This window comes from Mauremys reevesii, linkage group 2 (genome assembly GCF_016161935.1).
Source record: "Mauremys reevesii isolate NIE-2019 linkage group 2, ASM1616193v1, whole genome shotgun sequence".
In the NCBI taxonomy this organism is placed as follows: Eukaryota; Metazoa; Chordata; order Testudines; family Geoemydidae; genus Mauremys; species Mauremys reevesii.
Window position 1 is genome coordinate 189,356,571 of NC_052624.1, and position 72,089 is coordinate 189,428,659.

The window sequence follows — 72,089 nt, forward strand, 5'->3', positions numbered from 1 at the left end:
GAGATTCTTCAAACTGGAATAGTTATTAAAGGAAAGGATTGAGGGGAGATATGATTGCTCTCTGTAAATACATCAGAGGGATAAATACCAGGGAGAGAGAGGAATTATTTAAGCTCAGTACCAACGTGGACACAAGAACAAATGGATATAAACTGGCCATCAGGAAGTTTAGACTTGAAATTAGATGAAGGTTTCTAACGATCAGAGGAGTGAAGTTCTGGAACAGTGTGCCAAGAGGAGTAGTGGAGGCAAAAGACACTGGCTTCAAGACATATCTGGCTTCCTTGATAAAGTTTATGGAGGGGACGGTATGATGGGATAGTCTAATTTTGGTAATTAATTGATCTTTGACTATCAGCGGTAAATATGCCCAATGGCTTGTGATGGGTTGTTAGATGGGGTGGGATCTGAGTTACTACTGAGAATTCTTTCCTGGGTGTCTGGCTGGTGAGTCTTGCCCACATGCTCAAGGTTTAGCTAATCGCCATATTTGGGTCGGGAAGGAATTTTCCCCTAGGGCAGATTGGCAGAGGCCCTGGGGTCAGCGGCGTATTATCGCCTAGGCCAACAAGGCCTAGGCCTAGGCCGGCAAATTTGAAGGGGCAGCAAATTTGAGCACCCACGGAGAAGCTCCCCTGCTCCAGCTCGTCTCCTCTGCGAGCGTGCCGCCGCGTCCTGTTTCTCTCCCCTCCCTCCCAGTGCTTGAGCCGCAAAACAGCTGTTTTGTGGGGAAGGGAGGGAGGGAGAGGAGGGGGAACGCGGCGCACTGGGGGAAGAGGTGGGGCTGGGGCGGGGATTTGGGGAAGGGATCCAATAGGGGCAGGGAGGGGGCGGAGTTGGGGTGGGCCTTTGGGGAAAGAGTTGGAAGGGGGCAGGGAAAGGGTGGAGTTGAGGCGGGGCCAGGGGTGGGTGGGGCGACAATTATTTCAGGGCCTAGAGGCGGCAAAATCATTAATCCGCCACTGCCTGGGGTTTTTTTTGCCTTTCTCTGTAGCGTGGGGCACAGGTCACTTGCTGGCGGAGTCTCTGCAACTTGAAGTCTTTAAACCATGATTTGAGGACTTCGGTGGCTCAGACATAGGTTACAGGAGTGAGTGTGTGAGATTCTGTGGCCTGTGTTGTGCAGGCAGTCAGACTAGACAATCATAATGGTCTCTTCTGACCTTAAAGTCTATGATTCTATGATTGCTTTCTCTTCTCAACAAGTTTTGAAGAGGTGATCCTTGTTCTTCTGAGTTGGGTGAAGAGTTGCTTACATATTGCTAATTAATTCTCCATTAATAAATATTCTCTATCTAAATAGTTTCTCACATTATTAATCTAGTCAGCAAAATTTTAGGCTGGTACATAAAAGATTTTCCCTTCACATAGCAAGGATATTAGGAAATTACATTATAAGCTTTGCATTTTGACAAAATATTTCTGAATATACATCCTCAAAGCTCTTGCCATTTCAACATTTATGAAATGAACAAACATTTTCTTCAAAACACTTCCCCATTATTAAAGTTTCAGAATAAAGATTTTAGAGTGTTAATAAAAGAATTATATTCCATAAGAATTTTGTGGGTTTTGAACTATGGTTTCTTTTGCAAAAGAAGGGTTGACAAAGCCCATTTTTAGTGCTGTTTTTGGCTCTGATAACACATCCTTACGTTCCTCTTTGAGGTATCCTAAATAAGGATCATCCTTGCATTCCTTTACACAATGAGTGTTTTTTCCTAAAACAGGAATGTTTTTTACAAGGTTATTTTCTTGAGGTAAGGTTTGCAGTTATACCAAAACTGGTATCTTAAACAAAGGGAGGTGTTTTGCTCTTTGAAAGATGCTCTTCTGGATTTGTTTGTCTTCTTAGTTATGACATTTGTAGCTGGCAATTAAAACGTCTATTAAATATTTTGTGCAAAACACAAATCTCAATTAACATATTTTTAAAATATAGACTTAGAAAAATAACAATTACAAAAGCTGCATTTTAGAGTTTCTATTAACACTTTTGGGGGTAATAAACATGGTGTTATGGCTAAGGAGGTGTTATCTCGCTGACACTTGGCTTATCTCTAGGTGACAGAAAGCTTCCTGCAATTTCTTTTATTAGTCTGAAAATCTTATTTAATAAACTAAGCAATGAAAAACATAAGCATGTGAGATATTTACCATACTGGGTCAGACCAAAGGTCCATCCAGCCCAGTATCCTGTCTACCAACAGTGGCCAATGCCAGGTGCCCCAGAGGGAGTGAACCTAACAGGTAATGATCAAGTGATCTCTCTCCTGCCATCCGTCTCTACCCTCTGACAGAGGCTAGGGACACCATTCCTTACCCATCCTGGCTAATAGCCATTAATGGCCTTAACTCCATGAATGTATCCAGTTCTCTTTTAAACCCTGTTATTGTCCTAGACTTCACAACCTCCTCGGGCAAGGAGTTCTACAAGTTGACTGTGCGCTGTGTGAAGAACTTGCTTTTATTTGTTTTAAACCTGCTGGCCATTAATTTCATTTGGTGGGCCCTTGTTCTTATATTATGGGAACAAGTAAATAACTTTTCCTTATTCACTTTCTCCACATCACTCATGATTTTATATACCTCTATCATATCCCCCCTTAGTCTCTTCTTGTCCAAGCTGAAAAGTCCTAGCCTCTTTAATCTCTCCTTATATGGGACCTGTTCCAAACCCCTAATCATTTTAGTTGCCCTTCTCTGAACCTTTTCTAGTGCCAGTATATCTTTTTTGAGATGAGGAGACCACATTTGTACGCAGTATTCAGGATGTGGGCGTACCATGGATTTATATAAGGGCAATAAGATATTCTCCATCTTATTCTCTATCCCCTTTTTAATGATTCCTAACATCCTGTTTGCTTTTTTGACTGCCACTGCACACTGCATGGACATCTTCAGAGAACTATCCACAATGACTCCAAGATCTTTTTCCTGACTCGTTGTAGCTAAATTAGCCCCATCATACTGTATGTATAGTTGGGGTTATTTTTTCCAATGTGCATTACTTTACATTTATCCACATTAAATTTCATTTGCCATTTTGTTGCCCAATCACTTAGTTTTGTGAGATCTTTTTGAAGTTCTTCACAGTCTGCTTTGGTCTTAACTATCTTGAGTAGTTTAGTATCATCTGCAATCTTTGCCACCTCACTGTTTACCCCTTTCTCCAGATCATTTATGAATAAGTTGAATAGGATTGGTCCTAGGACTGACCCTTAGGGAACACCACTAGTTACCCCTCTCCATTCTGAGAATTTACCATTTATTCCTACCCTTTGTTCCCTGTCTCTTAACCAGTTCTCAATCCATGAAAGGATCTTCCCTCTTATCCCATGACAACTTAATTTACGTAAGAGCCTTTGGTGAGGGACCTTGTCAAAGGCTTTCTGGAAATCTAAGTACACTATGTCCACTGGATCCCTCTTGTCCACGTTTGTTGACTCCTTCCAAGAACTCTAATAGATTAGTAAAACATGATTTCCCTTTACAGAAACCATGTTGACTTTTGCCCAACAATTTATGTTCTTCTGTGTCTGACAATTTTATTCTTTACTATTGTTTCAACTAATTTGCCCAGTACTGACGTTCGACTTACTGGTCTGTAATTGCTGGGATCACCTCTAGAGCCCTTTTTAAATATTGGCGTTACATTAGCTATCTTCCAGTCATTGGGTACAGAAGCTGATTTAAAGGACAGGTTACAAACCATAGTTAATAGTTCTGCAATTTCACATTTGAGTTCTTTCAGAACTCTTGGGTGAATGCCATCTGGCCCCAATGACTTGTTACTGTTAAGTTTATCAATTAATTCCAAAACCTCTCTTGTGACACCTCAATCTGTGACAATTCCTTAGATTTGTCACCTACAAAAGCCGGCTCAGGTTTGGGAATCTCCCTAACATCCTCAGCCGTGAAGACTGAAGCAAAGAATTAAAGTAATTGTGGAGAAACTAAATTATCATCTTTAAGCACTCCTTTTGTATCTCGATCGTCCAGGGGCCCCATTGGTTGTTTAGCAGGCTTCCTGGTTCTGATGTACTTAAAGAACATTTTGTTATTATGTTTACAGTTTTTGGCTAGCTGTTCTTCAGACTCCTTTTTGACTTTTCTTATTACATTTTTACACTTAATTTGGCAGTGTTTATGCTCCTTTCTATTTACCTCACTAGGATTTGACATCCACTTTTTAAAAGGATAAAGTAATTGAAGGTATGTCTAAAAGCTCCTTAAAAGCACCGGCAAGTTTGTAATGACCTAACATTATGAGAATAATTTATGATAAATTTATTGTTACCCTTATTACATCAATATTGAAGTCTCTTCCCCACAAAACCTTCTTGCTGTTAGTTTTGTTTTGGGGAAGTTATCACAATCACAAATTAACAACACAGCCTTTCTTCAAAGACTGTGCCCACCGCAACCTTCATGCAGAGGGATCTTTGACTGGCTAGCTGGAAGAAAAGGGGTGCTGGCCCCTTTAAGGGCTCCCTTGCAACAGGTTTTGATCAGATTTGCTGCTTGGCTTGTACTGAGGATGCTCACATAGACTGAGCATGCTCAGTAACACTGCTGAAGCCAGCTGCCCTTACTCTATCGTCCAACTTTTGACTGACCTGGCTCATGTCTGGAAATAAGTAAACTTTAATAACAAACTGTGTTTCCTGCTCCCACCACCCCGCTAGGCTCAGGTTACAAACTGAAACTTTCCATTCAATGAGCATGAGGCACCTCTGATCCAATTGTATGGCACAAGGAATCACTTGATTTAGTTAAACATTGTCTATATGCTAGTTAGTGCGTGTTGTAAGCAGTTGCAGGCATTTAATTTTTCAACAGTTTCAGACATGCGGTGCACATCTAAATATTTTATTGTTTGTACATGTTTCTCCAGAGTAATAAAGAAGGAGATTAGAATATTTAAGACAATAGGCAGGTATCTAGCTTATTGTCTTCCCAGGATCCATCAGTTTGCAGTTGTCGTGTTGGAGGCTTCCTGTAACTGTCCATGAAGTTTTGCAATCTCCAAGAAAAGGGTTGCAAACAGTTTTGTTCCTTGAATGTAATTGTACCTATGCAAAAAAAGAAAGACCAATGTTGCTAAACAGATTATGCAAACAAGGGCCTGACCCTATGAGGTACTCGACACCCGCAACTCCTATGGGTTTCAATTAGACTTGAGGGTACTCAACCTTTGCAAGATCGGGCCCTACATTTAGTGGGGAGGGAGAGAGAAGGGAAGAATTAAGTGATTGGGTTTCAAGGTGCCAGATTAAGAACCCTTAAATTGTAAATCTCCAAATTATCCACAGGACAAACACAACATGGGAAATTGCCATGCTAGCTTCTCCATCCCATCCCACCAACATGCCTTATCCTAGCTCAGGGGTGGGAAGGGAGGGAAAACCATCTCTAGGGATGAGACAGGAACTGCAGTGTTCTGTGCCCATTTAATCTACATTTCTTTGCTAAGTGTCTCATAAATTTTTTATTAGTGCCAGCTATCATGGCAAGTCTTTCTCTGTGAATTAACAGCATATCAATACAGACAAGCTAAAGGGTCAGGCAGAAGACATTACATTTTCTCTTCTATCCTAAAAGGACAGCGTTGTCAGGCCTTCCTTTATTATCCTGGTAAGGGGAAAGGATGGAACAACTGCATGAATTAAGGATGCCATTTAACATCTAGTTTTCCTGACATGTGTATTCCAGAAAGACGATCGGAGGATTCAAATTTTTGTGTTGTGTCCCCTCAGTACTTCTGTCCATAACCTTAATGTGCGGGTCTACTCTGAAAAAGCAACGGTTGAACGTGATAGTGGGATTTCATGTTTACTGTCTCTCGATTTCCAGATCAAATGTGGTCAGTTTACAAGAAAAATAAATTTTCTTCTAACTGCCAGCCCTGCAAATATAAACCTGAGTTCTAAGAATCAAGCTGAGTTCTTCCATATCACGATCTGTTACAAAGGGTCTGCAGCCTTCCTCAGTCACACTATTTGCTTCAAATTATGCCCTCAGTGAAAACCTAACTGTCTGAAAGTGTAACTCATTGGAACTTGGTAGACAATTCCAGTATTGGCGACCCCATGCATTCCAAAGTCATGCATCAGGCTCCAAACAATCATAAAATAAGCTTAAAATTCATGTGATTTAAAAAAAAATAAATGTTGGGTTATTTTTATTTGCCTTCAGTTGTCGGAGACTTTAGGACACGCTTCCTTCACATTCTTAAGCTTTTCTCCACGATCACAAGGGCCAGAAACATATAGGTTTTTTTTTTTTTAAATGACAACTGAGATTATCATGCAATCCCTCGATTCCAGCAGCTGGCTGGGACTTCAAGAAAAAACCCCCAATTATTATGAGACTTGCAATAAACTCATGCAAGTTGGCAACAATGCACTTCTGTCAATAGGGAAGAAGGAATAGATTCCATCTTATTCCTTTTTAGCCTTGTTTGGCACTGCGGGAGCAACACAAGTAAAAAGCAGCAAAACCTTACTTTTTGTCATTAGGATAAGCATATACAACTCTGAAGATCCCAAAACAGATTCTATTGGATAAAACAGCTAGAGACAGGATTGTCAATTAGAATCAGGTGGGCACATTCTAGTATGCTGGGATTGCTGTAGTACTTCAGTTCCTCCTCTCGTCTCTTACGGTGCCTTTTTTTAATTTTAACCTGCTTATTTTCTCTTTTTGGGAATGCTCCCCATCATCAGGTGCTCCAATTGGAAGCATCATCACACTCTTCCTTGTTATATTCTGAAACGTTTGGGCAATAGGAATTGTTGCGCCATCCCGGATCATTTCTGGATCTTGTCCAAAAACTGAAACACATGGAAAGAATGAAATTCTGCAGAAGTAAAATGAAGACACACTGGTCTCGTCACTGGAGCTAGTGAGCTTTGGCATTCTGCCCAGCACAAACTGTTCTTGGTAGTATTTCTTTTGGAGAAGACTGTATAGCAGCTAATATAATAACACCATTATACACATTCTCGAAAACTATACAGGTCTTTTGACACTATCCTGATTTTGCATCTCAGTACACAGAAAATGAGACAGTATCTTCCGGCTGCCTCTTACCTTGCAATATAGGCCCCAATTCAAGAAAGTGCTTAAGCATATACCTAACTTTAAGAGCAAGTAGTCCTATTGAAATCAGTGACTCAACTCATACGATTAATATTAAGCACATGGTTAAATACCTTGCTAAATCAGAGTCTCAAAAATCAGCTGTTTGCACTGGGTTTTAGGTTTTCTCCTCTTTTTAAAGTGGTGTAAGTGAGTCTTCTGCTTTTGAAAAGTAATGTAACCCTTTAATGGGCTTCCATTTTTTCTATTGTAGAAGCCACCAGAATCTAACAGTGCAGCAGTGTATATATGTAGCTAGGCCTTGTGTGTTTATATATCAGGGACTGGAAACCTCTGGCACGCAGCTCACCAGGGTAAGCACCCTGGTGGGCTGGGCCAGTTTGTTTACCTGCCGTGTTGGCAGGTTTGGCTGATCGCGGCTCCCACTGGCTGCGGTTTGCCATTCCAGGCCAATGGGGGCGGCGGGAAGTGGCGCGTGCCGAGGGATGTGCTGGCCACCACTTCCCGCCGCCCCCATTGCTCTGGGACAGCGAACCGCGGCCAGTGAGAGCCGCGATCAGCCAAACATGCCGATGTGGCAGGTAAACAAACTGGCCTGGCCTGCCACGGTGCTTACCCTGAGTGCCAGAGGTTGCCAACCCCTATTATATATAGTTAGTAAACACAATTATTTGGAGTCCCGCTGTGTCACATATATTTAATGTTGTGTAGAAAGCAAAGATACACGAAGTGAGAAAGAGACAGCATTGCTCACTCCTTCCTCTCTATTGCCCCAAGCCCCCTTTGAATAACCTAAGCAAAAGTGTTGCAGAGTGGCAGAAGCAATCAGGTTCTTAATTTTTTTACCATGTTGCTTGGGAATGGAGAGAAGAAAAGAGGACAGGCAGGGGAGGAGGGCAATTCCTGGGGGCTCCAGGAGAAGCTTACAGAGTCCCAGGGGAAGAGAAACTTTAACTCAGATCTAGCAGTGAAAGACCTGCTTACATTACCTTTCCTGAGGTAGCGACAACCATATTTGATATTTCTGAGGGGGAACATTAAAAAGATCTTTTATCAACAAGTGGGAGCATTTACCAGGGTAATGCCTATCTGCATAGCTGCCCTCTCCTCCCCCATTTACCTGCTGTGCTGCATTTATTTATTTGAGTATTACACTCCACTATCAGGTACATCATGATATGTCAATGGGCAGCACTGAGGTGAGTTTTCCTCAGGGTGCCTGATACATAAGGCAGCAATAAGCGGTTACCTGCATCTAAATGCACGGATGAGAGACTAGAACCATAAAACCAAACTGCAAGCGTGTCACTGAACAGGCACAGTTCATTCGCTGAATAAGTACCGCGCCCCGCCTTCCCAAATTATCTGGATCTAAATAATGTTCCAAACAAGAAATTCTTTAATTTTAGGAAAACTCCTGTTCCTTTGTGCAAGTCACTGTTAGCGTGACATTGTTTGGTGGATGTTAAAAAATAATAAAAGAAAGAACAAACCTGTTTTGATTGCCGTTCTTGCTGCTGTATAAAGAGGATCATTTATGTCAGCAACCCATGGCATTGCACTTATTGGCATAGTCACGTTCAGTTTATTTGGGCTGTTTCTCTTAGAGAAAACATCCTCTAAATATTTTCTCACCTACAAGGAAAGCATCTTTTCATTAACAGTATTTATACATTACATCCTTCAACAATAATATATCCAGAAATTGTGCACTCACAGACACACACTTTCACTCCCAAGCCCATACACAGCCACATAGTGGAAAGATGCTGTTCATTATTCTGTAAATTTTAAGTGTTGAGAGGATCTCTGAAATTAATAGGAATTTAACATGCTGAGAACTGACCAAAAGTTGAAGTTTGCCAGTATTACCTGATGTTCTACGATTGAAATGTCCATGTGAGGGACTTGCCGGATTGAAAATTTTCCTATTACTTTTGCAGGTATAACTGTTTTTATTCCTGGTTCGTGAAAAGCTCCTTCAATCCCATGAATAGAGAGAGAGGGGTAACGCCACAGGTGACTAAGTATTTCCTCCTTTATAATGTAACAAAACAAAACAAAAGTGACAATGCCACAGCCATTAAAAATTCACACAATCTACTGAAAAACTAAGTATCTTGCATGTAAAATTTGTGCTTGATTGCTTCTGCAATTTAGAGCTGACTGATTTGTGATTAAAACCTCTAGCTGGTAAAGGTCTTTCTAAGTAAACACTGCTACTTCTTTTAGTCAACATTTGCCTACAGCATGAGAATATATGGAAGAGGAAAGCTATTCATATACAACTCTGGTGACAGTAAGAGCAGACAGGTGAAAAATGGCATGGCAAGAGTGTCTTGGAGGCAAAAGTGTACAATAAATATAATGAACTAAAAAGAAAAATACCATTAGGAGATCGTTCTTGTTTTTCAAATTCTAACAACCAACTGGCTTATGTAGTGATTATTTAGCTACTTTCAGTTGTGATTACTTCTAATTTTATAAAAGGATCATGAATTGTGATAATGTCTCCATAAACTGTATGCTATTTGTTTATAAATGTTTCAGTGATAACTTGAATGTGCTTCTCATTTGCAAAATAGTAGTTGTATCCCGGGCTAATAAATTCTGATGCCAATGGCAAAGGCGTGTATTAGCCTGGAATATGATCATTACCAAGTTAACAGGGATCATTATTACGTAGTCTCCAATCAGCTACTAAAACCACTCACCTTAGAACTGCTGGCCTACTCAGTTTACAGAGTTTTACACCATCTTGCTGTACCCTATTTATGCACTGGTTCAAATGATACTAAGCAGAATGGACAAGCTCTGATGGTGAAGAAGGGAAGAAAAGCTTTTAATAATGGGCAACTCATATCTAAATAGAAAGGATAACTGGACAGTGATCAGCGAACAATCCCATCCATTCTCTGGAGCGGATGCAAAAGATAATTTGTACGGCTTTAACTATACCGATATAGTTAAAGTGGAAAAACTCCCTAGTGTGGACAGTTATATCAATATAAGAGTGCTTAAAATGGTATAGTTTTATTCTGGTTCAGGAAGTGGAATAAGCTATATCAGTATAAGGCACTTATATACCGGAATAACTGCATACATATTAGGGTTTTACACCAACATAAATATAGAGGTAATTAAAAAAAAATCACATCCCTAACTGACATAGGACTACTGGTACAACTGGGGTAGACCAGTTCTTAGCTGCTGGGTTTTATTGGTATTGTTAATTTTGGGATTGTCATTTTAAAATTCTGTCAAAAGCGTCAGACATCAAAATCTAAAATAAATACATAAAACCAGCCCCAAATTATACCAACTTTTCTGCTGCCATCCACTTTCCAAACCTGAATTCAATGTACTCTCTAGTCTATGGTCTTACATAAGTGGTTTTTTGTATACAGTGTTGTTGTACCTGTGTTGATCCCAGGATATTAGCAATGGGGGATGGGAGAGGGATAGCTCAGTGGTTTGAGCATTGGCCTCCTAAACCCAGGGTTGTGAGCTCAATCCTTGAGGGGGCCACTTAGGGATCTGCAGCAAAATCAATACTTGGTCCTACTAGTAAAGGCAGGGGGGCTGGACTCAATGACCTTTCAAGGTCCCTTCCAGTTCTAGGAGATTGGTATATCTCCAATTATTATATACAAGGTGGGTGAGGTAATGATACGAATAAAAGATATGTCATCCACCTTGGCTCTCCAATAAGTGTTTTTTGTTTGTTTTGGGGGGTTGTTGGGTTTTGGAGGTTTTTTTGTATTACTACTTTTTATTGACTATCTGCATTTTCGATTATTTTCTCCCAGATGTTTGCAAATGATCAGGCCAAATCTTTTTTTTTTTTTAAACTTCCTACCTGAGCTTTTAACTCATTAGATTCCTTTGTTTTGTTTGCCTGTGTTCACCGTTGCTTGAAAAACCTTGAAGTTTGGAGTAATCGGTGAAAGTAATTAATGGGTCATTTAAATTCTTTCTGCAGACTATTAATAAAGATGTTACTGTACCTTAGTGTCATATAGGAATTTTTTCACACCAGTATTATTCTTATATTCCTCTAGATCAAATTCAATTGCTTCATACAACTTCTTCTCCTCTTCCGTAAAGGAAGCAACATCATCATAGACTCCAGGGATCAAAATACGACCTGATGTATCCACAAGGCTATCTACAGAACAGATACCAACAGGCATAATCTTCCCTTTAATTTAGGGCAGTGGTTCTCAACCATTTCCATACTGGGACCCCTCTTTTTCATACCAAGACTCTAGTCAAGTCACTCATTCCCATTTAACAATATGAAAAGGGAGATGAAGATGTGCAGACTCACCCCTGTGGCGCCTCCTGGGAATTAGCTCGTTCCAGCTCTGGAGCGTCCTCTGCAGGCCGGTGATCTGCCTGTTGTCTGGCCCCCATGTCCCTCCCTGGACCCCGGTGCCTCTTTTAACTGGGGTGCTGCCCCCCGGCAGTACCCCACCAATCTGGGTCTCCTCTCCCTGGGGAGCCCCCAAACCACTATCTCCACTTTGCCTCAGTCTTGTCTACTGCCCAGTCTCCATCTAGCCCCCATTCACTGGGGCAGACTGCAGTATCGGCCACTCATCATAGGCAAAGGGGTTTGAACCTGCTGCCTTTGCCTACCCCTGGGCTGCCCCCTGCCACCCCCAGTACCTCTTGGCCTTATGCTAGGCCACGGCCTGGGGCTTTCTAGGCAGGAGCTCCCCAGCTCCTCTGCCTTTCCTCAGCCCTGCTCCACTCAGGTACCTTGTCTTTAGCTCCCAGCAGCCAGGCCCATCTCCCTCTACAGGCAGAGGGAGACTGGCTGGGCGTCTGGCTCACAGCCTCTTATAGGGGCCAGCTGGGCCTGATTGGGGCATGGACACAGCTGAGCCTGCTTTCCCCCAATCAGCCCAGGCTTCTTGCCCCAGCCCCAGCCCTCTCCTGGGCTGTTTTAAGCCCCGAAGGGCAGGAGCGGGTAACCACCCCGTTACGGGAGAGAACTGTATAATGGTTAGGAGGTCCTCTGGCCTGGGGTATTTTCTAATCTACTAAGAAACCCACTGAGTTGCTGTTTGCTGTTCAGTCTTTCATGAAGCTAGTGGCTGACATGGAAACATCATTCAGTTTATATAAGAATTAGCATACAATATATTCAATTTCAGAAGCCTTCACTAACAGCACATGTCAATAAGATTTGCCTGGAGCAGGTCTAATAAACATGGTGCTGAAAATAGCGTCAGCAACTGGTGGGCCATCTACTCTGGGGCTCCTAACAGTGATAGCCCGAGTGGAAATAGTGGGAAGTATTTGTATTTTAGACAGGCACTGAGGGGCCACATTTAACTCCAGAATAGGCCTGGAGTCAGCAAGGCACTTTAACATGTGTAAGTTTAAGCACCTGAGCTGTTCCACTGAAGTCAATGGGCCAACTTCACACAAAAAATCCCCCACACATGATCATCCAAGCGTCAGGATGCTTACACAAGCCAAACTGAACCACTGAATTTCTGAGGTTCACCCTCACCCATTACTAACTAGTTATCGTCCAGTAATACGATATGCAGTATTACCAAGCAGAGCTATTAGATCAGTCATTGGTTCATGAATGATGCCTCCAAAACTTCCTGAATGAAGATCTCTCTCCCCACACCGTACCTGTGTGAAATAAAGGTAACATGTTGACATGCAAAGAACATTGTTTTAATGCTTTCAAATCACTGGCTTTCCATAAGGACGCAGGTAATCTCAATTTTATTGTTTATTTATGGCCTGTATTTAAAAAAAGGCATATCCTAGGTACTTTTAGGAAAGTCCCTCTGCTGCAATGTGGAAAACTCAGGGTCAGAAATGGTCTCAGGTCTGCTTCTGGCAAGTGAAAGATGGCCTAGTGGCTTTGTGGCAGAGTATGAGACAGACAGGTTGAGCTCCAAGTATCATTCTGTGCAGTCATCTAGTAGCAGATATGGATCATTTTTGCTATTTTGATGGAGTCATTCTTCTTCAGCATGGCTTGAAAGAGTTGTATTCAGGATCTTGAGAGAATCGCTTTTAGTCAAAATATTCATCTACTAATTTTATTCTTTTTCCAGCCCTGGGATTGATGTAGATTTTGATTTGGTTCTCTAGGGATTAGATTGTGGGATGGGGCCAAGCAGGACCGGTTCTAGGTACCAACAAAGCAAGGGGCAGCACATTTCCAGGGGCAGCATTCCGGCCATCCACCAATGGGCAGATCGGGCAGTGCTAGGACCTGGCAGAAGCCAGGCTGGCTCTGCACAATGTGCTTTGCTCGCAGAGCGGCTCCCAGCCCGGCAGAGCCAAGGGGAGCGGGTGTGAGGCAAAGTCCCCGGCTCCTGCTCACAGGGGGGGCGGAGAGGAGCCGCTTTGACAGATGAAGCTAGTTGCTGACACCTGATCCCCCGGGCCAGCGGGCCAGGGAGCGCAGACCAGCCCGGCTGCTTAAAGCACAGCGGAGGGGGGAAGCGGCTCAGAGCAAGGCGCACCCTGGGGGGAACCAGCCAAGACCCAAACAGAACCGAACGTAATGGGGGGCAAAGGTGTCCCAGGGCAGGGGCGGCTGGCAGGGTTGAAGCTGGGTGGAGAGGGGGAAAGTCCTGCTTAGTGGGGCAGCCACTGAATTATTAAAAGACTATGCAAGTATAAAAACCAGAAAAATTCAGTTCATATAAATCCTTTTAATTTATCAGAAACTGGGCGCACCGGAATACACTAACGTTTTTCATTATAGTGTATAGTTGAACCCAAGTTGTTTGTAATTGTCATTTTGTTAAAATTAAATGAGAACACTAGTAGGAAATTGTTTTATTTCACTAACTACAAATTCTGTTTTCATTTTTTTTTAAATTTTAAACAGTCAAAACAAAACAAAAACATTGCAAAGTGCAAAAGCCAAAAAAAATTGGGGGGGAGGGCAGCCAAAATGTTTTTTGCTTGGGGGCAGCAAAAAACCTAGAGCCAGCCCTGGGGCCAAGGCAGTATCTCCCCTCTTACTTACTGACACAAAAACTTCCAGCCAGGGAATTTATTTCCCTGTCCTCCTTACATTTCCCAGTGGCTCATGCAAGTTGCTAAATCACTTACCGTGTACTACTTACTCTGGTCAGTGGTTTCAGAACCTTAGTGCGGCTTCTCAACCAACAGTCCCCACTAAGTTGTGCACTCCACTGGCAGACACCATGCATTGAGCAGTACCTGCCACACAGGGGTGGGGCAGCAGTGGGGGTGGGGTTGTACTTGGGCAGCTAGCCAGTGCCACTGCCTGTGCCTCAAAGGCAACAACTTCTATTTTTAGCGTGCCAACTTGATCAAAGCTAGTGCTTGTATGTCTACCAAGCTGGAAACTGCACCTCCAGCTGCAGCATAGATATACCCTTAGGTGTGGAGGGAAGGTTGGAGGAGGGAGAGGGGAGAGAAGGAGAGAATGAAAGTGAATGTGAAATTGCGAATGAGGAGAAGGTGAGGGAGAGTAGGAGAGGGATTGGGAGAAGAGAGAGAGTGAATGGAGCTGATGAAATTAGGGTGGGGAGGGTGTGGAATTGGGAGAGAACGTGGATGAAGGGTCTGCACGCGCATTCAGTCAGTCTGTCCCTCTCCTAGCAAACACATATTTACAGAGCACATTGTCATCCTCTGCCCCAGGACCCAACCCCAAATAAATCAATGCCATTATCTCTTGTACCTCCACAGAGAAGCAGATGTTTCCCCGAGTCCCATACGTGAGGGCTGGTTTCCTGTTGCTAAGCCAAAGGTTATCCGAAATCACAATATAGTCAACATCAGAGAAAAAACGTTGATTTTCTTTCTTAATTATTTCCTCTAGTCCAAGAGATCCTGCTTCTTCCATACCTTCAATAATGAACTTGTGGTTTACTGGTGAGTCCTAAGTAAAAAAACATCAACAAAGCCTAGGTAAGAAACTGGCATTTTTAATAATTAAGAGGGCTAATAAACTGGGCTATGGGGTTGGGCGGGGGAGCCCAAGTGGGCTGTCTAATTAAATTGTCATCTCTTTGGGGCAGGGAGCCCCTTTTTGTGCAATGTTTGCCTAGCAAAATGGGGTCCTGGTCACAACTAGGGTTCTTGGTAATATAAGTAATAAATAATTTATAAATAATATTTATTTACAATTAATAAATAATTAACAACAACACATCCCCCTAGAAAGGGCAATCCTGGAACGTACAGCCTCAGGGACAACATTTCCTTTCCCTTATAAACTTTCTCTCGCTCTCTTCCTTATTTTCCCCCTTTTTTTCTTTCTTGCTCCCTAACATACAGGCTGCATCTTCACTGAAGTTTTCCTCTATATCTCCCACTGTTGCAGCTCTACCAATGCTAGCCATGGAGGGGCTGCCCATGTAGGCCCCTTGCTGGCATTTTTATCATTGTGTTCTCTAAACCTGCAGGATTAGGCGATATGGTGGTAAAAATGCAGTTGGGCAGCCTACAGTCAGGGCCGGCTCCAGACCCCAGCGCGCCAAGCGCGTGCTTGGGACGGCATTTTGCCGGGAGGGCGGCAGGCGGCTCCGGTGGACCTCCCGCAGGCATGACTGCGGATGCTCCACCGGAGCCGCGGGACCAGCGGACCCTCCGCAGGCATGTCTGCAAGAGGTCCCCCGGAGCCGCGGGACTGGCGACCGCCAGAGCGCCCCCCGCGGCGTGCCGCCCTGCTTGGGGCGGCGGAATTCCTAGAGCAGCCCCTGCCTACAGTGGTACTTCCAGTGCCCTTAGCACCAGTGAAGTTGCACAGCTACTGCAGCATACGGAGAATCTGAGAAAGTCTTCAATGCAGGCAAAGTCATATGACAACTTTCATCAAGGGCCAACAGGAGTTAGAAATGCTCATATGTCCCAACAAGAAAGAAAAACTAAGCTCAGCATTCCACTGTGGTTCATTTTCAGATTATGAAGATTGTCTTTTAAGTTAAACAGAAAGCAACACAGTGCATTTCTTCAGGTTTCAGATTTAACACCAATACAAATCCCTGGACTTTAACAGACTTACATCAGGGACAAGTTTAGCCTGAGTGATCGGATAAACCAGAATGCTTCGCCAAACAACCACAAAGAAATTAAAAATAAACTGTGCACATATATTGTATAATGAACTTTGTCATTTGCTAGAGAGAGGATTCAGGAGGATAAGCCTTATCTGATTCACTTGCAGGGCCGGATTAACCTTTTGTGGGCCCTGGCGCCAAACATATTTATGTAGTCACTGTGGGCTCCGAGTGTGGGCCTGGTGGGGCAGTGCCATTGGTGCCATAGTGTACCCAGTACTGAATCTCAGAGACATTTTTCATTTTGATCACACACCTCTACATGACTATATGCATTGCCATACACAGCTCCCTCAGCCCCCAGTTTTTCTCACTAAGCTGTACACCCATGTGGGTTTACCAGTGTCCACAGTGAGTAGAACTTTCATAGTGATCAGGGAAACTCCCCACAGATTTATCTCCTTCCTCATTCAGACCTTCTATAGCCATGTCTCCAGTACCACCATCATTGCATGTGGTCCTAGTCTCAGCTCAAAGTTCTAAAGCCAGCAGATACCTGACCAATTCTGACAAATCCCTCCCTCGGCACCCATCCTGCCATTTGAGCAAGCCACTTCCAAACACCATTTACCCAAAGTGAGGAATTAGCCCTTGGGAATCTGAAGACACCAGCCTTTCTCCCTCTGCTCCCATCTACATGCTAGTCTACTACCTGATCACCACCACCTCTCCCCATGCTTGTTTCCTTTCTACTTTGGATATGCTCCCCAACCAGCTGGGACTATTCTCCCCCTGCAAGCCTGACCTGCTTCCTCTTTCCCTGCTCCCCTCGACATTCCTTTCCTACTGGTGACCTCTGTTCCTTGAAGTTAATTCCAGTTCCTTTATCTGCTCTAGCTTAATTGCCCCCAGTCAGGGGCGGCTCTAGCTATTTCGCTGCCCCAAGCACGGCGGCACGCCGCGGGGGGCGCTGTGCCGGTCGCCAGTCCCATGGCTCCGGTGGACCTCCCGTAGGTATGCCTGCGGAGAGTCCGCTGGTCCCGCGGCTCCAGTGGACCTGCCGCAGGCATGCCTGCAGATGCTCCACCGAAGCCGCGGGACCAGTGGACCCTCCGCAGGCATACCTGCGGGAGGTCCACCGGAGCCGCCTGCCGCCCTCCCAGCGACCGGCAGAGCGCCCCCCCCCGCGGCATGCCGCCCCAAGCGCATTTGGCGTGCTGGGGCCTGGAGCTGCCCCTGCCCCCAGTAGTCACAGAGCCACTTGTAGCGTCTCTGAATATAGCCATGGGGCCAATTGCCAGAGGGCAGCCTTAGACAGCTGCAGCTACTAGGCAAGGGAGGGGTGGCAATTCCAAGGCTGAGCAAGCTTGAACCTTGCAACGTCAGCACTAGGGATTCTAAATCCTCAGCGCTGGCCCTAGGCAGCTGCAGACTCTGGAGTTAGGCACTTCCCTCCTCTAAGCCATGGCTTTGAGTACCTGAGATTCCCATCACCTGCAGCAGAGGCCACCAATTCCCACACACCCCTCAGCTAGCACATAGCCGTGCAGAAAGTGCAGCCTGGATGATTTTGGAGGCTGGGGTGCCAGGAGGTTCCCATCCCTGAGCAGCAGCTCTGCAACAAGCTCATATGACCCCCTCTGCTGTGAGACCAGGACCCTGTGAAGACAGTGGAGTTACCCTGTGTACAATCAGTTCTGTCCAAAGCCTGTTGAAGTGAGTGGGAATCTTTTCACTGTCTTTCTAATGGGCTGTGTATAGAAGCAAAGGATCCCATTCTAGACTCTAGGAGCAAAGTGCATTCTGTGCTGTACTGGTTTACTATTGTAAAAGGAAGGTCTCACATTACTTAGTGAATAAGCAACACCTCCTACAGCTCCTAACTTTTTTCTGTGAGGCTTCCCACCCAATTACTAAATGTAAACCTGCTTCGTTTACAATGGCTGAAAATATCAGGTAGTATGGTCACAAAAGCAAGGCACTTCTGAATTCAGTAAGAATTTTAGATGTGCACAGAATACAGACAGGACTGGTTCCCGCATGGTTACAGAGCTGCAGTAAAGTGGAACAATTTTCAGCTTGTGTGATTGGAAGATATCTGGATCCATATTATAAGACTGTCCTCCATAAATGAGGAAAAGTTGAGGCGCCTTTGTTATTCTTTTGTTCCACTCTTTGTTTCTATGGGGAATTTGCCAATGCAATATCACTGTCTTCCTTTTAAACAAACAAAAAAAACCCGGTAATGGCTGTTGAAAATAGCAGATCCAATCCTAGTTAGCACTCGGAAGACCCCAGCATTTGTTGCTCAATTTTATCCTACTTTTTCTACAGCAAATTACAGTGGATCCGCATATTTGATTTGGGAGAAATGAAGTAACAGTTGCCCAAATTGAGCTTGAGCACTCCTGAATTTTGAGGGTGTTCAAATATGGAAGGCAGGTGCTCCTCCTGTAATGGATCTGAAGCTGATCAGGTCCTTTAGTAGAGCCTCCCCTCCCTTACTTATCATTTTAACTTCTAGTGGGATCCACGTACCTCCCTTGCTAGGCTTCAGATAGAGAGGGTCACTGTCCATTTAGTCCACTCAGTTCCTTCTTTGGGGGCTGCCAGACAAGGTCACAATGGCATCACTAAGCCAGTCTGGGGAAGTCTTCTGAGGGTGATATTGGGGTCAAAGCCTTCTACTCCTTGGGCACACTTGTTCCCCATTCACAGTGCCACCCCTTCTAGCAGCCAGCTCTCCATTCACAGCAAGCTGCAGTGCATGAGGTCTCAGCTTCTCCCCTCCCTACCCCTCCCTTTCCTGTTGATAGCGGCCAAGGGAATGCTGGGAAATGTAGTTCCTTCCCTGCTCCAGGGCCAGCTCTATAGGCAGGGAGCTGGCCAAGGAACTACATCTCCCAGGGCCCCATGGGTTCTCAGCTCCCATGCTGGATCTGGGCTGCTCTGAGGCTCCGTTTCTGCAGAGGGGAGGAAGCGAGTGTTACGGGCCCTGTTCTGAGCTTGGGCCCAGCGCTATGGCGCCATTGGCGCCATGGTAAATCCAGTACTGTTCACTTGTTAAAATGCTAACCTGGACATTACTGATTTGAAAGATTAACACATTGTAGAAAAACAGCCATAAACCACATCAGTTTACAACAGCTGACTTGGACAGCAAATAACTTAAGATATAATTTATATATTTGCAGACTAGCTGTTTTCTTTGCTGAATCTCATATGCTGTTGAAAGAATATACTGTTCTGAATGAGCATTTTCCAGGTGCTTTCGTATCCTTATTCTGTCCATGGATACACACATACCGATGATAACTTGCAGCCACCAGCAGAACAGAAAGGTGCAAAACTAAGCATGACCAATACTTGCTCTAAAGTCAGTTCTTTTACAATTTTAAAAAGCTTTCAAGCAAATGGTCTTCCTGGGTATCAAATCAGTTTAATGCTTGCCTTTTTCCTCAGTACCTTCTATAAGGTAGGACAAGGAGATTGCACCCTCTGCATTACATTGAGCCCGGTCAATACATAAAATATCCAAGCACAAAATGATCTTGGAGCGGGCTTGGAAATAGCATTAAAAATATACTAATGTTTGCAAATATTTGAAACCAATTTGTGGGGATGAGGTTATGTCTGAAATTCACTCCTGCAGTGCCACTGGAATACAAATGTTTCTCTTTGCTACCTACTAATTTTAGTGCTCTGAATGATTCCACTGCATTTATCCAGGCCAAGACAGGTCCTTTGTTATCTGTTGCTCCACGCCCATAAAGATTTCCTTAAAAAAAATAATAATAAAAAGCTTATATCAAACTTCAGAGCCTTTGATGCTGCTTCAGATATAAATGGGTGAAATCCTGGCTCTACTGAAGTCAATGGCAAAACTCCCATTGAAGTCAATGGAACCAGGATTTCACAGAATAGTTTTAAATAAAGGTGTTAGATGTTTCCCAGTAGGGTTAGTGCACTAGACCTCTGAGGACTCCAAGTTCAAATGTTGATTTGTGGCACAAGTCTGCTTGCTGATTTTATTCTAGTTCTTAACAGAAGTTTGTCCAGACCACAACATTTCAATACAGTTTGACACAACATGCAGTTGCTATGCAGATGAAGCCCACAAAAAGAACTGTAGGGATAGTATCACTCAGCAGTGATGTGTGTAGGAATTGCACACTACCTAGAAGTCCTATAAACACATCCAGGGATACAGGCCATGGTATTACTACAAAACTTTTCAGATTGATAAATTTGTATACATTTATAAAAGTCCAGATTCTGCTCTCATTCACTTTGGTGTAAATCCAAACTAACTGCCATTGAAGTCAATGGAGCTACACTGGTAAGTTTGATAGGAATCGGTCCCAAAGAGTGGAAAGGAGTGGTCTAGTGCAGGGGTCGGCAACCTTTCAGAAGTGGTGTGCCGAGTTTTCATTTATTCACTCTAATTTAAGGTTTTGCGTGCCAGTAGTAAATTTTAATGTTTCTATAAGTCTATAATATATAACTAAACTATTGCTGTATGTAAAGTAAATAAGGTTTTTAAAATGTATAAGAAGCTTCATTTAAAATTAAATCAAAATGCAGAGCCCCCTGGACCGGTGGCCAGGACACAGGCAGTGTGAGTGCCACTGAAAATCAGCTCGCGTGCTGCCATTGGCACACGTGCCATAGGTTGCCTACCCCTGGTCTAGTGGTTAGAGCACAGGAGTGGGAGTTGGGATTTCTGAGTTCTCTACTTTACTCTTCTACTGACTCACTGTGACCTTGGCTCCATAGTTTTCTCTTCTACATTGCCTTAGATCCATCTGATTTCTCGTGGGAGCATGAAATTAAGGGAGGGAGTATGACTGAGTTCCATTCATCACTGCTGGCATGGGTGGTGGGTATAATAGGCCGGGGGGGGCTAAGCCTCCCGTAAACCAAGCCCTGGCCCTGCACACGCTCTGCCAAGCCTGCGGGAGCTCAGCTCTGGCTAGAGGCCAGCAGGCAGCTGGGACCAGCTGGTGGCCCAGAGCTGGGGCCAGAGGCCGGGGCGGTTCGGCTGGGGATCCTCCAGCTGGGGAGGGGATGGAGGGAGGCTGGGGGCTCCGGCGGATGGGGGAGGGGTGGAGGCAGGGCTTCAGACAGAAGGGGTGGGGCTGCTTGGCTAGCATCCCCAAATGGGGGGCTCACAGCTGCCCATGACTTTTGGCCCTTGTGGGAGGTCCTTTGGCAGAGCTCTGTGGAGCTGTGGTATCACAGAACTGGGTAGACAGCAGAATGGGAGGAGGCGCTGTTCATTCCTCATCATCCTCTTCTGACCCAAAGGATTTCAGAGCAAAACCATGCCCTGTTCTGTTTTGTTGACCAAGGCGGAAAATGTTTTCAGCAAACCAACCAAACAAAAAACCAACAAAACCCCATCATGTGCAGCTCGCAGCCAACAAATCAGCAGAGCCAAAACAAAAACAGCCAGCCAATCAAAGCAGAGCAAAAACAAAATACCCCCCAAAACTGAAAACCCACAAGCAGCACAGCAGTACAGTGCCCACTGGAAGTTTGCAACCAGGGCGACTGCCCTGCTTGCTGTTCCTACAACCAACCCTGATTAACTCCTGCTGGCTCTTTCCCAGCTGATTCTGTGTAATCACAAGCAGGACTCAACCAATGACAGCATGGCTCCTGAAGGCCCATTTTCCCTGAATTTGTCCCAGAGATTTCTACACAAGTAGCACCTTCTTACACCAGGCCTGAGTTTAGAGGGAATCTCCTCCCACTCCATAAGTTAGTGTTGTGCATACAAATACTTGTGCCAGAATAATGACCATGTACAGACCATCAATTTCAGTCAGGTTGTAGGGGTCAGTTTCCCATCCATCTTCTTTTTTGGCAGGTTGTACATCCACATGTCCATAGAAACATACAGTGGGTTTTTGTGGATCTTTACCAAGTTCTGCTAGAATTAGAGGAGGCAACAGAAGGCTCTGGCCATCAGGCAGCTGTGGAGGAACATTAACACAGTAACAAAGAAAAGCCAAAACTTTGTGGAACAGGCTAGTAGCTACATGGGGAATTGGAATTGTCAGTATTCAAACAACCCTTTACTGGTGCACTGGACTCTTATCAGAGCAGGTTGTCAAAACTGATTTCCACCTTATCTCTAAAGCTTATACAGAAACTAAGATTCTCTCCCCACCCATTGAGTTTCTGTGGTGAAACTGAAGAGCCCAACTACTGTTTAACTGTAATACAATGATAGCACACACTCTTTGCTAGGCCCTTCCATTCCCTCACAACTCAGCCTGCAATGGAGACGATAGAAAACTGTCCACACCACATGTGACCAGGGCCAGTGCAAGGATGTTTCGCGCCCTAGGCAAAACTTCCACCTTGCGCCCTCCCCCGTCCCTGAGCCCCTGCCCTAAGCCCCCCCCCCACGGCAGCTCCCCCCCTCCGCCCTGAGCCCCCCCCCCCTGACCCCAGCTCACCCCTGCTCCTCCTCCACCCAGAGCATGCTGTCGCTGCTTCACTTCTCCCGCCTCCCAGGCTTGTGGTGCCTAAGCTGATTGGCGCCACAAGCCTGGGAGGCGGGAGAAGTGAAGCAGCCACTGCGTGCTCGGGGAGGAGGCGGGGCAAGGGTGAGCAGGGGCGGGGAGTTCCCCTGCATGCCGCCCACCCCCGCTTACTTGCTGCAGGCGGGCCTCCTCATGCTCCCCTGCCCAGCTCCCTCCGCCTAAATGCTGGCGGCGACCGGGGCGGCCAAAGATCTGGCTGCTGCGGTCGCTGCCAAAGAAAATGCTGCCCCCCAAATCCTAGTGCTTTAGGCAACCGCCTAGGTCGCCTAAATGGTTGCACCGGCCCTGCATATAACATGAGAATGAATCCAAGGTTGCACAGAAGCCATTTTTGAGTTTGGTTTTGCAACAGATTGAAGTTCCAGGCTCTTGGAATCTATTAAAAAATGAAATATTAAGCCGCGTTGGTAGGCAGCACTGGCAGCTGTTGCACACCGTTCTAAAGACAGGCTAAGGTCTCAAGCTAATATGGCAGTTTACTACCACACAAGACAGATTTCTGCACAGGTTAGAGAAAACTGGATGGCTCACAAAAGGAGCAGCTCTCTGTTTCAAAGGAGGAGGAGAAGAATTTGCAGACTGCATTGCATTAACAGGTGCTTTTGATTCTGCATGAAAGGAAGGTAGCTGCTGCTTTACACTGGTAGGTGAGGGAATTTGTAAGAAGTCTAGTGCTTTCTCCTTCCTACAGAATGAACGAAAACTGATGTCCTGTCCCTTTAAATGATGAGCACTCTCCCCCTCCCCAGTGCAAAGCTTCACTTTCGGATTGGTTTCAGTTTTGCTGCAAGAATAATAAAGGTTTCCACGGCAGCTATATGTGCTTAAATGAGCTTCTCTGTGTCTGTATTTCATTCTCTGCTGGGTCTAGATATAACATTTGGCAATGAAGGATTTCTATCCCATGCATGTCCAGTGCTCCTACTGCCTGAATAAAAAGAAAAAGGAAGGAAATAATACTGTAAAAAAGGGGGAAAGTTCACCCAGAGGCACAGGGTGACAGACTGCTGCTTTTGCTACTGGGAGAGTGTGAACCACGCAGCTGGAGAGGGGGAATTGGCAATTAAACACTGAAAAAAGAATAGGCTGCTGCTCAGAACTACTGAAAACAAAGCAGTGAGGGGGAAGTAAGCAACCATGTTGACAGACCAGGTGTAAGCGGGCGTCCTGAGCAGCAGCTTAGCTTGCCCAAAGGGTCTACAGACAGTAGAGGGAGCCCAAATACAGCCAAAGGGAGAATTCTACAGTCTGCCGTGTTGGCATGCATGCCTCCGAAAGAGGCAGGTTGAGTGCAGACGCACAGTCACAAAAAAAGAATTTCCTTGTGGCAGAGAAGGTGTCCAGGAGGTTTGAAGTCCAACAGGAGAACAGAGGAATGGCAATTAGTGTGGGCAATGTTGGTGAATTCGACAACTGCAAATCATGGGTGGCGTATCTCAAACATTTGTAACTTGTAGTTCTATTCCAGAGTTAGACCCTTGTTGACAGTGATGGGTCTGAAGGCATATGGACTGCTGCATGACCTGTTGTCTTCAACTGTGCCCAGAACTGCCACGTATGCTGCAAATCATGCAGCAATGCAGGAACATTTTTCTCCTACCCATCGATGGTAGCAGAATTATATCAGTTTCATCAGCAACATCATGGAAGTGGAGAGTCGGTAGTACAGTTCACTGCTGCTCTAAGGAAGCTGTCAGTTTAGACAAATATTAAGTGATCCCCTCCATGACCAGTTAGTCTCTGGATTATGCAATGAGCAGGTCCTGAAAAAATTATTTACTGTATCAGTGCTTACATTCAAGAAGGCAGTTGAAGTGACTGGACTTCCAGGATTCTCTGGACTTTAGCATGAACTGACAAGTTCATCTCATGAACTGATGAGACAGAAAACCACAGGAATGTAAGGAATTTCTGTGTGGCCACTGTGCACAAACTATACATGCTGAGAAGACTTGCTGGACACACCAGGTCATTTGCAGTATGTGCCAGAAGGAAGGACACATTGCTGTGATCTGTCACAGTTCAACAATCTCCAGCACAGGTTAATCATCCATACAAGAAGACACCTATAAAGACTGAAGCTAAGAGAAGATGGGAGTCAGGAATTCATAATGTGGAAAAAGACTAGAGCTCTAGTGACACTGGCCAAGACTTAGCACTACATTATCTGGAGTCAGAAATGACATCTGGGTCACACGCTTGATTGAAGGAATTTCTACAAGAATGGAGCTTGATACTGGAGCTGCCATTTCATTGATTTCTGCATCTATCACCAGACTTTGTTACAAGTTCCTCTGGAAGAAACCTGTATGGTTTTGAAGATTTATACTGGAGAAAAGTTAGTCCCAAAAAGGATACTCCAGGTGAAATTTCAACTAGATGGACAATCCCTTTTATGTGATTGAAGGAAAATATCCACCACTATTTGGCAGATCATGGCTTGTTCACTCACAAATTTTAGTTAGATTATTTAGTCTTTTATGGCATTAAACTGGGGAGGTCTTGATAATCTCCATCCAAGAATACTACAGAAATTGGCATATGAAATTGCAAGCCCAATAGCAAGGATTTTTAATGAACCTGTAAACTTAAGGGTTGTGCCATATGACTGGAGAATTGCTAATATAGTACATATTTTTAAGAAAGGGGAAAATCGTGATCTGGGAAACTATGGGCCTCAATTGTATGCAAGGTCTCAGAACAAATTTTGAAAGAGAAAGTAGTTAATGACATAGAGGTAAATGGTAACTGGGATAAAATACAACATAACGTTACAAAAGGTAGATCATTCCGACCAACCTGATCTTCTTTGAAAAGATAACTGATTTTTTAGACAAATGAAATGCAGTAGATCTAATCTACCTGGATGTCAGTAAGGCATTTGATACAGTTCCACATTGGAAATTATTTATTAAATTGGAGAAGATGGGAATTAATATGAGAAATAAAAGTTAGATAAGGAACTGGTTAAAGGGGAGACTACAACAGATCATACTGAAAGGTGAACCTTTCAGTCAGGCTAGAGGGAGGTTACTAGTGGGTTCCAGAGGGATCAGTCTTGGGTCCTATCTTATTTAACATTTTTATTAATGACCTTGGCACAAAAAGGGGGAATGTGTTAATAAAATTTGCAGATGTCACAAACTTAGGAGGTATTGCCAATATGGAGTAGGACCAGAATATCATACAAGAAGATCTGGATGACCTTGAAAATTGGAGTAATAAAAATGGGTGAAATTTAATAGTGCGAAGTGCAAGGCCATCCACTTAGGGACTAACATGAATTTTTGCTATAAGCTGGGGACTTATTAATTGGAAGTGACAGAGGAGGAGAAAGACCTGGGTGTATTGGTTGATTACAGGATTACTATGAGCTGCCAACATGATGCGGCTGTGAAAAAGGCTAATGCAGTCCTTGAATGCATCAGGCGATTTATTTCTAGTATAGACAAGGAAGTGTTAATAACATTAAACAAAGCACTGGGGAAACCTCATCTGGAATACTGGAATACAGTTTTGGTCTCCCATGTTTAAGAAAGATGAATTTCAGGTGTAGAGAAGGGCCACTAGAATGATCAAAAGAATGGAAAGCCTACCTTATGAAAGGAGATTCAACCAAACAAAGGTTGAGGGGAGATATATTTATAGAGCACAATTATATCAGAGGGATAAATACCAGGGAGGGGAAAGAATTATTTAAGTTAAGCATCAATGCTGGCACAAGAACAAATGGATATAAACTGGCCATCAACAAGTTTAGGCTTGAAATTAGGTGAAGGTTACTAACCAACCGAGAAGTGAAGTTCTGGAACAGCCTTCTAAGAGGAGCAGTAGGGGCAAAAAACCCATCTGGCTTCAAGAATGGGTTTGATAAATTTATGGAGGGGATGGTATGATGGGACTGCCTACAATGGCAGTAGTCAATCTGCGACTGCTAGTAGCAAATATCTCCTATGGACAGAGATGGGATACTAGATGGGTAGGGCTCTGAGTTACTACAGAGCATTCTTTCCCAGGTTTCTGGCTGGTGGGTCTTGCCCAGGGTCACATGCTCAGGGTCTAGCTGATCACCTATTTGGGGGTAGGGAAGGAATTTTCCCCTGGGTCAGATTGGCAAATACCCTGGGGGAGAGTGGAAGGGGTTCGCATTCCTCTACTGCCTGGGGCATGGGCCACTTGCAGGTTTAAGGTAATGTTAATGGTGGAGTCTCTGTAACATGAAGTCTTTAAATCATGTTTTGAGGACTTCAGTAACTCAGCCAGAGATTAGGGGTCTAGTACAGGAGTAGGTGGCTGAGATTTTGTGGCCTGCAATATGCAGAAGGTCAGATTAAATGATCCCTGATGGTCCCTTCTGGCCTTAAAGTCTTTGGGTCTATGTAAATGATAAGATACATCTATATTTGGGAAGTTTTTTTAATGTAGGTGTAGGAATGTGTTGTCCTGTCCCTTTAAATGTTTGAGCATTCTCCTCTCCCCAGAGTAAAGCCTCACTTTTGGGTTGGTTTCAGTTTTGTTGCAAGAACAATAAAGGTTTCCAATGCAGCTAGAGAGTCTTGCCCATATGCTCAGGGTTTAACTGATCGCCATATTTGGGGTCGGGAAGGAATTTTCCTCCAGGGCAGATTGGCAGAGGCCCTGGTGGTTTTTCGCCTTCCTCTGCAGCATGGGGCACGGGTCACTTGCTGGAGGATTCTCTGCAGCTTGAGGTCTTCAAACTGCAATTTGAGGACTTCAGTAACTCAGACATAGGTTAGGGGTTTGTTATAGAAGTGGATGGGTGAGATTCTGTGGCCTGCGTTGTGCAGGAGGTCAGACTAGATGATCATAATGGTCCCTTCTGACCTTAAAGTCTATGAGTCTATGTGCTTAAATGAGCTCCTCTCTGTCTGTATCTCCTTCTCTGCTGGGTCCAAATATAATAAACCACCTTACTTCCTGGGCTAATGTTTTAATCCTATGCTTAGAAGTGAGAATGCCTCTGCATACACGTGACAATGGGTGTCTCACTCCTTCCTACAAATGAGAATTATCCATATGTTACATAAGAACACACCGTTAAAGTGCAGATCAGAGTATTTTTAAAACATGGCAATGACAAATAGGTACCTTGTGGGAGCCCAACTTCACTAACTCAACAGTGGCTCCCATAACTCGAAGCTTGTCTGCTGTTAATTCCACCATTTGTGTTACATTTTGTCTTCGCTCTGGCTGAATAGAATCACTTTCCACTGCTACCCATTCCTTAAGGGTCTGCAAAGGAAGCCAGGAATATAATTAAATGAACCAGTGGGGTATTGAAAACCAGATCTGCGCTGTTGTTTGCACTTTGAACTCAAAACACATCAGATTTGAAGCTGTTTTAATTTCAGCTCTGTCATGGCCATGTTATTGCTGTAGCCTCTTTGCCTGTTGTATCTGGCAAAGAATTGTCACGACACGGGATCACTTTCTCTCTTGTTCAGTGTCAGCTCTGCTGCTAAAGTCAGAGTGATCAAAATCTGATTTCCTCATCCATTTTTACAGAACTTCATTGAAACCAACCCTCTTGATTCCATCAGGGGACCCCAACAGTTCTTACCTTTCTACTTGTCCCTCAGACAGCACCCTTTTCACATGTATAGTACACCTTGGGTGGGCGGGGGGTATAGTTTCAGAGCAAACAAAATGAGCCCCAGTGGATTCCTTAAAGATAGGGTGCTCTAGAGAGATTTTGCATGGGAGGGATGGTCTATCTTTCTGTCTTCTATCCATCTGAGGTAATTCTCAGCTAACTGTCATCATGGGATCTAAACCCCTGTCTAGGAGAATGTAGAGGGACCAGAGTAGTATTAAGGCTGTCCATCTAAATTCACTTTGAACTGGGTAATTGTATTTTGCATGAATTGTCTAGAGTCTAGACAATCCTCATCTAGTTTCAGACATGCCCACTGTTACAATGAGTATGTGCTATTGAGTAATTCTAACAAAATGAAGTGTTCATAATTTGACATGAACTAATCATATCTGTCCCATTCCTCTGTTCTTCCTTTTTCCCAAAGCAAATTGATCCCACTTTTTTTTTTTAAAGAATCCCTTTAAAGGCTAAATCCTGGCAAAGAGGTCACAGCCCAAACGAATAAGCTGTGCACTCACAAAAATGCACAGAAACATCACAGAACTGAGGAAAAGACCTGGAGCCCATCCCCAATCCAGTAATCGGTGCAGAGGTGGCATGTCTGCATGGCAAAGTGAGGGAAGCAGCAGCATATGTAGCCTGCTTCTCCCCTTTATGCAAGGTTTTGGCTCAGTATGGATTTGCATACTCTGCATGGATCTAGTGGTGATGGCCATAATCCACCCATATTCCCATGTTGCATGGTATACTGTGCGCAAAGCTACCAACGATCTCTGCTACATGGAACACAAGAAGAGTGCAGCGTCGCCACCATAGACTTTCTGTTGCCTAGCCCTGCTGCATAGTGAAATGTGGCATTTCCACTACATCTGAGGCCTTGTGGAAGCCTGCTCACTATTTTCCCTTTAGAAGAGAAAAGAAGTGGTCTCATGAACACACATTGTTGGTCTTTATTACTTCACTTCTGCATTGTAGCTATTTGACAATATGCATAGCTCTTACCTCAATAAATTTATTTTCATGAAGATCAATGTATTGGAAGATCTGATTCTCCAAGCCTGAGGAGGATGAGGATACTCCTGCTTCAAAAAGCAGCATGATAACAGAGAGAGCCAATATCTGCAAGTTCAAGACAAAATTTGCTATATTGAAGGGAAGATACCCACAAGCACTTGTCAGGTACATTTCACTGCTGGGCAGGCAGCCATAAATAATTGCTGAACAATGGACAGGTCAGTCTGCTTTAAAATCCCACTGCACTAGGCAAAGGCATTTAGTACATACAGCATGCAGAGTTTATTGGTCAATCTGTAGGGGAGGGAAACACAGTAAATGGGTTTTGCACTATCTGGACTACAAGCAACTTCTGGGAATGATTTTGATGCACAAACATTTTCTAAAGAGACATTTATATCTTCATGAGAAGTTGTGAAACAACCTCAAACTGTAGGTTCTGCCAAACACAACAAACATGGCGGGGAAATGCAAACAGAAACACCAATTGCCCAAGGAGCTCAGCTTTCTATTCCAACATTTCCAAAAGGAAAAAGAACTAATTCAAAAATGTACATTCCACATGTTACATGCAGTTTGTTTAAAGGGATAACAATCCTGATGGAGATGTATACGAGGCAATAAATGGCTTTTGTGGATGATTAAACACAAGGGCAAAGCTGAAACATTAGATAATGCAGAAGTCACTTACTGCCTTTGTAGTCCCACTGCCACGAACGTTAGACAAAACAAGATTTAACAAGCCACTGTAGTTTGTAATTTTCACAAGGGTTTGAAAATACTTCTCCTGCTGTGTTTCTGGAGTTTCTGCTGATGGTTCTCTGAACTGGGAGCTAGATAATTGACATTTGAAGGATGGGGCTAAAAACTAAATAGTTTTGTAGGGCGTAATCTCTTTGGAAAAAGGGATTCTGGGATTTAAAACAATGAGCTGCTTGTCGAAAAAGTTGTACTTTAAATTGAGTCAACAAAACATGCTGCTGCATGCACAACCCGTAATGTTAGCCTCTAGTTTTAATTGCAGTTTCAGTGATGTTTGTGAGAGAACAAGATATAAAAATTGAGACTGATAAACGAGGAGAAAAAGGAGTGAGAGTGAACAAGGATAGTGAAAATAAGATCATGTGAGACATAGGTATTGCACAGGTTGATGGTTCCGGAAAGTACCAGATCACTCGCTTTTATTAAATGTACCTACAATCATCTAAACCCACCTGACACAAGAACAAACCTTTACTAGATGGATGATTTCTCCTAGGCACCACAGCAGAAGTGGTTCCTGAGGCGGGATTTGAAGAAGAAGAGGGAAGTATGGTAAGAAGCACAGTGACAAACTGACAGCCAAGGCATTGGCATAGTGGAGGAAGCAGGGGGCTATGAGACAGAAAAGGAAAAGCAAAGAGGGACACAGTTGTGAAGGGTCTTGTAGGTGACCAAAAGAAGCTTAAAACTTGATGAATTCACAGGGAATCCAGTGAAAGTGGGTGGTGCAGTCTGAACATTGGGCAGGGAAGACAGCCATCTCTACTATTTTGTCATTAGAACAGGCAGGCAAAGTAACAAAAACTCACTTTTTTCTAATATTGCCAGACCCTTAGGCCTGCTCTCAGGTTTCATATGGGCAATATTTCTAGGGTTTAATTAATCTGCAGAGATTGGAGGCTTGAGCCTTAAAGTAAAACTATGGCCTGCAAGTCTCCGTGAGCTAGAAGCCATCATGGGCAAACTACCCTCGTGGATCCATCACATGGAAGCTTGGAGGGCCTGTTATTAAGTGCTCCCTGGAAATAGTTGCTACCATTTTTCATCTCTCAAACTCCAGTTTGACATCGAAATGGAGTGCTAGTATGTTGGCTGGTGGTGACAAAAGGAATATAATGGTCCAGGTCCAGGTAGACAACAAACTCCTCATCAGCTATCTGAAACTCATGGCTAGATTCTTTGCCCGCACAAGTTTAGTGAAGAGCAGATCTTGGACAAAAAGTCAGAGGTCATGCATATGAGGAAGTTAAAGGATTTATTATGGTGATCTAGAATGCTGCCCACTTCAGCTTGGGAATTCTGGGACCAAGCATTGGCCCAATTCTGTGACCCTTATTCATGGGTGAAGTCAACATGTTTACTGTACACAAGCAGAGACTATTACTAGAAGTAAAATTTGCAGGATAAGGCCTTGTGTCACCAAATGTAATATTCAAATGGAAGATATTCCTGACATACACAGTTCTGCGGCATATCAGCACTCGAAACATAGGCATTTGAAAGATCTGAGTGATACAAGCAACTGGAGCCCAAAAAAACAAGAGCATTCCAAAAATATATTTAGGCAGAGTAGCCCAATCAGAATGTATTTTGTTTAAAATTAGTGTGGGGTCATATTGTATGTACCAGATATTTGAATGTTACTGGAAAGTAGAGTAATGGAAAGTATGAAAGTGGGCTAGGGGGAATCCTTTACTCATTTAAAAGAGAGGCAAATATATATGACATCATAAGAAAAAATGTTTAGATATTTTGAAGTGTAGAGATTAAATATGGGGATATTGTAGAAATAGTAAGAGTGATTAGAGAGAGACAAAAGCATCAAGCAATGATCAGAATAACAATTTCCTTCCATTACTGAGGGTTTTTTCTCCAGATAAAAAGAGGCAAAAATTTCACCCAGCAGATGGAGCTAATAAACCACTCATAGTTTAAGCTAATAAACATTCCATAGTTTAACGATTCCATTAAACAGCTATAGCAATAGAAGTGGGGGGTAAAACCAAATGGAAATAGTGAAGGGACTTTTGAAGCAAGCATGAAAAAAAGCCAGGAAATTTTGAGTAGGGAAAAAATATCTCAGAGGGGTTAATAAGAAATAGGTGATGCTTGTTGGTGCTTTTGTTTTTAATTGTTCAGAGTATCTTAAAGTTTAGGATAGAGCAGCAGCAGAGAGGATTTAACAATAGGAGGCTTACAATAGAGTCCAAAATCCCAGATCTGAACCTCTCCCGTAATGTTTCAGTGTGAAAACTGCTACACACATTTGTGGCTTGGGGCTCATTTTAGAGTGAGAGCCTTTAGCACTGAGACAAAGGGGCTTATGAGACTGGAAATACCAAGCAAGATTTGGGGGACATAAGTTTCTTAAGAAGGGAGGAATTAAATCAGACCCAGAGAAAACCTTAAGAAGAGGGATGGCTCCTTGTTGAAAGGCTCTGGCTGCACAAGGAAAAGCTCATCATTAATTCAGAAGGGGCTAGAAAATACCTTTAACTGTAGATATAAATTAATGAGGCTTTCTTTTAAGATCACAAAACCAATATGATCAGTATAGCAAGAGGTCAAAACCAGTGCTTGCCATTTCATAAAAGGAAAAACAAAAATGGGGCTTGTCTAATTTTTTATGATGTATAAAGGGAACCAGAAACTTTGCTTTTTAAAGATTCATTTTTCTGCCTCCTTTTTTTTTTTTTTTTTGGTTAAATGTTGGAAATTAAGTCTTGTCTGTGGTGGAAAGTCTATAATCACAGCGAACTAGTGAAATAACAGCACAGAAGTGTGAAAACCAAGAGGAGGGGATTTTAAATGTGAACATTTAAAACTCTAGTTTTGTTCAGATCTGTATCTTCTATCTTAACAATTCAGAGAAAAGACACCTTTGTTAAAATTCAGCTGGCCATTCCATTACCGTTTGAGAGCTCACAGTGCATAACCTCCAAGACACCCAGGAACCTCCACAGCAAAGCCAGTGAAGGGCAGTCTTGACAGTCCCAGTATATCGAAGTTAAAGCAATTTTTGAACACCTCTTTGTATTGTATATACACCTCTGCCTTGATATAACACGAATTCGGCTATAACGTGGTAAAGCAGCGCTCCGGGGCGGGGCTGCGCACTCCAGTGGTTCAAAGCAAGTTCGATATAACACGGTTTCACCTATAACACGGTAAGATTTTTTGGCTCCCGAGGACAGCGTTATATCAAGGTAGAGGTGTATATCACCTTTTCAGTCCTGTGTCACAGATTATTTATTTCAGTTCATTTTCAATAAAGTTTAGGTGAGCAATTTCTTGTTTCTGGTTCTTGGGTGTGGTTTTTGAGCAGCTGCTCTGCCTCAGACACATTACTTTTGTGACAGGGATCATCTTTCTCATAGATTTATAGATTCCAAGTCCAGAAGAGACCATTGTGATCATCCAGTCTGAACTCTTGTATAACACAGGCCATAGAACTTCCTCAAATAACTCCTAGAAGAGGTCTTTTAAAAAAAACGTCCAATCTTAATTTAAAAATTGTCAGCGATGTAGAATCCACCACAACCCTTGGTAAGTTGTTCTATTGATTAATAAGGCTCCGTGTTTGTCATGGAGGTCACAGAAGTCACAGATTCCGTGACTTCCTTGACTTCTGCAGCAGCTGGTGTTCCTGGCCTGGGGGCTGCCTGAGCAGTTCATGCAGCCCTGGGCCAGTCGCACCCTCCCCCTGCCCCCAGCAGCAGGAGTCTGGGTGGGGGGTGCTCAGGTCTGGGGATTGGGGTGCGGGGCAGTGCTTACCGGGGGGATCCCCAGAAGGGTCACAGGAACTCCCCTCCCTCAGCTCCTAGCTCCACGTGCTGCCTCTGCCAGCAGGCACCGCCCCCGCCCCCAGCTCCCATTGGCCGCAGTTCCCAGCCAATGGCAGAACCAGGGCTTGGGGCAGAGTGGAGGCAGCACCTGGAGCTCAGGAGCTGGGTAGGGAGCTTGCCCCAGCCCCGCTAACCCTCCCCTGCAGCACCCATAGGCCACCCCCTCCCCCGGCTACCCTGCTCCCAAGTTTTAGTCAGGGGTATACACTAAAATTTATGGATAGGTCACGGTCCGTGACTAAAATGTAGCCTTATTGATTAATTACTCTCACTTTAAAAAATGTATGCCTTATTTCTGGCCTGAATTTGTCTAGTTTCAACTTCCAGGCCTTATACCTTTCTCTACTAGACTGAAGAGCACATTGTTAAATATTTGTTCCTCAAAGATGTAGGTACATAGAGATTGCAATCAAATAACCCCTTAACTTTCTCTTTGTTAAGCTAAATAGACAGAGCTACTGGAGTCTGTTACTTTAAGGCACGTTTTCTAATCCTTTAATCCTTTTATTTTGTATTTATACAGTGCCTAGCACACTCGGGTCCATAACCAGGGCTCCTTGGCACTTCTACAATACAAATAAATATTTTTTTTACATAGCATCTTCCATCCAACAATATCAAACTGCTTCTCTAGAGGTTGACTGATTAAGCCCCACAACACCCATGTCTGGGCGGTATAGTGAGCATTAGGCTTTTACAGATGGGGAAAGAGAGATACAGCAGTTGTGTTACTTGTATAAAGTCATTCTGAGAGTCTGTCAGAGTTGGAATTAGAACCAAGTTCTCCTGATACCTAATTTTGTGCTATTACGCAACACTACCTTTGTGAAATCTTCTGCCACTGGTTCTATATGAGTTTAAATTGAGCTCTCCTGCCATTGGCCGAGCCGAAGTACTATTACTTTCATTTTCCATTTGTTTCATTTCAGTATGTCCAGTTTAAATTTTCTACCACAATCCTTTTTCCAGCAAACCCTCCCAGTGTAGACGCAACTTATACTGTCAAAAATGTTTTTTTGCTGGTATAGCTTATACTAATGCCCAAGCAAAATAAGCTATACTGGCAAAGACACTTACATTGGTATAACCGTGTCTACGCCAGTAGAGTTTGCCAGTATAGAAATGTTGTTTAAAAACAAACAACCAAACACACAGCTAGCAAACATTATTATACCAGCAAAAGTTTCTACCACATTTCTGGCCAGAGCGCTGGGTGACCTCTTGACTAAGAGCCATAAAGAATTTTCTCCTAAGTGTCCATTCAGCATCCCTGAGTTCTAAGATGCTCACTCACTCTCTCTATATTTAGTTCTTTAATTTCTACCAACCTTATGTTCTTTTTTCCTCTTTAATAGCAACTGCCAGTTTTTAATTTGACCACTTAGGTGTATATCTGCACACATTATATTTCACATTGTAACAACAAATCAGCAGTACTTAGTGCTTTACAGCAGAGCACTTTACAAATATTAGCTAATTATCACAGTACTGAGAAATACCAATTATTAAATAGGAACCATTACGATGCCATTGTTATTCATAGCAAAACACAGCTTTAGTTCAGGCATGCTCTGGCATTCAGATAATCAGTTATTTCCATCTCTTTGCCTCCACCCATTTGGAACATTTTGTGTATACCTTTAACTATTTTAATCAAGTAACAGGATTATTTATTGCTTGTACAGTGCTTTAAAAATATAAAGCAACTCTGAGTGCTAAGTACTATTTAGAGTGAGAAGTATTTCTAAATTTGTAATACAAAGATTAAAGATTTATACTGTTGAACAAAAAATATTTATTCTAATTAATTTGCAAATTTATGTTATGTGTCTTTACACAGAGCTTAAGACCCTGGAGGAAAGTAGTCATCCATCAGTTTATTGCAGGAATATTGTTCTCTGTAGTTAGGACCAAATCCCTTGCTTTGTCTCTTCTTTGATCAGGGACTGACAAATGATTTGGGGGGGAGGGGTTGAAAATGGTCTTTTTTTGAAAGTGAAAATGTTTCACAAATTTTTTATTTTGCTTTCGATGAAATCTGAAGATGGAAATACTTTCAGGTTTAGGTTTTTGCCCAAAGAAATACAGCACTTTTAATATGAAGAATGCAACTACAGAAAATGCTTGTTTTTATTTTGTTGTTTCTGATATGGCCATCATGACCTCTCTTTTTTTTGTCTGTAGGCCTGACTTGACATGAGTAATTGGTGAGGTCTTATTTCTTGGGAGATAGGATTAGGGAGGTAAATGGATCAGCCTTATTTCTGGAAACAGAATGCCTGCAACTAGCCAAGATAAGGGGAAAACACCCAGGGAACCATTTACAATGGACAAGATAACAATGGATAAAATAAGCCTGGAATGTAAGATGAGGTAAAAAGTAAAGGCTAGTCTACACTGGCCATGTTAAAGCGCTGCCCGGCAGTGTTTTTTAATATGGCTTGTGTAGTCGCGGCAGAGCACTGGGAGAGAGCTCTCACAGTGTTCTAAAAAAACCCACCTCCACGCTGGTGCATTGTCTACACTGGTGCTTTACAGCGCTGAAACTTGCTGCACTCAGGGAGGTGTTTTTTCATACCCCTGAGCAAGAAAGTTGCAGCGCTGTAAAGCGCCAGTGTCTACAGTGGCAAGTGAAAGACAAAACTTTTGTCGTTCAGAGGTGTTAAAAAAACACCCCCCTCTGAAAGACACAAGTTTTGCCAACGACAAGTGAGAACAGCTCCTGCCAACAACGCAAATGCTGCTCATTGTGGGTAGAAGATTTTTGTCAGCAGCAGAGCCAACAGTGGCTACACTGCGCGCCTTTTAGCGGCAGGGCTGTAGCAGCACAGCCATGTCACTAAAAGCGGTGTAGTGTAGACTTAGCCTAAGTAATGCACAGACAGAGCATGCTGTACATGGACAGGTTCCTACAAAGTGACCAAGCCAGCTTCAGAAGATGTGATGCAATGTATAATAAATGCAATATAATGTGTAAATGTATATAAAGGTAGAGGTTTGCTTTTTATCTTTAGAAGTGTGGTATGCTCTGAACCTATGCCCTGTGCCAGTGGTTCTCAAACAGGGATACGTGGAGGTCTTCCAGGGGGTACATCAACGCATCTAGATATTTGCCTAGTTTTATTCCCGACTACATAAAAAGAAAGCACTAATGAAGTCAGTACAAACTAAAATTTCATAGAGACAATGACTTGTTCATACTGCTCTAAATACTGAAATGTAAGTACAGTCTTTATATTCCAGTTGATTTTATTATATGGTAAAAATGAGAAAGTAAGCCATATTTCAGTAATAGTGTATTGTGTCACTTCTGTATTTTTATGTCTGATTTTGTAAGCAAGTAGTTTTTAAGTGAAGCGTAACTTGGGGTACACAAGACAAATCAGACTCCTGAAAGGGGCACAGTAGTCTGGAAAGGTTGAGAGCCACTGCCCTATGCTTAAGCCTGATCACCTAAAGTGTAGTTTAATTGTATGCCAATAAAGATATCTCAGTGACAAGTCTGGAGTTGAGTTAAGTTCTTGGGAACCAAGTGGATAAGGTCTCAGAAGCCACCCCAACAGTCTGCCCAATACACTAGGGTTGCCAACTTTCTAATGCAGGGGTGGGCAAACTTTTTGGCCCGAGGGCCACATTGAGTTTTCAAAACTGTATGGAAGGCCAGGTAGGGAAGGCTTTGCCTCCCCAAACAACCTGGCTCCTGCCCCCTCCAATTTCCCACCCCCAACTGCCCCCTTCAGAACCTCCGACCCATCCTACTCCCTCTGCTCCTTGTCCCCTAACCGCCCCCTCCCAGGACCCCCCTGCCCCTAACTGTCCCCTGGGACTCCACCCCTTATCCAACCCCCGTTCCTGTCCCCTGACCACCACCCCGAACCTCCGCCCCTTATCCAACCCCACCCCCTTACCATACCACTCAGAGCAGCATGTCTGGCAGCCGCACCACCCGGCTGGAGCCAGACATGCTGCCACGCTGCTCTGCAGGAGCGCGCAGCTCCGCCGCTCAGAGTGCTGCCCGCGTGGCGGCATAGCTGCAAGGAAGAGGGGACAGCGGGGGAGGGCCGGGGGTTAGCCTCCCCGGCCGGGAGCTCAAAGGCCAGGCAGGACGGGCCCATGGGCCGTAGTTTGCCCACCTCTGTTCTAATGGCACAAAACTGAATGCCCTTGTCCCACCCCTGCCCCACTCCTTCCCTGAGACCCTGCCCTGCCCCTTCTCTGAGGCCCTGCTCCCACTCACTCCATCCCTCCTCCCTCCATCGCTTGCTCTCCCCCACCCTCACTCACTTTCACTGGGCTGGGGCAGGGGTGTGGGAGGAGATGAGGGCTCTGGCTGGGGGTGCAGGCTCTGGGGTTGGAGCAGAAATGAGGGGTTCAGGGCGTGGGAGGGAGCTCTGGGTTGGGACAGGGGTTGAGGGTGCGGGAGGGGGTGAGGGCTCCAGCTGGGAGTGTGGGCTCTGGGGTGGGGCAAGAAATGACGGGTTTGGGGTGCAGGAGGGGCCTCTGGGCTGGGGCTGAGCAGTTTTGAGTGTGGGAGGGGGGTGTGGGCTCTGGGAGGGAATTTGGGTGTGGGTTCTGACCTGGGGCTGGGGGTTGGGGTGTGGGTGAGGATTCGGGCTCCATCTGGGCGGCGCTTACCTCAGGTGGCTCCCGGTCGGAGGTGTAGCAGGGCTAAGACAGTCTCCCTGCCTGCCCTGGCTCCACATGGCTCCCAGAAGCAGTCAGCATGTCTGCCTCCTAGATGCAGGGGCGGCCAGGTGGCTCTGCACTGTGTGTGCTGCCTGTATCTGCAGGCACTGCCCCTGCAGCTCCCATTGGCCGAGGTGCTGACTAGAACCACCAAGGTCCCTTTTCAACCTGGCGTTCTGGTCAACAATCAGACACCTGGCAATGCTACAATTCACAAATAAAGCCCATGATTTTATTTTTATTCACAATTAGCTTTAAACTGGGCTGAAAAAAAAGCAAAGAAACTGAAGTGCTGTGGGAAAAACAAGATTAAAATGATTAATTCTGCCAGTGTCCAATTGGAGGGGGAATCTAATCACTTGTTAAACAGATTTTTGTGAAATTCTGCTTTTTTAAGCAAGAGAGTATACATGTATATGAAAAACCTGAAAAGAGAGAGATGAGAAAATACTCACAGAGCCCTCACAGGTAGCAAGGTGACCAAATACTGTAAATCCAAAAAGGAATTAGATAGCAACCATGTTGTGCTGTTCACGGGGAGGGGCGGGGGGGGAATTAAGAAGAATTAAGAGAAGAAACTACATGGTACTTGCACTACCAATACACAAAACAGCAACTTCTAGTTCACATTTGTGTAGTAACCAGAAAGAGCTATGTAAGGGGACTTGGTTTAATAAATAGAAGGGAGCCTTCTGGTGACACTAAAGCAACTCATTGTTGCAACAAAAAAAATCAGGCACTAGTTTCATAGGATGGCACAGGCATGCAATAGCAAAAGGAGAAAACAAACACTATAGTGTTCAAATCCTAATGCATTTGAATTGGTCTGACCTTAAAGAGCAGTTAACAGCCCCTGGAAAAGTTTAAAAACAATTGTTTTTAGAAATAATGCATATGATATATTTTTAGCACTTCCCTTCCTTCCCTCCTTATTAATAAGCACATTTTCTGTGTTTCACTTTCCTCTTTTTATTCAACAGTCATTAATAAGAAAAGAAGATCTTTGCTTTTTAAGGGTTCTGTTATGCAGCTTCAGCCTTGTCTATGCACAAGTTTACTGCTTTAACTGTATCAGTACAACCCACTCTAGTGGGTTATATCAGGATAAAGGCATCTTATATCACATAGCTCTTACTGTCGGTAACAGGAATAAGCTACAGAGATGTAATCCTTGATCTACAGTACAAAGTTTTACCATCTAGGAGTGTGAAAAAAGTCATGCAGAGAAAACCACAGGTGTAGACGCAACTATGCCAGTGGAGGAGTGCTTCTGTCAGTTTAGCTAATGTAGTTTGGGAAGACGGTGTAACTATTGCAGCAGAACTCCTTCTGCCTGCTTACGCTGTCTCTGAGCTTGGGGTCTCTGTCAGCATAGCTATATCGGCCAATGCGCTGTAGTGTCGACAAGCCCTCATTATCTTTATACAGATAACTGCATCCACAGAAGGTGTTGTAGTGATTTAATTATTTTGATAGGAAAGTCTCACCCCTAACCAAGATAGACCTTAGTTCGGGGATGAGCAAACTACGGCCTGCAGGCCAGATCCGGCCCATCAGGGCTTTGGATCCGGCCCATGGGATTGCCCCCTCGTGGCGCTGTGTGCCCCGCGCCGCTCTCAGAAGCGGCCAGCACCATGTCCCTGCGGCCCCCCGGGTGGGGGGAGCAGAGGGCTCTGTGCATTGCCCTTGCCTCCAGGCGCCGCAGCTCCCATTGGCTGGGAACGGGGAACTGCGGCCAATGGAAGCTTTGTGGGAGGTACCTGAAGGTGCGGCAAGGGCAGCTCACGGGGAGCCTTCGTCTCCCCCCTCCCGGGGGGCTGCAGCACTTCCTGGAGCGGTGTGGGGCCAGGGACAGGGCAGGCAGCCAGGGAGCCTGCCCTAGCCCCAGTACACGCTGTTGCCACCCCGGAGCCGCTTTAGATAAGTGGCGCCGGGCTGGAGCACGAACCCCTCCTGCACCCCACCCCACAACTCCCTGCCCTGAGCCCCCTCATACACCCTGCACCCCCGCATCCCTCCTGCATCCCACCCTGAGCCCCCTCCTGCACTCCGCACCCCTCCCGCACCCCAACCCCCTGCCCGAGCCCTGCATACAATTTCCCCACCTAGATGGGGCCCTCGGCCCAAAAAGTTTGCCCACCCCTGCCTTAGTTGTTGCTTGAAGTGACTCTCTGGTTTATGCCATCACAGTCAGGTGCTGTGGATGTGGGGATGAAGATTTGAAGTCAACAAGCAAGTCGTCCATAGAATGAAATATTTTGAGGACCAAGCAGAGTCGGGGGTGGAGGTGGGGTTTGTTGATGGGAGGTGGATCCTATGAAAGAATTTCTTCATAAAATTAAAAGGCTGGAGAATACCTGGGTTTGCATCATGTTCATAGTAAACTGAACATTTTGAAATGAGACGAGTCTTCAGTTACAGCAAGGGTTAGTCTGGCAAACAAATGGTGGGTTTTTTCTTGACGGTAGGGTGACCAGACAGCAAGTATGAAAAATCAGGACAGGGGGCGGGGGATAATAGGAGCCTATATAAGAAAAAGACCCAAAAATCGGGACTGTCCCTATAAAATCAGGACATCTGGTCACCCTACTTGAAGGTAAGATCTTCCTAATGGAACTACTATCCAGGAAGGTAGTTTAAAAATAACGAAACACAAAAGCTTAGTGTTGAGCTGTTCTCCAAAGAGCTACTACCTACCTAGTGCACAAAAGGGCAACCATTTGTTGGAATACAGTTCTGACTGAAGCAGTGGGACCCCTTGTGGCCACATGGCTGGTTCTAGTATTCACACATTTCTCCTTCAGCAAATTCTCCAGAAAAAAGACTCAGCCATGCAAAGCAGCTTCCATTGTACTCCACAGGAGCAGAAGGCATTCAGCAAGCTGCAGGAAGATCTCAGCCTCTCACCAAATCTGGCAGTGATTTAAGTTGGGCAAAGAAACGGAGTTTCATCCTGCAAGCCTTATAACTACAATGGAAGGTCTCCATGTGAAGTGCTGGCAGGATCTGACATTTGGTTAGTAGATAGAAAGCACTGTCACACTCGGGTAGCAACTGTTTGAAATACTGTTTTTGTAAAACTTTGTAAAGCCGTTTTCCAAGACAGATTATAGTGCTACGACTAGAGCTGGTGGGAAACCGAGAATTCTGTTTTATGAAAAAAAGTGAGGTTGTGATATTTGTATGTGTTCCATTAGAATAAAGTGAAAACCTCTCAAAAAGTTTTGAAAAAAACAAACAAACCAAGAGTGAGAGACATCCAGCTCAGAATACCCAATAGCCCAGTGGTGAGGGTGCTCACTTGCGACTGCTCTTTCAATCTCACCTTTTGGAGCTGTTCCACTTTGACCTAGTACATATTTAATTATTTATATAGTGAGACTGATTCTATAGCCCAGTTGGGGTGTGGGAAACCCAGATTCATGTCTCTGCTCTGCCTGATTCTCTCTCTGGCCCAATGAATATTTAATGTATACAAAACAGAACAGCTCCAACAGGAGAGATGGAGAGACATCCACACAAGAAGAGCCAAAGTGCCTGGTGGTTAGAGCACTCCTCTGGGATGCAGAATAGCCAGGTTAAAATTCCCACCCAGCTCTACTACTGAAAGCTTGGGCCTACATTCCTAACTCATGAAAGTCTTCTATTCAGGAAAAGTCAGGATATTTATTAGCACTATTTTCTATATTGCATATTAAAAGAAAACCCTTACCTATTTATGTTCTTCTTTTTGCCGCTTTCTTGATAGTGGGTGAGGAACTAGAGACACTGAACTACAAGCTGTGCTTTTTATTTTGGACAAAGAATTTATCCAAGTTGATTAAAAGGTTTGTAACTAACTAAGAAAGGTTACTGATTGGCTAAAAAATAACTTTTAGTTCAGAATTTTATGACAGCTTTTTAGTTAACCTGTCAACTAATAATGCTGTCTACAAAAGCCAAGTCACATACACACCAATACATGTGAAATGTGCCCCACTGTTTCTTTCTGGGCCTTATAAAGACTCCTCCTTCTTCTAAGCATTCACATTGGGTTAAATTCACATAAAAACTAACTGAAATGTATACAGATGAAACACAAAGGGGTGAGTGAGGAAGGTGAAATTTGTATATTTATATTTAAATGTGCCTATCCTAACCCTGAGGCACAATTCTAAAACTACCTAATTCTGATCTCCACTGCCTTGATTTTAAATCAAACTCCACTCTCTTCCACGGAGGTAATCCTGAAGTACAACGGTGTCAGTGAGATCAGAAGTAGGTCTATTATATTATTGTAGCTCAACAGCTTGCTAATGAGTCATAGTATACTACTGGAAAATGCAATATTGTGCTAAGAAAAAAGGGATTCTTTTATTGCTTAATATTTCACTTTAAATAAATCCTTATCTAATAATCTATAACTTGAAACAAAGTTTAGAGTTCATGATGTATCAGGTTTATGATTTTGTGGTTATTATTCCATTTATTGGCCATCATAAACATTACAAACATTGTCTGAAGGCCTGGTTAAATGCAAGCAGCTTTATCTCCTTAAATAAAAGTCTCTCTGGTGGTAGCTTATTAACTACTGGGAGGGTTGGCTTATGAGGAAAGACTAAAGAACTCAATATGAATAGTTTGGTTAAATGCTGACAATGTTCAGGAGAACAGCTGAGTGTTTAAACACTCAGGAGGGAAAAGAATTATTTACAGGAGTAGAAGAGAGTGGAATTAGTAATAAAGGGATAAGATAAAGAAAAGGAAGCTGTCTTAATACACTGCTCTACAGCCAAAATGCTTCTGAACTAAATGTAGTCAAAACTTTACTAATTCTGGGTCACTGAGAATGAAAATGATGCTTAAAATTGTTGATTGGCTCTAGTTTTCAAGATATGCTATTGGGTCAGTATATACGACCCTTGACTTGGGAATAACGGAGGATAAGTGAGTTATAAAGGGAAGGGATCTCAATTTAAACCAGAAATGACTAAAATACATCTTTGACTGGATCTATGAATAAATCTATGACTGGGTTTGGACAGTACTTGCTTTTTAGGCAAAACAATGAATGATGCACTCTGAAGCTGGTATTGCGTCATACATGATATGAATTGCATCATGTTATTCCTAGAAGTCATGGATGATGCAATCATAAGGAAGCTTACATCACTCTGCTGAACAAATTGCCCTATATCAGCTCTAGAAATCATACAGTGTCGTGCTCTCTTATTTGTCAGTGTTTGATTTTGCAAAGGGACACATTTCTGTTTAGCCAAAGTGAGCAGAGATGCCTCGTACTTGTGTGAACAGTGCAGATAACTTCTGCTATGTTTGTGATGAAGTTACTTTTGCATCACAAAAGCGCAGTATAACCACTATGGTTAAGAAAGCCTATTGCCTTTATTTTGGCTGCAAACTTGGAGATCAGGACAAGAGGTGGGCCCCACACATATGCTGCAACACTTGTGCAACAAATCTTCGCCAGTGGTTGAACAGGAAAAGGAAATCTATGTCTTTTGCAGTGCCAATGATTTGGAGAGAGCCAACAGATTATACCAGCAATTGTTACTTCTGCATGGTGCCTCCATTCGGGAAAGGTGTGTCAAAGAAGAAAAATTGGACTGTGCATTATCCAAACATTCCATCAGCTATACGCCCAGTACCCCACGGAGAAGGACTGCCGTTCCTGATGCACCGGAATCATTCTCACTTGAGTCAGACGAGGAAGAGGAAGAGGATGAAACTTCTGGTCCTGAACCATCAATGTCACAGGACCCACATTTTATCCCATTCTCCTCCTCTGAACCACACCTCATAACACAAGGTGAACTGAATGACCTTGTCAGGGATTTGGAACTACCCAAGAGTAAGGCAGAGCTATTGGTCTCCAGACTACAGCAGTGGAATCTCCTGGCAGGTGATGGAAACCCTAACATGTTCTGTGACCGTCAAAAGGATCTTGTCCCATTCTTCTTCATGGAAGGTGATCTTGTAGCCTGCAACAACATCGATGGTGTGATGGCAGCCCTCAACATCATTCATGATCCAGATGAGTGGAGACTGTTCATTGAGTCATCGAAGACAAGTCTTAAAGCTGTTTTACTGCATAATGGCAACGTTTTGCCCTCAATTCCAGTTGGTCATGCAGTCCATATGAAGGAAACCTATGACAACATGAAACAACTTTTGAGGTGCATAAACTATGACCAACATCAGTGGCAGCTTTGTGGCGATTTGAAGGTTGTTGCTCTCTTGCTTGGTCTGCAGACTGGATACACAAAGTACTGCTGTTTTCTCTGCGAATGGGATAGTTGTGCAAGAGATTCCCACTACATCAAGAAAGATTGGCCACTTCGACAGTCATTGAAGCCTGGGAGGAAAAGTGTTCAGCATCCACCACTTGTTGAATCAAGGAAGATTTTGTTACCACCCTTACACATCAAGCTGGGTCTGATGAAGAACTTTGTCAAGGCCATTGACAAAACACAAGCAGCTTTCAAGTACCTCTGTGGAAAATTTCCAAGGTTAAGTGAAGCTAAGATAAAGGACGGTGTCTTTGTTGGTCCTCAGATTCATGAACTTCTTTGAGATGATGCATTTGACCATGCACTGCGTGGCAAGGAAAAGACGGCATGGAAAGCCTTCCAGTTAGTGGCAATAAATTTTCTCGGAAACAACAAGGCAGACAACTACAGGTTGTTGGTGGAAAACCTCCTCAAGGCATACAAAGCCTTGGTTGCAACATGTCACTAAAGATACATTTTTTGCACTCTCGTCTAGATTTTTTTCCACCGAACTGCGGAGCAGTGAGCGATGAGCATGGCGAGCTATTTCACCAGGACATTGCAACAATGGAGAAACGCTATCAGGGCAAATGAAGCCCATCAATGCTTGCAGACTATTGCTGGACAGTGACAAGAGATGCTCCATTTAATGAATACAAGAGACAAGCCAAGAAGCACCGAGTAGAGACTGAATAGGACTAAACTATGTACATAATAGTTTTTTGCCCTTTGTTTTGTCATAAATTTTATTTATATAACCCTTTTGCTGATTTTTAAAGTGTTACATAAACAGGACAGGTGAAATATTATCATGTAAAGCAACCATAAACACATGAAAAGACCTAGGTTTACAATTTATGATTAAAACTCTACTATCTACACCATATACATAGACATAAAATGTAAAAACTTACATAACTTAGAAACAGTAGCCAATCAGTTGTTTTAATTGTCATATTTGAATTCAGCATATCAAAATACATAATAAATAGCACATTTTATCTCTGAAGCAGACGACTTCTCAAAAATTGTAGACCAGTGATATCTTTGTCTGTTTTGAATTTGAGCTTTTCTGGGCAGAGATTGTCTCCAATTATGTGTTTATACAGTGCATAGTACATTAGGGCCTTGAACTCAGTTGAGGTCACTAGGTGCTAATGTAATAAAAAGACAGACAAATAAGAAAGAAAAAAAAACTTACTATAGTGAGACTGTGGAAGGTATTGGGGGAAGCCACGTTTCTTGAACCAATTCATATTTGACTGAGTAAAAGACTGGAAAATACACTGCAGGGAGCAATCCCTCACTGGCAAGGAAACGGTCTGGATAATGGAATAAAGATTTTCATCTCTACCTATCATTTTGTGATTAGTTACCCTCCACCTCATAACAGCCACTTGTCAATACCGTGCACTATATTTCAGCTGAGAGGACAATGTGTTTACCCAGTATTTATATAGCCACAAGTGATCCCAAGTTACCAGCCATGCTTGTCTTCATTGCCCTAAATCTAAATGCCACCTTTAGAAAAAAGTAGTTTAAAAAAATTCTCCTTCAGAGCTGCAAATGCTGATTGGAAGGCCCCTTCCCAAAATTCCCAATACTCCCCTCACCTCCTAGGGGCACGGCCCCATTCCCTTGCTGAGAGAGTTGCAGCAGCTGACTGGATCCTTATTGCTCTGCATTCCAGAGAGAACTTCTCATCCAGCCCCCTTTGGAGTTCACTCCGAACTAGCCCCATTACCTGTGCTGGATTCTAGGAACAAGATTTTGTTCAGTGACCTAACATTATTATGCTGCAAAAACTTGACAGACAATATGATTATATCTATACAGGTAAGGAGAAGCCCTTTGAGGTCCTGAGTTGGCAGGTGTTATATAAGTGCTGATTAATATTAGTGTAACATTATTGGGCAAAGGCCAAATCAGAAAAGGCTTGGTCACATTGTCAAAAGAAAGTCACTCATAATGATGCATGGAACTTGGCAGCTACAGATGATCTTCAATGGGAACTGGGGGCACTCAGCACCTTTTAGGATCAGGCCCACAAACACTTACAAGACTCCACATCAGCTGTCACAAGGAGTACACCCTTGTTACCACACCTCTGCTTCCTACCTCGTGGCTTACCTTGCAAGTCCTCCATACACAGAACTCCCCCTAAAGCCAATAGGACTTCCATGCACAGAGCTTAAATGGTCAGGCCCCAGAGAACAAAAAAGACTTATTTGTCTAATGTCCTTCTCCTCTGGGCTCTGTTGTGTCCCAAGATAGAAAAACAAAAGAAGGGCATCCTAACAGCAAGCTTGGAAATTCATAGTTTTTAAATTCAAAAAGTATTTTCAGATATTAGTCTCATGTAAGTGATGATGAGAAGTTGTTCTAATCTTGAGACCCTTCAGGCTGCTTTGCTGAGCAGAGCAAAGCAATGTTAGACTCAGGGTGATTAATGTTGTACGTGCAATTGAGATGAACACCCATACAGCAGCAAGTGAATGGCTAGGATTTGGGATGATGTTTATTAGAGCCGTATGATACAGGCATCCGTTTAAAAGCTTATGCAGCACTCCCCCACTGTCTGGGAGAGTACAGATGGAGGCAATGGAAGTGTGTTTATTCCCCCCCCCCCCCTTTTCCTCCTTAAGGCTGAGAAGTTGATACAACTTGTTGCTGTCCTGCCCCTGACTGCTGCGTAATGCCCTCTCTCTGCTGGAAACCTCCATTTAGAGGGGAGGTTCCAACAGCAGCCACCCCTAGGGAAAGGTCCGGAAGCACATCTCCATGGGAGCTGTGCTGTTATGGATTGAAGGGCAGGCAGGCACTCAAAGCCAGGAGAGAGGCTATTCTTAGTAAATACATACAATTATTGCTTCTACAACTTGAAAACAGACAAAGCTCACACCTCAGACCACTCCTGCATCTTGCCAGAAGCCTGAGCAGGCTCAGACTTATGGCTTTGTCTATATGAACATTTAGCTTGCAGCAGGCTAAGGTGTAAATCTACCTCCCGCTAGCTTGCCGTGCAGTAGCTCTGCATGTGGACCCTGCTGCTGTACACTAGAAGTTCCCTAGTGCACTTTGATCTGCCCTCCTTTGAAACCAGAGTAGATTAAAGTACACTGGAAACTTTTAGTACATGGCAGCAGGGTCAAACACGGACAGTTAGTGCATGGCAGACAAGTGTGAGGTGGATTTACACTCCAGCCTGCCACAAACTGAGTGTTCATATAGACAAGCCCTAAGCAGAGCCCCTTCATAGTTAATGAAAGTGTTGTCCAGTCTCTAGCAAAACTGACCGTTGACAGCACATGAAACATGATACTGCCACACCAAAAGCAAAGAGGCAAACATTTAGCTTTGGGTGCTTAATGTTTAATCTGTATTTAGACACCTAAAAAGATGCCAGTATTTAGGCTCAGATCCTGCTGCCACTGAAGTGAATGGCAAAAAGTCCCATTGACTTCAATGGTTCTGGACCAGGCCCTTAAAAACGGATTTAAGAGCCTAACTTTAGGCACAAAAGTTTGAAATTTCAGCCAGACTGTTCAGGAGAATCCTGGGAGGTGAACAAAAGTTCCTATCCTTTTACTTACTGTATTTCAAAAGGGATTAGATTTCAGGGTAAGTTAAAATGCTAGCCTTTTATCTAGAGTTATGGATTCAAGACCACGCTGAGGGGAAAGTGTTCCCGGGGAAATCCCAGGATCACCTAAAAGGAGTTTACTGGTCTAATCCTAATTTCTATTAGATATCCATCTCACTGTGCCATCATATAAATAGCACCTTCTAGCAAGAAAAGCCCAGCATTAGAGAAGTAGAGATCGTGTGGTTAGGGCTAAAGCGCTGTGGCACGGGTGTTTTTGAGATGCCGGCATGATGACTAGAACACCCTGTTTGGCTCTGACCAGTAGCATTGGGTCCCAATCCACCAAATTACCTAAGAACACACTTAAATTAAGTACTGAGTAGTTTTATTGAAGTTAACTTTAAGCACATGAGCAGTTCCATTAAGGACTGCATTGCTGTACCCAGGCTGTAGTCTCTTTCTTCCAAGAGCAACAAATGCACTCCAGATTTTACAAACGATGAGAAAAACAGAACAAAACAATTAGATATCAAAGTATGTCCATGCGTGTGTTTTTATTAGAGAAGAGAAGGCAGGAGACATTCAGAAAAGAGATAAGGAAAACCAGGGGTACTCCCACTGGCCAAACAAAAAGGGAATAAGAGGGATTTATGATGTGCATCCCTTTTTAGTGGTAAAATCTGGAACAGTTACATCTTGGTTAACTAAGTCATGCCTATTTATATAAAAGGTAAATTCAACCAAAACACGGCTCCAGGAGACAGACCATAGTTGCTAATGTGGTAAAAGTCATTAACGCGATTTTTAAAAAAAAAAAAATTAAAGAAAAAATTAAATATCCCCAATTAAGGGAAATGGAGAGGGTATGAGAATTACTTTCACATGCCCCCTCTTTAATAGGGCTGTGCATGGAATGCTATTTAATATTGTGGCTAAACACAACCCCTTCAGTTATGGCATCCAGGGTTTTTTTTAACATTCACAACACGGACCTGACTGCAGATCCAGGCCGCCTGCTTCAGATTTCATTTATTTGTATGCCCACATCTTGTTGGTGGGTTGTTTTTTTTTTTTTTTGGTTCTCTCACATTTGAAAATGGACATTCAAATTTTGCAGTTGGAGTTCTTTATCTAAATCCAAGGCACACAGTTAATTAAAAGGACTTACCATGATGTAGTATTGAAGCTAAAAGATGTAGCAATTCTTTCCCACTTCTCTTCCTACATGGAAAGCCACACCTGGTTGGTCTTTTTCTTTGTTATCCCTTTTTATAAAAAAATATATATATATGTTTTGCTCATCAGTGTTAATGTTTCTCATACCACAGGTTAATATCCAGGGTTACAGAAAAGGACTTAGAACGTGTCAACAAAAGCTTATGTGCACAAGAAAGATTAGATAGATAACATAATTGAACTCAGAAATCATCTCTCTCTAGGCCAAGGGGAGCCAACCTGAGCCTGAGAAGGAGCCAGAATTTACCAATGTACATTGCCAAAGAACCACAGTAATACGTCAGCAGCCCCACACCTACTCCCCAGCCCCCATTGCCTCCTGCCTGCCGGCAGCCCCCAACAATCAGCGCCTACTCTCCCCCTCCCCCCGCCCAATGCAATCAGCAGTTTCACATGCACAGGAGGCTATAGGGGAGAGGCTATGAGGGGGAGGAGCGAGGGCATGGCAGGCTCAGGGGAAGGGGTGGAGTGGATGCAGGGCTTGGGGCAGAGCAGGGGAGCTTGAGCAGTGAGCACCTCCTAGCACATTGGAAAGTTAGCATCTATAGCTCCAGCCCCAGAATCTGTGCCTAGCTATGATTAACCTTTGAAGAGCCGCATGCAGCTCCGGAGACACAGGTTGGCCACCCCTGCTCTAGGCTATGTATGTTGGTTCTACAAGGCTAACTGGAATAAAAAGCAGTAAACTTATTTTTTCACTAAAATCAGCAGATTTGATTGAATGCAACTGAGAACAGGTCTATTAAGAAAGAAAGAAAGACAGAAAGAAAGAAAGAAAGACGGTTACTCACCGTTGTAACTGTTGTTCTTCGAGATGTGTTGCTCCATCCTCCAGTAGGTGGTGTGGTGCGCGCGCACGGCTCTTTCAGAACATTTTGAGATGAATGACCTGCAGACAGTCGCCAGCATGTTCTGCACTCCTGGAAGAAAGGACTGACAGGTGTGGGTGTGGAGTTACACAGAAGTCCCACAGGAGCATCGCCTGCTGCAAAGTAGGGAGGGACTCTCTCCTGCTTGTTCACATAGAACATCACCACTACACTATACTAAACTATTTAACTAACTTAACTAACTTAACCAACTATATATACTTATCAAACGGAGAACACTAGGGTTGTGGAGGTGAACAGAGCACTCCACTGTTCCAACTATGGAAATGCAGGCAATCATCACCAAGAAGAACCTTTTCTTATATACATAGTCACTTTTTATAGTAGAATCACAGTTTTGGTAAATGGTATAATATTAGCCATAAGGCATGACTGATGCCCCTTGATTTCATAGTTCAGTGTATGCAAAATTTATCTTTGTAGGTTATAATTCTACCTAGAGATTTCATTCATCCCTGGGGTTGGTAATTCAGCCTTAAACTGGACAACCAATTTAGTGAGGACAGATTCTCAATTTTAGAGTGATGTGAAATAAACAGGGTTTTTTTAAAATAGAAAGATAAACAGCTGTTTTCCAAACCATAAAATACCAAATTTAAAAATTATGAAAAGTATTAGATCACTCATAAATCACTTACTGCCATGATTTTTTTTGTGTGTAGCCAATGATTCTACTTTATTATCCATTTATGGTGTGAAGTTATGATTAATCAATGTTATATTGTATATATTAATTGTATGTTAAATAGAATTAATTTGTAAGATTATAGAAGTATAATATTGATCAGTAGTTAGAGGAATCATGCATTAGATATAAGTAAGACAACACAAGATTTTAGCTTAACTATTTTAGACTTTGGAGACAAGAAATGCTGACACAAATAAATGACCGAGGAATAACCCAATGCCCTAAGATTATGGGAAAAGAGATATCATGTGATAATATTGCGAAAATCTAGCTGGAAGATTAATTTTAAATTATAAAAAATGCTGTAAAATCACATCTTGTCTCCAATATGTGTCTTAACCACAGGATAAAGGTGGTACATCAATGTGTTTTTTCCCCCAGTTACGGCCAGTGATTTATTGGTGTCAGTATTCAAAGTAAAAATAAGAGACCCTGGCTGGGCAGAGATGCCAACTGGTCCCAGATCAGAGGACCCGCCCAGCAGCATCTGTTTCCTGTCTCACAGGACAGATCCAAATCCCACCTCGAGCCCCTGTGCAGCATCCTCCCCCAGCCCAGGGGCACAGGAGGCTGCAAGAGTGCTGCCATACAGGCCCCACCCTAAAACTTCTTGCTCTTGCTCAGTTTGTTGTGGCATGAGGTGTTGTGCTTCCACAGGAGCCTCCAGTACTGGGGTGTCTCAGGGTCCAGCTTCTCCAGTTTCTTGGGGGGCTGAGGTGCATCTGGAAAAGCCAGTCGGGATACTCGGAGCCGTCCTTCAGAGCCACCTCTGGGCCCTGTCTGTGGAAGTTCACTCCCATGGTGTGCATGGTGAGCAGCTTGGGGTCCTTGCACATATCCAGCCCTCTCATCTCCTCCTTACTGAACCATTTCCCTCTGGCCTTCACCGCTGCTTTCTTGGCATAGCCATTAGCCAGCATCCTGCAGAAGGAGGTGGGGATGGCACCCAAGCAGCGCCCATCCCCGAGAGCCTGTACAAGTGCCTGGGCAGCCAGGGGCTCTCACTCACAGCTGCACACGCAAGGCTCCGCTGCAGTCTCCTTCTCCCAGTCACTGTTAATGAGCATAAAGAGAACCTATACAGCCTATAGAATTTAGGATCCCTTATGTTTCTAGGGGACACAGACCAATAAGATAAAAGAGGGTTGACACTTTCATGTACAAGTGCAGAATGTAGGTATAGAGAGAATCACGCTATAAAAAAGGGTGCCTAGAGTGGGAAAATTGAGCTTCCTATGGGAAACCTCCAGCGGGGACCATCCCCCTATTGATGATCAATCCATGAGAGCGCCATCAGACTCTAACACCATCTAGGAGGATGTGACAGGTTTCAGAGTAGCAGCCATGTTAGTCTATATCCGCAAAAAGAACAGGAGTACTTGTGGCACCTTAGAGACTAACAAATTTATTTCAGCATGAGCTTTCGTGAGCTACAGCTCACTTCTTCGGATGCATAGAATGGAACACACAGACATATTTATAAATATAAATATCTCCTGTCTGTGTGTTCCATTCTATGCATCCGAAGAAGTGAGCTGTAGCTCACGAAAGCTCATGCTGAAATAAATTTGTTAGTCTCTAAGGTGCCACAAGTACTCCTATTCTTTTTAGGAGGATGCGAGTATATCTGACATCATAACTGGTGCGTGGATCTATTTAAGAATTGTATAAGCTGTGACATTCATAACTCTGTTGGCAACTTTAATAAAACAGCTAAAAGATAGCTTGTTCTTGTGACTGTCTGTGTTACTTGCCTATGGTTTCATGTGTTCCTATGAGCTCTAGATCTAGAAGAAACAGATAACTGTTGAACTTGAGATTGTACTCACCAGAGCCGAACCCACTGTAGTATAATCAACATTAAATAAAACAGGCTACAAATGAACCTTTTAAAAATATTAAACATTAATAAATGCATGAAAAAAATTGAGAGACTGATTGTGTCTGCTTGTTTGTCTGACCTGGAATATTACTCTACAATTGTGACTGCTCACTAAAAGTCTTCTCTTAAATAAGAAAAGCTTGTAGTTTTGCCAGATTTCATAACAATTTTGAGATGTGGAATATCTTGGTAAAATTTAGGATGAGGATATGTTTGTCTGTCATCACATTGGAGAAGTGTTCTTTTGCAGAAATGAGTAGAATTAAAATTTTGCTTCAGGTTCTTGTCCAAGGAATGTGTAACTGGGATTTACTGACTTGCTTCTCACAAGGCAAAACACTTTCTGAATACAGTTGCCACACAGACAGAAACCACAATACCCTTTACTTTCGATTTAATTCCAAATTGGCAGAAAGACCCCAGGTTTGTAAATGTCACTATGCTATCTTGACTCTTTAAATTCAGTCGTGGTACTGGACCAAAAAAAAAATACAATTTATCCTTTTGCTAGCAAGATATTACATTTTATCTTCAAAAACACCACATCAGCTATGATTAAATAGCAATCTATTAATCCTAGCCCACTTTAGAACTTTTAAACCTGGAAAAAGGACTTGACCATCCAATCTCCCTTAATAAATGCACCTTCACTTATGTGAATTGATTTTGATCATTCAGCTGAAATAAATTTAGGTATAAATATCTGAATGTGATATATATGCATATCCCTATTTAAACAAACTCGTGGATTCATTTGACCATGCAATGCTCCAAATATTCACAGCTTTAGTTATTGATATGACTAAGTATTCAAATAAATGCAGGTGCTTAAAGTATTATGAATGAGGAAGGATGGACTTGTGAGGAAGAAACTGGACTGGAATTTAGCAGCACCAGGTTCTATTCACAGCGCTGACTTGTTTACTTATATTTTTGGTGTGTGTTTGAGCTTGAGAAATTTTACTTGTGTATGACTGAGTTACAGCATATACAAGCCTAATGAAGTCAATTATATAATTGCGATTATATACATCAGGGAAAAATTTGATCCGTTGTATGTGACTGAGATATTAACTCTCAAATGTTACATTAAGTACACAATCTTAACGAGCTCATAATCCCTGTTACATAGAATCTATTACACCCTTAGGAGTTTCACTGTCTAAGGCTCCATCTTCTGTGTGGTCTATTTGTACAGTGGCAAGAGAACAAATAAACTACTGATAAGAGCTCAGGTTAGATTTTTATTTCCTCAGTGTTGAATTATATATAGTTAATGCCTTGGGAATTTCCAAGCCATTTTCTAAATTCAGCTATTAATGCTAAACTCTAGAAATTGATCAAGAATTTATCTCCCTCAATACATAAAAATAGAATAAACCAACACCCTAAGATCCATTGCTTTTCCATTTCCCAATCCTAAAAAAAGTCATATTGTTTTTGGAGCTGTTGAAGTTTTCACAGGTACAGGGCAAAATCCTGGCTCTATTGAAGTCAATGAGATCTGATGATTCCAGATTACCAACTCTACCAACACTTCACCCTCTCCCTTCTCCCCTCCTCTCTCTCCCTCTCCCTTCAAATCTCTCTCTCTCTCTTTATCTTCATCTTAGAAGCTCATTTCTCTTCCTTAGTTATCAGTTCTTGCATCCCTCCTCATCCTCACTCAATATCACAACCATATGTTGTGTTTTGTTTGTTTGTTTTGTTAACATGATTTATCTAAACATAATATAACCTAAAAAAACCTAAAAAATTCACATTTAAAACAAATCTTAGTATCTTCATCTATTAAAAAAGAATAAAGGAAAAAAAAAAAAAAAAACCAAAAGAAAAAACCATTTACCATTTCTCCTGTTTTTCAACGTGAAGTTCTTTTGTTCCTTTGTTCCATCAGTGTTCTTGTGCTGATCTCTCTGCTGATGCTCTGAATCATTCAAGAAAAGAAAAAAATCAAAAAATTAGGAAATTATTCATAGACGTAAAAGGCCAGAAAAAACATTGTGATACTCTAGTCTGACCTCCTACATACCAGTCTATAGGTCTTCCCTGAATTAATTCATGCTTCAAGTCCAGTAGCTGTGGCTAAATTGGAACATATGCTTTAGAAAGACATCCAATATGGATTTGAAGATTTCCAGTGATGGAGAACCAACCCAAGTCTTGGTAAGTTGCTCCAATGGTTAATTACCCTCACTGTTCAAAATTTGTGTCTCATCTCTAGTCTGAATTAGTCTAGCTTCAACTTCCATCTTAGTAAAAGGTGGGGTGGCTGTGTGGGAATGGGACAGATAAGGCGTAAATTAGCTGACTGACAGGCTAGAGAGAAGGGTAAAAAAATTCCTATTCTAAGAATCTGTAAAAAGCAACAGCAACATATAACATGTGCTGCGAGAGAAATGGCATTTTCCTGCAATATCCCTATCACTTCATTTATTGTTTTTAATATGCTTTCTCTGGAATGCTCTCACCTTAGCTATAAGCATGCTTGCTTCAAAAGAGCTGTGTGGTAATTTGTAACTGTGGACAACTAGAGCTATTCACAGCCTCTGAAGAGAAAGCAGAAGCTCAGATACTGGCCTATCTATGTAGTCTGGCTTGCTGAGAACACCTTCTATGGGCCATCTTAATTATCACTTCAAAAAGTTTTTTTTCCTCCTGCTGATGATAGCTCATCTCAATTGATTAGACTTTTCCTGTTATGCATACTTCCACCTTTTCATGTTCTATGTATAAATATCTACTGTCTGTATGTTCCATTCTATGCATCCGAAGAAGTGAGCTGTAGCTCACGAAAGCTCATGCTAAAATAAATTTGTTAGTCTTTAAGGTGCCACAAGTACTCCTGTTCTTTTTACAGTGTAGTCAGGGACCTGTGCAGTTTGAAAATACCCCGGGGTCAGGAAGGAGAGGTCTCTGCCCAGAAGAGGTGACAGTCAAGCCCCCAGAAGCTTAGAATGGGTTCCCTTGCTGGACAGCAGAGGGTACAGTCGCCCTAAACTGTGAAATGTGCCTTACCAGAACTTTATTAATTTCCTCTAACAAACCTCATCTTCACTCCATCACTCATGCTGACCATTACCCCAGACACCAAAGAGTGTATGTGTCCATCATCTTTCCTATTTCTTCTGGTTTCACCTTGATGGTTCCAGTTTCCCAGCACAGTCTGCCTTACTCTCTAAAAACAGAATACTGCTATTTAGCACTGAGCAATGCCCACAGGTAGCTGGGGACACTGGATGCTATTCTTCGCATTGAAGCAAAAGAGCTTGAACTTGAACAAGAATTTTATTTTAAACCATATGATTACTGACATCAGTCACCCTGACACACAGACAGCTGGAGGCAGAGAGGGTAAATAATTTGCCTAAGCCCAGTGAGAGTGAGCCAGTATCTAAACCAGGCCTAGGACTCTGGCTTTTCTATAACTCAGGTCTGCCCAACTCACTAGACTATGCTTTTCCATTGCAAGCTGCAATCTGGGTCACAGCAGCCCCACTAACTTTACTATGTAAAAAAGGACAGTGTTTAAAGCTTGCCCTTGATGGTTATCCATCCAATTGCAGATCCCTTCTTTCTTTTTTAATGTTTTGGGCTGTATTTTCAGAATGCTGCTTCTACTTCCTTAAATAATTTGGCTTTGTTTGTGGCAGGGATTCTGTCCATAAAACTTTCCCCTTATTAATCCAATGACTAGAAGGAGCTAGAGGAGCAGATGTATTACTGAGCCTCTTGTCTCCCTCTAATGAAATCAGAGAGGCTGAACCTGTTTTACATTTGGAATGGATAATACTAATCAACTGTTACTGAGTACAGCTTCAGGGTGACTGTGTCCCACTAAATCTATGTCATATTTGTGCATAGAAAGATGTGGAACGATAGCCTGTGTTAGAAAGGTAGAATATATTTTCAATATTAATGCTTTATGTTAATGACTTTACTGCTCACCTTCCCATTTAGGGATGAGCTTTCAGAGACCATTAAACACAGCACATTCTCTAGGACCTGGGGTTACCACTTCCCATGATTCCAGTCAAGGAAATTATTGCCTTGAGTTATGGGGTCTTTTTTTTTTTTTTTATTAAATAGCCAATTCCCTTCCACCCTTTCCCCCAGACTGTAGTTGAGGAAACACTTCTGTCTTTGTTTAGTGCTTATTCAACACCCTTTTCTGAAGAAGTTACCAGTAACTTCAGTGGGAATTTTACTTGAGTAAGGGCTTCAAGGTTGGTCTCTTAGGCCTGGTCTACACTGGGGGCATGGAGGGGAAATCAATCTAAGATATGCAACTTCAGCTACGAGAATAGCGTAGCTGAAGTCGACGTATCTTAGATTGACTTAGAATCACTTACTTCGTGTCCTCGCGGTGCGGGATCAATGGCCGCCGCTCCCCTGTTAACTTTGCTTCTGCCTCTCGCCGAGCTGGAGTTCAGCAGTCAACGGAAGAGGGATCGATTTATCACATCTACACTGCTCGTGATAAATCAATCCCTGAGAGATCGATTGCTACCCACCGGATCAGTGGGTAGTGTAGACATACTCTAAGTATATTAAAAACACCACTCTGTTTGTGGTTAAAACTTCCAGAACCAGACTCAAGGCTTAGCAAGAGCTCATTGAGCCAAAATTTCCATTCAATGCTTTTTCGTGCCAGTTCACAGTGTTAGTAGATTGAATTATAATTGCTTCTATAGGCAGTCAGCCCCCAGATTCTAGTTACATATATAGATTTGCATCTTTTCCCATGTATCCCTATATCCAAAACATACTCTTGGAGCTGGTTTGCCATCCCTCCAAAACAAAAGAAATGAAGCAATTCAAGGTCTGTTTGACTTATCCCTAAATAAGGAAGTCCTATTGCCTGACCACCGACCAAGTGAGGTGAAGTGTGTTGTTATGAAAGGAGATGTGCCAGCCTTAAAAACTTATATTAAGCAGCAAATGAAAGAATTTGTTAAAGGACTTTTCCGTCCACTGATTTAAGGTTTTTAATTTCAAATAGTTAATGGCGTCTTAACATAATGGTACTATACCTGGTTGCACAAAAGCCAAGTCTGAGGTGTGACAATCTGTAATAGGACATATCTGAAACACATAGATTTCAAAGCTTCATAGAACTATGCACAGTGGTTTTTTTCCTTCTTCTTCCATACTCTGAAGAAGGACATTTCTCCCCCTGCCCCCCCGCCTTTTTTTTTTTTTTTTATAAAAAGCAAAGAGGCACGAAGGCTGGAGTCTTTACAATAGTCTCTTCTTGCCTAGGACTTGCCTCTTCTAGTATCTAAAAGACTTAATAGAAATATGGTCCTCAAGCAAAATACACCTGGAACTTTTTATGAAAGAAAGAATTTAACTGTCTGCCATTTCTGCTGATGAAAGAATAGGTGCCAATGGATCCGCAGAGACAACTGCCAGCCTGCCTACTGTTGCTATCCACACAAATACCCAAGAGGAGAAGGAAAGGGATAGACAAGGAACTTGATGACCAATAAAAGATAAAGCTAATCTAGTTAGACCTGTTGTCTGCTTAATTGTTATACTGACTGTTTACTGATCTTCAAAATTAGCCATTGTAAGGGCGGCAGTTTGGATAACAAAAAGGTTAAAATGAATTAAATTTAAAAAAGTATTACCTACCAAGCAAAAGGGGGAAAAAAGTCACAAAAAGTGTTTAGAATGAACTCAGTCAATACATGAAACATACCTATTATAAAGTTAAAGCATGTCTGATCATCCCAGCAAATCCTCTACTAGTTCCTCTAAGGGAACATGCACAAGAATGCATCTTTTATGAGGAGGAGGAGGATCATGACCATGAATATGAGAGAGCCTAGGGATATGCCAAAAGTTTTGCAAATCTGGATAACTATAGGGAAAAGAGACATTAAAAGCCTACTAGTCACAAGAAACAGAAGTAATTTTCCAATTTCCTGCTTTTGATATTTCACTCAAGTTGCTATTAAACATTTCTGTAAGATAGTTGTATTGGATGGGCCCAATCTAAGCTTTGAAATCAAAAGGGTAAATATCAGAGGGGAAAGAAGGAATCCAGAGGATATGTAGCTCCAATACCAGTGATGGCTCCAGTATCAGAATGCTACTGATTTTTCACTGGAGAAGCTTAAAGTTTAAGTCAACAAGTATGAAGCTAGAAATGAAACTAGTAGGGGAAATTAAAATAGAAGACAGTGATGTTGACTGATCAATGGCAGCTTGAAGAGAGAATTCAAGAGCAATTGCTTAAGTCAAAAATGTGTTAAACAGAGACAAAAAATGGATGTTTGGCCCCTGCTTACAGACTGCAATGGAGTCATGCAATTTAGAAGAGCTTGCTACCCAGGCAGGGCCGGCTCCAGGGGTTTTGCCATCCCAAGCAGCCAAAAAAAAAAAAAATCCGCGCTCGTGATCTGCAGCAATTCAGCGGGAGGTTCTTCGCTCCAAGCGGGAGCAAGGGACCTTCCACCGAATTGCCGCCGAATACCTGAAAGTACCTCCCCGCTCCGGAGTGGCCGCTCCAAGCACCTGATTGATAAACTGGTGCCTGGAGCCGGCCCTGTACCCAGGGACCCTGCAGAAGAAAATGCTTTTTGCTAACCTGATGGCAATGGAGGTTAGGCTACATATAATGAAGTGATCTTGCTACCCTAGTTTGAAGATTGTAGACTAACAAAGTCACATACCCAATGAGCTTGTTTTAGGAAGAGTTAAAAATTAAGGTAAGTGGCCATCAAATTGTTTAATTGCTCTCTGTAGCCTAGATTTTCGCAACAACCAGCAACAGTGTGGTGGAAACAGACTAAAGATAAAGCTCAATTTCCAAGGACAGATGTTTCAGTAAGACAGTGAATTCATTGTCAATTCTGTAGTTGCGACTTAGTTTTCCCCTGAATTATGGTACATGAACATTTAAACAGATTTTTCATGTTGGCAAGGTAAAAATATGGCATATGTGTGTTGTGTAGGTGAACCGGAGACGCTACACAGCTGTCTGCAGAGCAGCCCGAAGCGAGACAAGCTAAGCTCAGCCTCAGCCTCAGCTCTCGGGAGTTGGAGGAGCTCCTGGGTGAGAGGAGAGACCCTGGGGGTATCTATGTCTCCCCCCCCCCAGCGCAGCCGAGGCATCGTCCAGGGTGATTGTGTGTGATGGCGGGGCGAGAAGCGGAACTCCTCCTCAGAGATCGTTTTGGTCCAGCCACCAGGTGAGCGTCTGGAGGCGGGGTCTTGAAAAAAATAGACCCGCGCCTCAAAAGGAAGGTCCTGGTGGAGCAATCACTCGAAGAAGAACAAGAGATTTTAATCCCTTAATCCTCAATCCAAGGAAGACACTGATATCATTCTAGCAGCCGTGTTAGTCTGTATCCGTAAAAAGAACAGGAGTATTGTGGCACCTTAAAGACTAACAAATTTATTTTAGCATGAACTTTCGTGAGCTACAGCTCACTTCTTCGGGTGCATAGAATGGAACACACAGACAGGAGATATTTATACATACAGAGAACATGAAATGGTGGAAGTATGCATAACAACAGGAAAAGTCTAATCAATTGAGATGAGCTATCATCAGCAGGAGGAAAAAAAACTTTTTGAAGTGATAGTTAAGATGGCCCATAGAAGGTGTGAGGAGAACTTAACATAGGGAAATAGATTCAATTAGTGTAATGACCCAACCATTCCCAGTCTCTGTTTAGGCCAGAGTTAATTGTATCTAATTTGCATATTAATTCGAGTTCAGCAGTTTCTCTTTGGAGTCTGTTTTTTGAATGTTATGATTCCTGATGTCAGATTTGCTTCAGGTTGGGAGGCTGTCTATAAGCGAGGACTGGCCTCCCAACCTGAAGCAAATACTCACCAGCAACCGCACACCATACAACATAAACACTAACCCAGGAACTTATCCTTGCAACAAAGCCCGATGCCAGCTCTGTCCACATATCCATTCAAGTGACACCATCATAGGACCTAATCACATCAGACACGCCATCAGGGGCTCATACACCTGCACATCTACCAACGTGATATATGCCATCATGTGCCAGCAATGCCCCTCTGCCATGTACATTGGCCAAACCGGACAGTCTCTACGCAAAAGAATAAATGGACACAAATCTGACATCAGGAATCATAACATTCAAAAACCAGTGGGAGAACACTTCAACCTCTCTAACCATTCAGTGACAGACTTGAAGGTGGCAATTTTGCAACAAAAAAACTTCAAAAACAGACTCCAAAGAGAAACTGCTGAACTCGAATTAATATGCAAATTAGATACAATTAACTCTGGCCTAAACAGAGACTGGGAATGGTTGGGTCATTACACTAATTGAATCTATTTCCCTATGTTAAGTTCTCCTCACACCTTCTATGGGCCATCTTAATTATCACTTCAAAAAGTTTTTTTTCCCTCCTGCTGATAATAGCTCATCTCAATTGATTAGACTTTTCCTGTTGTTATGCATACTTCCACCTTTTCATGTTCACTGTATGTATAAATATCTCCTGTCTGTGTGTTCCATTCTATGCATCCGAAGAAGTGAGCTGTAGCTCACGAAAGCTCATGCTAAAATAAATTTGTTAGTCTTTAAGGTGCCACAAGTACTCCTGTTCTTTTTACTGATATCATTAGTGTTTTTGGACATAAACAGGGACTGCGCAGAACTCCAAGGGGCAAAGGTCATTTGCAGTTACTTTACTGTACTATTAATAAAGAAAGATTTTAACCAATTTATCAAATTTAGATGCTTTAGACATTAGGCTGCTGCTTTCCAAGTTACTGAAACTGTTAGGAACAAAGTAGTTGTAAAATTTGTTTTATGCCCATTTGATTGAAGTTCAGAAATGGATGCTCCAGCAGTCAATTGTTCTGAAGCCTGACAGAAGAACTAAGTCACCAAGGAAAGAAGCAATTCCATTTCATAACTCCCTCCACTTTTTTTTGGCTTGCCTCTTAAATTGAATTTATGTTCGATCCACTAGAATTAGCTTCCTTGTATAGGAAAAAGTACTCAAAGTTTGCTTGGGTTTGAGCACTTAGGTATCAAGCTTTAGAGATTTTGTATTATAATGTAGAAACATTAAGAGAACAGCACTGCCCAAACCATCTTTGCTAAAGTACCACACATACATTGCTTATACATCCTCTGTCCTTATTAACTCTGCTTCTTCTAATTCACTAGAAATCAAGGAATGGTGGATAGCCATTGCTAAACACAACTGTACCTCCAAAGGGAGCACCAGTTTGGGAGAGAGGCCAACCCTCCTCTTCACCCAACCACACACTTTTAATTCTCCTCATTTTAAGAGCTAGAAGTTGTAAAGTATAAACACTATATTTTAAGCACTTGACCCAAAACACTGAAGTTTGTTTCTATCAACAATTCACTAGCCATTGGTTTAGTCATACAGGAGCTGTTGTATTGCTGGCACGGTTTTTCATTTATGGGCAAGAGATCAACACAACAACAGATTTCCATGATTCAGATGTGATACCTATAGGAGAGCCACATTCCCAAAGGAGAGGACAGTGCAGTAATGATGACAAAGGAAGCTGTTCTAATACATGCATTCTCATTTTTCAGTCTTGAGGGCAGAAATTTAAGAGGTCTATGCTGCTGTCTGATTGAGATGAACATAAGCCTGCTCAGACAGAATGAGGACACTGTGTACCAATATATCAGCATCTGTTGGTCCATTTCATTGGCATGCATTTTAATTAGTCTGCAAGAAGTCTCAAAACCTCTAGGGATATGCAAAATTAATACCTACATGAATATTTGAAACTACTAGAAAACATACATTAGCGTTCAGAGTTTGTCATAAGCCAACATGATGTAGAATGGTATAATCAAGCTAGCAAGGGATAGTAATCAAAATTATCTACTACTAAGCTCTCCTATATGGTCTAGGCAGATTCTACTAAGAGTGATTTAAAACCTCTGCATAATTGTATTAATGATCAGGAAGATGATTTATTCAGGTTAAACAGTGACTCACTGCAAAAGCATATTTAGCACATTTTAATTTAATGTGTTCAGCTGACAGGGAAAAAAATATATTTTTTAAAGCTAATATTTGGCCAGAACAAGTGGATCAAACAAACTAAATGTTCTAGATAAACAAATGTTTTCCTCTCCCACAACGAGATCACAAAGCTGACCTTAAGTTAGGATGATATGGCAGGAGTTCTTTAGGAAAAGTTACAACTAACTAGATATGCCATTATCAAATTCATTATGCTAAAGCAAAGACTTCTAAAGAGGGCAGATCTATATTTTTACAAATTAAATATATCTGCAGTTTAAAGAGCAGCACAGTTTAAAGAGTTAATTTTGGCCTAACAAGCTTGACTGACTTTGGCAGGGGTGCTATCTAGAAGCCTGTACTGAACCTTTAGGAGAAGTTCATCATTGTATTTCCTGCCTTCAAAGCCAATGTTTCTTGTTATTGTACAAATGGAAATGGATGACTGACATTCTGAAAAGCTGCATAGTGTTGACTAATTAGTCAAGATACCACAGTCAGGTAGGAAAGAGTCATGCATTATGATCCTTCCCTCTTTTTTAACTTGGACACAGAAGTTGACTTGTCCAAGTCTACACAACAAGCAGATGACATTCAGGGTTTCCTGGTGGTCAGTCAGTACTCAGCCCACTACTCTGCATTTCAAATCAGAGTAAAACTGGAGATCTGAGCCAAGGTCTATATTACAAGAGATAAGCAGCCCAACTACACCAATGCAGCTGCAACGCTGTAGCACATCCGATGAAGATGCTCTATGCTGACAGGTGAGCGCTCCCCTCTCAGCATAAGTTACTTCACCGCAGAGGTGGAAATTATGTTGGCAGGAGACAGTGCTTAGGTCACTCAAGTGGAGGGGGTGTCTTTCCCACCCAAGTGACATAAGTTAAATCAACCTAAGTGATAGTGTAGACCTGCCCAGTGTTATACTAGGGTGACATATGGACATCCCATTTAAAATGGTTGTGCTCAGTTTGTGTATTTATGGATCCAGTACTGCCACCCTTCCTCCTCAAGCACTCTCATTATGTTAACATTGTGATTGCCACAGACTTGCCAGAGACATGAAACAGAGAGTGGATAACAGAAGCTGCCATTCAGCTGCAGCAAGAAGCATAAAGGTTTGCATAGCTGCTTTAATAAGAATTATAAAGACTGAGATTGGATATATTGTTCCCTGTACTACAGGAAGCTTCAGATATTTTTACAGATGTGAATTGAGCCTCCTAACAGAGCAGAAGCTGGAAACAACTGTATGATCCATGTAAATGGAAGAGAATCTGCACACACTAAACCAACCAGAACTAACTGTTAGGTGAAGGGAGAAAAGTGATCTGATCAATAACTATTTTCTCTAGTGTTTACAAGGAATCACCTTGTAGGTAGAGGGTTAATGCTAGAGTGGAGTCAATTGGCACAAGAGAGGCCTTATTCTGAGGCATCTTGGTCAAAAATTTAAACAAAATCATCTTCCCAAGACAGCAGTTGACTCAGGGTATGGCTACACTTGCGAGTTGCAGCACTGGTGGAGGCTTTCCAGCGCTGCAATTAGTAAGTGGCCACACCTGCAGGGCACTTCCAGCACTGCAACTCCCTGGCTGCAGTGCTGGCCGTACACCTCACTCAGCATGGGGATTAAGGATTGCAGCGCTGGTGCTGCAGCGCTGGTCATCAAGTGTGGCCACACACCAGCGCTGTGATTGGCCTCCAGGGTATAAGGGTGTATCCCAGAATGCTTTTAACTAAATTACTCCCTTTGGCCTGGTCTACACTAGGAGTTTATGTCGAATTTAGCAGAGTTAATTCGATTTAACCGTGCAACCGTCCACACCAGGATGCTAATTAGTTCGACCTAGAGGGCTTTTTAGTTCGAATTCGGTACTCCACCCTGACAAGGGGAGTAGCGCTAAATTCGACATGGCTATGTCGAATTAGGCTAGGTGTGGATGCAAATCGAACTTAGTAGCTCCGGGAGCTATCCCACAGTGCACCACTGTGTTGACGCTCTGGACAGCAGTCCGAGCTCAGATGTTCTGATCAGCCATACAGGAAAAGCCCTGGGAAAATTTGAATTCCTTTTCCTGTCTGGCCAGTTTGAATCTCAATTCCTGGTTGGACATCGGGGCGAGCTCAGCAGCACTGGCAGCGATGCAGAGCTCTCCAGCAGAGGAGTCCATGCAATCTCAGAGTAGAAAGAGGGCCCCAGCATGGACTGACCGGGAAGTCTTGGATCTGATCGCTGTGTGGGGCGATGAGTCTGTGCTTTCGGAGCTGCGCTCCAAAAAACGGAATGCAAAGACCTACGAGAAGGTCTCCAAAGCCATGGCACTCAGAGGATACAGCCGGGATGCAACGCAGTGCCGCATGAAAATCAAGGACCTGAGACAAGGCTACCAAAAAATCAAAGCGGCAAATGGACGCTCCGGAGCCCAGCCCCAGACATGCCGCTTCTACGAGGCACTGCATGCCATTCTCGGTGGGTCTGCCACCACTGCCCCACCAGTGACCGTGGACTCTGAGGATGGGATAGTGTCGACGGGCAGTTTCTCTGCGATGTTCGCGGATGGGGAAGATGAGGAAGGGTTTGTGGAGGACGAGGCAGGCGACAGCGCTTACAATACTGCTTTCCCCGACAGCCAGGATCTCTTCATCAGCCTCACAGAGATCCCCTACCAACCCTCCCCGGCCGTTAACCCGGACTCTGAATCAGGGGAAGGATCAGTCGGTAAGTACTATAAACATGTAAACATTTATTTTTTAAAAAACAGGAATAAAAACTATATGAAAAGAAGGTCAATACGTTTAGGGATCGAACAGAAATCCTCTTGGGACAGTTCCACAAAGCTCTCATGGAGGTACTCGAAAAGCCTCCGCAGGAGGTTCCTGGGGAGAGGTGCCTTATTGGGTGCTCCGTGGAAGCACACTCTTCCGCGCCAGGCCATCCTGAGGTACAGTGGGAGCATTGCCTCGACCAGCATGGCAGCATAGGGCCCTGGTCTGTGCAGGGATTCACGCAGCATGCGCTCTCTGTCTCTCCTAGTGACCCACCTCAGGGTGATCTCGCTCGGCGACTGCTGCATCTAATTAGGGGAATTACTGTAATGTTACTATTGTGAATGCTTGACTTTTCCTTTGCATAACAATGACCGTCGTTTAACAGCCACGTGGTGGAGGCTGCAGAGGAAAAGCATACAGGGATCTTTCCCGGGGACAGCCGCGAGGGGCTGGAACAGGGTCAGACTTTATGCTTTCCAGATTGCCTGCAGCAGGAGGGCACTGCTATCCATTAACTGTTAAGCAGCCTAAAGTTTACGGCTTACCAGGCCTGGCTGCTACACGGATTCTGCTGTCCTGCCCCTCTTGTCCGATCTCCAGTGCAAGACCCCAGGCAATGAAAGCGAATGCCGAAAATTCGAACTTGTCCTGAGAGCGCATGAGATAGGTGCCCTGTATGGTCTTGTTCACAGAAACTGAGTAGACTGTGTTCAGTGTTCACAAACATGTATCTTTGCAAGGAAATCACTTCCTTTTTCCCCATCACACAGCTGTGGCTCTTTCTCGAACTGCCCCGGCATCCCCCTCACAGAGGCTGGGGCACATTAGGCGGCGAAAGAAAAAGACTCGGAACGAGATGTTCGCTGAACTGATGGCCTGCTCCAGAGCCGAGGCGGCCCAGCAGAGCCAGTGGAGGGAGACCCTCACTCAGCAGCAGCACTCACACAGCGAACGGGAGGACAGGTGGCAGCAGGAAGACCAGCAGGCGACTCAAACGCTGCTTGGACTAATGAGGGAGCAAACGGACACGCTCCGGCACCTTGTGGATGTTCTGCAGGACCGCAGGCAGGAGCAGAGAGCCCCCCTGAACTGTATCTGCAACCGCCCTCCCCCGCCACAAGTCCTGTCCCCCCCTCACCCAAAATCACAAGAAGGAGGGGCGCTAGGGGCCGTGAAAACTGTCACTCCACCCCAGCAGAGCGCTCATGTACCAAACAGCTCTCATTCCCTACAGTATGAGAATTGCTTCCCTTCCTGGCTCACCCAATCCCAAATCCCAGTTTCATCCCCCAACTGTGTAGTTGAGTATTAAAATAGTTTGCTGTTCATTACTGTTTCCGTCATGTTTCTTTGCAGAAGACTTTGTGTGAAGGGGAGATAGGGGTTTGTTAATTGCATAGGACAGCCACCATTACCAGGGTACAGACATGGGGGCAGGATCAACAGCAGGTCACACACAGAGTGCAGTCACTAGGCACCCGGGTCACTCTGGGAGGTGTCTGCTGCCCCAGGTCAGTCTGGGAGGTGTATGCTGCCCCAGGGTCCGAGCGCCTGGCATCCACAAATGGCAAGGCAGGCTGCCCTTACCATGCCCTTCCACCCTAGCCATGAACCTCTCCGATGCCCTGAGCCCCAGCCAGAGCAATCATCCCCCTACACCTACTCACCCTTCCCACACACCCCTCACCTCTTCCTGCAAACCCACCCCTTCCTGCACACCCTCCTGTAACCGTCCTCCCCCCAGAGACTGCTGTAGGAGCAGGAGCCTGTCAGTCCTCGAGTGTAGAAGCGGTCTGTACATCACTGCACACCGTACCCACCACAGTCTGCGTCCCTGTTTGAACCCTTTAACGCGAATTCGTTAGTAAAGAAAACTTTGTGAATTAAAAATGTTCCAATAACTTTATTTTTAAACGTCTGTTGGAAGGGGGGAAACCTGGTGAACGGGGTATGTAACCGCTGAAAAAAGTGAATAGTAACTGAAACAGGGGCAGGTTCAGCTTCTCTGTAAAGAGACTGGACAGTCATAGGTTACCCTGCGCTCTGAGGAACCTAGCTTTCAAAGCCTCCCGGATATACAGCGCTTACCCCTGGGCTCTTCTAATCGCACGGGTGTCTGGGTCACTACCTTTGAGAGCAGTAGGTCAACGATTGCGTGGGCTACTTGCATCACAGCAATCCCCACGGTACATTTGCCCACGCCAAAGTGGTTCGCTACTGACCGGTAGCTGTCTGGCGTGGCAAGTTTCCAGAGGGCTATGGCCACTCACTTCTGCACAGTCAGGGCTGCTCGCATCCAGGTGTCCTTGCGCTTCAGGGCAGGGGCCAGCAAGTCACACAGTTCAAGGAAAGTGCCCTTACGCATCCTGAAGTTTTGCAGCCACTGTGATTCATCCCAGACCTGCAGCACTATGCGGTCCCACCAGTCCCTGCTTGTTTCCCGGGCCCAGAATTGCCGTTCCAGAGCATGAACATGACCCATTGCCACCATGATCTCCGCGGCGCGGCGTACCGTGCTTTGTGAGAGGTCTGTGCCACTCTGACACTTCATGTCCTCACCGCGCTGCCAGAGCCTCCTCGCCCGATTTCTCAGCAGCTGACTGTGGAAGAGGTGGACGATAAGGTGCGAGGAGTTGACAACGGCCATAAGTGCAGCGATGATCGCAGCGGGCTCCATGATCGCAGTGCTGTGGCGTCCACGCTGTCACTGACCAGAAAAGTGCGGTAACAGATTTCCCGCCGGCGCTTTCAGGGAGAGAGGGCAGGAGTGACAGTTGAATGACGACAGTTACCCAAAACCACCCTCGACACATTTTTCCCCCAGCAGGCATTGGGGGCTCTACCCAGCATTCCAATGGGAAGCAGGGACTGCGGGAACTGTGGGATAGCTGCCCAGAATGCACCGCTTCCAATGTCGACGCTTGCCCCATTAGTGTGGACTCACAAAGTCGAATTAGTGTCCTTAGTGTGGATACACAAATTCGAATTCATAAGGTCAAATCCACAAATTCGACCTAAGTTAAATTGAACTACTCTTGTAGTGTAGACATACCCTTTGTTTTGTTATGCAGCCTCTCTTTGTTTTGTTGTGAACCTCCGGAGCTCCGTTGCTACCGGATCTGCTTATCAGCTCCTGTTTGCTGTGATCAATCTGTGAACAATCAAATGAGATCCTCCTCCCTGCGTGATTCACAGGGGTTGAGTGTTTGCTTTGCTTGAGAGAAACGGGGGGAGGGGGCAGAGGGGGGGAAAGAGAGTATGTTGGATGCAGGCTGTTTGCAGTTAACAGTAAGGGGGTGGGAAAATTTTCTGATTTTGCACAGTGTCAGTTCCAAAAATCCACTCTCTCTTTCCCCCCCGGTCCCTGTCACACTGCCCCACACCCCCCTCTTTTCAAAAGCACGTTGCTGCCACTTGAATGCTGGGATAGCTGCCCATAATTCATCACTCCCAACAGCGCTGCAAATGCTGCACATGTGGCCACACTGCAGTGCTAGTAGCTGTGAGTGTGGCCACACACCAGCGCTGGCCCTGCACAGGTGGATGACCAGCGCTGCAACTACCAGTGCTGCAGATTTGTAAGTGTAGCCATACCCTCAGTATTATTTTCTATTCTGGTTGTGTGATTTGATTGCAAAAACCTGAATAGCTATCCTGACCAATTTTCTTGTTTGTTAGCATAGGATTTAAGACACAAATGGCATTGTACTATGAGTCACTGTTAAGGTACATTAATAAAACTAAATTCAACTCTCAAGTCATTTTGTTTAGTTAAGTACTCAGATCACCAGAACCTGAAGATGGAATGTGTATTTAGTTGAGGAGTTGCTCAGCAAAGGTTTGTTCTATACCTTCTCACACTGGCAAGCAGCAAAAATAGCCTGTTGAGGGCAGTGTATGGATGATTACTTGCCATCTGTTCAACCAGCAGATGGTGCTAGGACATTCTACATTTCACTAATGCACTTCTGGTGTCTGCCATTAAAGTAAAGTAATTCTCATTTCAAGTATACAAGCCACTAAATATTCTAGAGCATTGCTACAACTCAGACAAAAGAAAGATGTTTGTATCCACAACAAGCAATGAGTGCAAGATTTAGTGCATGCCCTCAGCAGTGTAATCTAATTTAACTCCAAATTGCCAAGTGAGAAGCAAGTAAATCCAATTTACTCTTGGCTACGCTGTATAGGCTTCAATGTCAAAAAAATCCCAAACAAACAAACAAAAAAAACACACAAAAACCACACCACTTTATTCAAACCATGGCTGTCTGTTTGGCTAACAAATGTGATCAGTCAGCAAAGACCATCTTATGAAAGCAATGTTTTTGGTGAGGGAGAATTAGGTTTAATTTTAGGTCAATCATCTTGTCTGGTGTTCCTTGTAGGCAAGCCAAAGCCTGCTGCTGCTTCCTCCTCCCTCAACATCTCTGAGCAGACCTCTTTCATTTTCTTTACAGAGCAAAAACCTCATCCATACCCAGTTTTGTATGTTCATCTGACACCCACTCATGTAAAGGATCACACATTGCCCAGCTATCCAGCCCAGTGAGTCTCCTCTCCAAGTCTTTTTTTTTTTTTTTTAATATATAAAAACCACAACCCATCACCAAATATAAAATTCTAGCCCTAATCCTTTGTCCTCACCCCAGCAAGGCCAGCACTGACCCATCATTTCTCTGTTTCTCTAGCTGTGGTCTCATGCCTGGGAGTAGTGTGTAGAAGACTGTGCAAGACACCCTTTCTGAGCAAGGACATGTACACAACTGTACACATTCCAACCCTCTCCTCTCAACAGCCCTCTTTGAGAGGTACATTTATTTAGCTGAATAGGCTATTTAACCCCATCCTAAATTCACCTTCTTTAGCATGTCATGCACTAGCCCTAACCATGTAGTCATGGACTTTGTCAGCTATGATGTAAGGCATGGGACAATCTCCCTGCCCCAGAGGGGTTTAGTCATATTGATTGTATTACATAGGTAGTTAATCTTCTGGACAAGTGTCAAAGCGGAGGGAGGGATGACTGCATTTTTTCTGGAATGTTTTTGCATGGTTCAGGAATAAGCACACCTAGAAATTGCCCCATTGCATGCAAAAGAAGGAATTTTTTCCTCACTCATTAATGAATTCTATTTTGACAGATTCCTTGTTACCAGTCTGCCTAGGGCCACAGTTGATCAGGCTGGGGCCACAGGATCTTTTTGGGGAAGATCCCAAGTCACACCAAGTGTCTAAACTTTCAAGCTTTATTGATAAAATAATTAAATAGCAGAGAGTGCTGCGAACACTCCCACATCACTCAGGGGGAAGAAAGAAAGTGTTAATGCCCTAAGCCCTAACCCCCTTCCATACTCACACATGCATGACCCAGACTGGCCAAGTCTGGGTGTCACATCAGAAGGGATTGGGGGAGGGGACAGGAAGGTGGACAGGAGTGCTGTCCTGGGCTCAGGCTGTCCAGGTCTGCGGTTGCTCTGACTTGCCATGGAGGGAGATGGGGGAAAAGAGGGCTTGGGGTGTGACACTAATGTGGTCAACCAGAAGTGCATTAGGAGTATTTCCCACAGCAAGCAGGTAAGATTTAATGCTTCATTTTACTCCTGGATGATTTAGAATCATGCTCACATCTACAGGAGCTTCCCCAGGTCTGCCCAGAGGTTGTGCAACAGATACAAATCGCCCAATCAGTGCTGCATTCCCCCCTCCCTGTTTTTCTTCTAGCCAGGATATTCTTGCACTGAAGAGCCACTTAGTTCTTTTATGGCCCTTATGGTGGTGGGCTGGTGTACATGGGCCAGAATTGATCTTTACCATCTCAGATAAGGTATTTGAAAAGAAACCCAGTAGCCAAGTGATAGAGCCATCTTTTTTTTTTTTTTAATTTAGCAGAATTTACGTAAGTACAAAGCCAGCTTTAGAAAAATGCTAGTTTCATTGCACGCTTTATATCCAGAATTGTCTGCAGACCTTGATGCAACAAGCATAAGCAGCAAGAGTTACAGACAAGTTAACAATTCCACCCCAGCCTTGTCAGTGAGGCAGAGACGGCCCCATTACAGCTTGCACGAATTCCGGTATACCCTTTGTAGTTGGTCACTTTGAGTGCTTCCAGGACTTACCATGGAGTCTAGATTAGCCTTCTTCAGT

General features: G+C 43.6%; 2 protein-coding genes across 8 annotated transcripts in view; both read right to left on the minus strand.

Annotated features, from left to right (window-relative positions):
- Nucleotides 1-4,828: 4,828 nt before the first annotated feature.
- LOC120399587 (beta-Ala-His dipeptidase-like) lies at nt 4,829-49,722 on the minus strand. 5 transcript variants are annotated; one of them, XM_039528000.1, is made up of 12 exons: nt 49,623-49,722; nt 29,298-29,414; nt 27,788-27,931; nt 21,940-22,102; nt 19,814-19,902; nt 14,804-15,004; nt 12,675-12,759; nt 11,112-11,272; nt 8,977-9,141; nt 8,598-8,739; nt 6,689-6,836; nt 4,829-5,075 (listed from the first exon to the last, which is right to left on the minus strand). In XM_039528000.1, the coding sequence occupies exons 1-12, from the start codon at nt 49,623-49,625 to the stop codon at nt 4,970-4,972; spliced, it is 1,524 nt and encodes a 507-aa protein (XP_039383934.1). In that variant the 5' UTR covers nt 49,626-49,722; the 3' UTR covers nt 4,829-4,969. The 5 variants fall into 5 exon arrangements, with proteins under 5 accessions (XP_039383934.1, XP_039383935.1, XP_039383936.1 ...); XM_039528001.1 differs by lacking the exon at nt 49,623-49,722 and adding an exon at nt 33,846-33,894; XM_039528002.1 differs by lacking the exon at nt 49,623-49,722 and adding an exon at nt 29,734-29,807.
- Nucleotides 49,723-71,797: 22,075 nt separating this feature from the next.
- The window catches only part of LOC120396881 (cytosolic non-specific dipeptidase), a 22,235-nt gene continuing 21,943 nt past the window's right edge, over nt 71,798-72,089 (minus strand). For all 3 annotated transcript variants that reach the window (XM_039522071.1, XM_039522072.1, XM_039522069.1), the window contains one exon: nt 71,798-72,089. This exon is cut by the window's right edge and continues 548 nt beyond it. The gene's annotated coding sequence lies outside the window, so the exon portion shown is untranslated.

What these genes read in the sequence shown, in the direction of transcription:
- LOC120399587 (XM_039527999.1), bottom strand. Translation starts at nt 29,480, where the DNA reads ATGTACCTGACAAGTGCTTGTGGGTATCTTCCCTTCAATATAGCAAAT. An exon ending in TGAAGTTGGGCTCCCACAAG is followed by an intron (nt 22,103 to 27,787) that starts GTACCTATTTGT and finishes GTTCCTCCACAG; the next exon opens with CTGCCTGATGGCCAGAGCCT. An exon ending in CATTCAGAGCACTAAAATTA is followed by an intron (nt 15,005 to 19,813) that starts GTAGGTAGCAAA and finishes TTTTTTACTTAG; the next exon opens with GACTCACCAGTAAACCACAA.